Genomic DNA, 71,868 nt, shown 5'->3' with positions numbered 1-71,868 from the left:
GCGAGGACGGTGTTGATTGTTGGTGGCGGAAGTGAAGTTTTGGGGCACGTCTTTTGCACCCCATTTTTCTTCTTTGTGCGACGGGCTCGCCACTGGTGTAGTTCGCGTATAAGAAGGGAGTTTTTTGGACTCCCTCTCCCTCAGATCTCTAACACGAGTCTGAGGTGAGATAGATTTTATTATTCTTTACAAAAATTGTCTAACTGTTGGCGCAGACACTTATGCGCCATAGGTACATACAATTTACAGATCTCTAACACGAGTCTGAGACACTTACGCGCCATAGCCTTATATTTAAAAGGTTATGAGCCCAGAGATGGCCAACTCAAACGATAATACCAAAAGCGTTCATAACATTGAAAAGTTGAAGAACGATGGAAAGAACTATCGGATTTGGTCCATCCGCTGCCGCATGGTGCTCATAGACAGAGGTCTCTGGAGCGTTGTAAACCCTAAGGCAACAACCTCTAATCGCCCCACTCCTATCTCTACTTCTGCTGCTGCTCCACAATCCCCCACGGCTTCGGCTTCACAAACTCCTGCTGCTCCGCAAACGTCTACAGCTCCCTCTCCGGACCCTACCCAAGTTTGGGATGAAAAGGATGAGAGAGCGCTAGCACAGATCTGTCTCACGCTTGAAGAAAACCCGCTTAACATTGCCGAAGACAAGAAAAGCGCAAAAGAGGCTTGGGTAGCGTTAGAGAAGCGCTTTGTCGGACAAGGGGCTCTGGATGCCTCGGACCTGGCTTATGATCTACACCACATCAAACTGGATGACTCCAAACCTTTGGAGCCTCAGATCAATCAGATGCGGATACTGCGCCAACAACTGGATTCACTCGGTGACACTATAACAGATGCAAAATTTGCGCTGATTATCGCCAAAGCTCTTCCACCTGCGTATAAACCACTCAAGACTATAGCTATAGCCAATACTCAGGATGCATCGACACTAGCTTGTGAAACCCTCATAGGCCAGATCATCAGAGAAGAAAAATCTATTAAAAGCAAGGAGGCCGAGACAGCCGCACTACTTGTTAAATCCACGAAACTACCGGAGAAAGGCAACAAACTAGCAGGAAAGAAGTCCCAGAAGGGTAAAGACCGCCCACGTTGCACTAATCTGAAGTGTAACAAAATAGGCCACACATTTGAACAGTGTTGGGCCGAAGGGGGCGGATCTGAGGGACAACGTCCGTCAAAGTCCAGCAATGGACAGTCCAAGAAACCCTCGAAGGACAACAAGAAGGAAGCTAAAGTGGATGTTCTCCTAGCTGGAGAACATGCTGCAGTTGCAAAAAATGGTCCTACTCAGATATCTGAGTGGGTTGTGGACTCCGGTGCATCATCGCACATGTGCGCGCACCGCGAGTGGTTCTCATTCTTTACATCTCTCAATCCTCCCCGTCCCATTTACCTTGGTGATAAACGCGTCTTGAATGCCATCGGGCAAGGACAGATACGTGTCATCATTCACAATAGTTTCGGTGAGCGACATGCCATACTCAAGGAAGTACTTTATTGCCCCCAGATCGGCACCAACCTACTATCCGTCACACACCTCACTAAATGCGGATCAAATATCCACTTCGCCAACAACAAATGTCAGATATACAATCCCAACAATGATCTCATTGGGATGGCATTCTCATCAAATGGATTATATCGATTAACCTGCACTATCTTTGGAGCGGAACAGGCATACATCACGAAACATGAAACAGACAATGTCGAGGCTGCCCAACTTGCACGTACAACAACGGCAACAGCCTCCATTGATGTGTGGCATGCCCGACTTGGACACATTTCAGTGGATTCAATCCTGAAAATGGTCCGAAGTGGTATGGCCAGGGGAATAGATATAGGAGGAAACGAGCCAACAGAATACTGTGAGGAATGTGAAGCATCAGGACATACCCGATCTCCAATCCCAAAAGAAACACTTACCCGTTCCAAGGAAGTCCTTGGACGAGTCTTCTCCGACGTCTGCGAAGTCCAAACCATCACCCGAGAAGGCTTCCGATATTTTATCACATTCGTCGATGACCATTCCCGATTCCTCACCGTCTACCCCATCAAGAAAAAGAGTGATGCTCTTGAAATCTTCAAAGAATTCTTGGCAGAGGCAGAACGGCAATCTGGAAACAAACTCAAAATCTTGCGCACTGATGGAGGAGGAGAGTACTTCTCTTCAGACTTCATCAAGTATTTGAAGGATGCCGGGATAGTCCATGAAAAGACAAATCCCAACACACCGCAGGAAAATGGTGTGGCTGAACGTGTTAACAGAACACTGGTCACTATGACGATCGCGATGTTGGAAAGCGTGAAGTCTCTAGTCAGGCGCACTGCTTGGCCATATGCCCTACGACATGCTACTCGCATTAAAAATGTCGTCCCACATTCATCACTCCCAGATGGCATTTCACCCTACGAACTGTGGACGGGAAATAAGCCATCTGTCTCCACCATACGCACCTTTGGCTGCAAAGCCACTCTTGCTGTCCCTGAGAACCAACGGGACAAGCTTGCGAGCCGCTCTATAACGGGAGTCCACCTCGGACTTGCCATCGGTAAAAAGGCGTTCATCATCTATGACCCGACTACCCGTAGAATCCACGAATCCCGAGATGTCCATTTCTTCGAAGGGTCTACCGAGTCAGAGCGTGTCACTATTGAAGTGCCCGAAGTTGTGTCGGGATCACACGTTGTTCAAAGGGATGAAGAAGTTGAGGGCCAGAGAGCTGAGGGTCAGAGGGTGGAAGGAGGTGCGACAAGCATCGTGGAGGGTGGAAATAAGGAATCCGGAGAGATGAATGGTAGAGTTGAAGATGGGTTGAATGACGACGCGCGAGAAGAAGTAGTGCCGGAAATGCCGAGACGATCAGGACGAGTACGCCGACCCCGAGTACGAGACGACGATGACCGATACTTTGTTAGTTCCTATGATCGAGGAAGTCAGCCTGACAAACCAAACAATGCCCAACGAGAGGGCCAAGTACACGCCTATGTAGCCCATACCGAAGTTCCATGCACCTATCATGAAGCCCTAGATCGACCCGACACGGACTCCTGGCTCGAAGCTTGCCAGGATGAACTTCTTTCTCTAAAGGAAACCCGGACATACAGTCCGGTTAGTACAGATGAGGTAGGCTCCGGTAATGTGGTCGGATGCAGATGGGTATTTGCCTTGAAGCGAGGGGCAGATGGTGCAATAGAGCGCTACAAGGCAAGGATTGTCGCTAAAGGTTTCAGTCAGATTTACCAGGTCGACTATGACGAGACATTTGCGCCTGTAGTCAAATGGGCTTCCATCCGGATACTCCTTGCAATCGGTGCGCGTCTTGACTTAGAAATCGACCAGATGGATGTCAAGACGGCATTTTTAAATGGTGACTTGGAACATACCATATTCATGGATCCACCCCCAGGCAGTACCGACTATGGGAACGAAGGTGTGGTGTGGAAACTCCAAAGGAGCTTGTATGGTCTGAAGCAGGCGTCGCGGGCATGGTATCAGAAAGCGAAGGACGAGTTTGGACGACTCGGGTTTACCCGATGTGATGCTGATCACGCTGTCTTCATTCACAGGGGCCAGAACAAACAGTTCTGCATCATTGCTCTCTATGTCGACGACCTTATGATCCTCAGCAACGACGTCGACTTGTTGAATCTCAAGAAAGACCAGCTCAAGAAGACATTTAAGATGAAAGACCTCGGTGCAATTCATTGGTTTCTGGGTCTTGAAATCACACGTGACCGATCCCGCCAATTGATCTATGTCTCTCAGTCTCAATATGTCAACAACATCGTCGATCGATTCGGTTTCTCTAACGCTCGACCCATCTCTACTCCTATCGCTGCCGGTCTCAAATTGTCACGACTCGACACCTCTGATGTGAACGTCCGCGACTATCAATCCCGCATTGGTAGTATCATGTACGCAATGCTGGGAACTCGCCCCGATATCGCATATGCCGTAGGCGCTCTAAGCCAATACTCGGCCAATCCTGGAAAAGACCACCTCAATGCGGTAAACCGGGTTCTCAAATACCTCAACTGTACTAAGGACTACAAGCTCATGTACAACGGAAAAGCACGCGAAGGTGACTTCACGGCCTACTCTGACTCTGACTGGGAGGGCGATGCTCGCGACAATAGGTCCATTTCCGGCTATGTCTTTATCATGGCTGGCAGTGCTGTGTCATGGAGCTCAAAGAAACAGCCATCCACCGCGTTGTCGAGCACTGAGGGAGAATACATGGCGTTGACCCATGCGGCAAAGGAGGCGATTTGGATGCAACAGTTCATTGGTGATGTCCTTCGTCCTCCATCTGTTCCTACCACCATACTTGGCGATAACCAAGGCGCATTAGCACTCGCCATGAACCCCGCTTTTCATGCTCGTACTAAACATATCCGCGTCCGACAGCATTTCATTCGAGATTGCGTTTACGACGAAGATATTATACTCGAATACATTCCAACCACGGACCAAGTGGCCGATATCCTCACAAAAGGACTCGCATTCGAGAAACATGATAAATTTACGAGGGGAATGGGAATTGTCGATGGGAACCGTCGTTGAGAGGGCGTGTTGGAATATCAACAATCGGTTCCGACGACGGAGTGGCGAGGACGGTGTTGATTGTTGGTGGCGGAAGTGAAGTTTTGGGGCACGTCTTTTGCACCCCATTTTTCTTCTTTGTGCGACGGGCTCGCCACTGGTGTAGTTCGCGTATAAGAAGGGAGTTTTTTGGACTCCCTCTCCCTCAGATCTCTAACACGAGTCTGAGGTGAGATAGATTTTATTATTCTTTACAAAAATTGTCTAACTGTTGGCGCAGACACTTACGCGCCATAGGTACATACAATTTACAGATCTCTAACACGAGTCTGAGACACTTACGCGCCATAGCCTTATATTTAAAAGTGGGGATGATGACTAACTGGCTAGAATAGGAAGAAGCAGTAGTCCAAATAGGGATGAGGGAAAAACGTGAGAAATACATTACAAGTGGCGAGAGTGCCGAAGGCGATCCGCAAGCCCGGGGGTTGCGGAGCTTACGGAGGTTACGGAGGCGGGGTTGAAAGTCCGAGGGATATTGGCAATGGTGTTTACGTAGTATGAGGTCACCAATGCAATGGACTAAGACTGAGGTGGAGTCAAAGTCCGAGGTAGGGACTATGACGGAGGCTCGGAGCAAGGTACGAGCGGTGTCCGAGTGCAAAGTACGGGACAGCGGTGGAAGGTCGTAACTTGGCGGAAGGGTGGCGGAGGAGTAGGAGAGGGAGGAAAGGTAAAGGAGAAGGAGTGGCGGAAAGGAGGGTAGTCAGGTCCGAAGGTGAGTATCGGAGCGGACGGGGGAAGCGTAGGAGGATGACGGGAGGGTGGAGGTGTTGTGAAGGGGGAGTGGAGTAGTAGGAGGGTGGCGAGAGGGGCGGTGTTCGGTCCGAGATGAGTATCGGAGCGGACGGAGATAGGGTCGGAGAGGTAAGGAGGAGGTGTGTTGCCAGGACCGAGGGTGAGTATCGGAACGGCAGCGGTAGGTTATGACTCCGGAGGTGAAGAGGGTGGAGGTCCGGAAGTCGTGTCGGGGTCGGGTATGCACGGATATGACACATGTGGGCAGTTGTAGATTGCAGCGGATCCTGGTCTTGAACTGTATTCAACTATCTACGGGTACCCAACAGGACATAGGTTCGTGATGTACACCTAAATATATGTCATAACGCTGTAACGGGTCTATCGCCTAGACTCGAGACAGAGAGAAGGGGGAGGGTGGTAGTGTGCGCGGGTGTGGTTCGTTGGGCCGGGTTTTGGTCCGTGGGTGCTACTGAGTCTGCAAAAACCACAAACAAACACTCACCTACGTCTCTCTTGGACATCAAGGCTGAGTATTATGATGTGAGGGGTCTTAGACGTGAGCAACTAGCTCAGAGGGGGCGTTAGGGTCGTGGATGGCGTCTTTGCCACTTGGATGCAACTTCTGCTTGTCCCTTCACGGGTCTATTCAATACTAACTTGTTATGTACAAGTTGTTATCTAGTTTATATATGTTTGAAATGAAATGAATGGACTGGGGGAATGTAAACGGGCCGTTAGGCAACCGTAAATGATGAATATCCAATTGGGAACAAAGAAACAATAAAAGAAATATGAATGAATGGGGAATATATCATAACGGGTCCGAAATGGGAAATGTAAAAGTTAACTCCGCAACGCTTCGCCACAGCGCCCGCCTATCCTCCCGTCAGCAACCTCCTCGTCTCCAGCTTTCCAACGAGCCCCTATTCGTCCCATTTGGTGCAGTAGTTGTTGAGATGTGGCCATTGACAGGTGCTGTCAAGACCATGTGAGACTCTACTCCGTGCTGAACCATCCGGGTATGGGATTGCCATTCTGGGAAATGCTCCGGGGGTGAAGAAGGGTGGTAGAGCATCACTATCGGGTGGAAAAACGGCTGGGTTGTGAGTGTGGGTATGGAGGTCTGGAGAGGGGGTGAAATTGGCGGCATGGTTGGGCGTGGGAATTTTGCTTGGGGTTGTCGGGAATGATGGGGAAAATAAGGAAAAATATGGAGTGAGTGTATGGAGTGTTGGATAGTGATATAATGAGTATCGGGAGCGTCAGCGGATATGTACTGCGTGTTGGTGACCAAATTCCGCAGAATCCGACTTTTTGCGGTACACGGAGTTGTCCCCACAACAACGTGCATTACAATATAGTAATATTACGGCTGAAAGATTATGGTGCACATACGTTTTGATGATAAAATCCTCCTTGTGCAGGATTTAGATGGTCTGAAACCCCAATCCTGTCGTGCAACAGGATTGACGAAAAATCCTGTCACCAAGAATCCTACACAGTGCTAAGATTTTTCACAGAATCCTCACGTGTGCATGATTTTATCATGGAATCTTTTTCCTCAGTGCTAGGTTTTTTGCCAACTGGGTGTTTTCTATTAGAATACCAACCTTGTTTACATCGGGTAGTTGTGTAGCGGTTATTTGTAGCAGTCATTCTGGGGAACTTTGAGGTGTTGGGGGCATTTTGCCCCTCTTATTCAACTTAAAACTCCCTTTGTACAACGACGTTGCCACTCAGGAATGTCACGTATATAAGGGAGGAATTTCTTAGACTTTTCTTCCTCAGATCTCTTATTCGAGTCTGAGGTGAGAACCATTCTATATCTCCTATTATAACTCATGTATAACTCTTGTCGCAGTCTTACGCGACATAGGTATTTACAACTTAGATCTCTTATTCGAGTCTGAGTCTTACGCAACATAGTCACTATTCTAATATTTTCCATGGAGCAAAATGCCATAGGTAAATTACAGTGATTTAGTAAATAACTTGGGCTGCACGATGTTAATTACCGCGATTTACTTCCCACTGTGTTACATGGCCAAGTACCAGCGGTGGTCAGGATAGGATGTAGGTGCCACCAGACCCTGGCGCAATGTGGCTTATCCACATAAGGAAATCTTATTTCATTGAGCCCTGATTTGCCCAACTGTTTCTTAGGAAGATGAATGACCAGGTCCCCTATCCGATAACATCAAGATGGCAGATTTTTTTGCAAAGGGTTGTGGGAGAAGTGAAAGCTGCATCCGCCATAAAAGCCTGAGTTTTGTGTTCACAACCTTTCAACGCTTGAGTCCTACCCTTTAACTCTGGACATGGACCAAGCAAACTTTGTGACCACTCTTCAAAATCACTCTGCCCTTTCGGCCCAATATATTGACCTATCCCTCATAGGGGATCAGAACCTCATTGGTTGTGGGGCATATTCCTTGGTATATGCTGCGAAGCATAGTATTCCAGGCATCACTCATGTAAGTATGCAATTTTATCTAAATTCCTTTACCATCTGATACAGCAATGTCAGGCCGAAATTTGTACCAAGGTGTTGATGGCTCCATCCAAGGAGGGGATGCCTGATTTTGAGCTTTTCAAAAGGGTATAATTTTGTTGTGTATATCGCACATAGTCATGCTAACACTGCCAAATAGAGGATACTAAGGGAATGTGGGATATGGTTGACTTTAAAACATCCCAACATCACACCCTTCCTCGGCTGGGCACTGAAGATCTCTAATGTGATTCATGCACATATTTTTACAGAGTTGGCAGTGAATCATTCCATTGCACGCTTCATCAAATCGCACCCCGATGCAAACATGAAAAAACTGGTAAGCACTAGTGATGTTAGGAACATGGGTAGTGGTTATTCATTTCAACCTGAAGCTTCGTGACTCTGCTGAAGGAATAGAGTACCTTCATGCAGAAGGTATCATCCATGGTGATATAAAACCTGTATGTCTCTACATTCATAGTCTTTGTGTTCTTGTGGACACTAACGCCATAAACCAGACAAACATTCTTGTCAATTCAGACCTGAGAGCAGTTCTTTGTGATTTGGACTGGCAAGAAGAATCGGTGACCCCCAAACCGATCCCCAGGATGACAGCGTTAATACAACGCACCAATACTCTGCACCCGAGTTGCTGTCGGGAATATCCCTTGAGCCTCCAGTCCGAACAGAGGCCACAGATGTATGGGCATTTGGTTGCACCGGACTCGAGGTAAGGGGATTCAAAGGTTCATGGATCGTTAACTTAAGCCTCTTCTTTTCCTAGTTATGGTATGGCCATAAGCCGTATCCCAAATTTACTTCTGGTTGTGTCTCAGCCGCGATGGCCTATGGCAACATGCCATTTGAAAAGGATGTCATCCAGAACCATGATTGGGCTGCTGGATCTCTTGAATGGGAGGCCGAAAAGCGGCTGACTATTGGCGACATAGTGCGTTTACTGGCTTGATGGCAGGCTACAACAGTTCTTCCTCTCAACCTCACTCCCCATCTCGACCTCACACGGTCCAACATAAATTCCTGCTACTCTGTAGCAGGTCTTGCGTGCAATACCTGAGCACCGAGCTAACCCAAGTTGTCCCTCACCACGCTGCGGTTCCTCACAGACTCACAACTTGGCCCTACACCCAAACCTCCACCCTCCCGACGCTGCCACCGCACTTCCTTCCTTGCCAAACTCTTGCTCCACTCTATGGCGTCCTCTCCACACTGAGCTTTTTTAAATGGCCCCTGGCCATTTAAACTCCTTACCAAAGAAGCAATCGCTCACAGCCTATATGATTTTTCGTTGTCAATCAACGATCAACGGAATTTGCTCCTATGCCATGCCCTGACCGGCGATTGTTACTCAGGGTGCATGTGTTGCGCACCGCTCTCAATATCCCTTTTGTGATTTGTTTTTCACTTTTACACTGTTGGAATTCAATGGGAACTCAGTAGGAGCTTAGGCCCTACAGCTATCATGGGATTAAGGTGGCATGGTTGTAACTCCTGTTCTTTTGTTCTTCTTCGCTTTGACATTCCGCTTTGACTCGGGTCCAACTACTCTTTGGCCTGGCACACTACGCGCTGGTGCCCTACCTTTTTTCTATAAAATTCACCTTTTCGCATTATCATCTCCCTCAGTTCACTTTAACGTGAAGCTGAGGTGAGAGAGATATTTCGACTAGTTATTACTAGAAATGGCTGCTGTGCAGCCCTGACCTTGCTTGTGATAAGGCTTTTGCATGTGAGGTTAGCGGAACGGAAGTGTTTTCTGCCAACATCATCGATCTCTCCATCAAACTGGTAATGTCTTTCTGCACCATTATGCCAAGGTTCTTTCTACTGTTGCGCACCTTTATTATTAAGCTGTCATGGAAATCACCTCCCTCTCTGGAACACTGTCGTGACATTTTGCTTGTATTTAGTAACACTGCCTCACCAAAACCAAATAAATATCACATAAACTCCTTTCCCGGTCTTGGAGTGTTATACTGCTGTGGCGTTCAATTCAGGTTCATAATGTCAATGGCAGACTGGGGGTGCAACCAAGGGAGCTTTGGCTCTCGCCATGAACCCGACTTTCCGAAATCAAACCTTTCTTGAACACTCTTCCCGTCGACAGCCTCTTCGTGATTGGCAACGAAGAATTAGCACCAATTCGTCTGAACAAGTTAGTCATACTCGGAGTCCAGCTTATGTTTTGGTGATACGCTTTTCAATGAAGCGTTGGCAGTCGTCTCAGCAATCGATTGGGCTGCACACTTACCGGACAGACCTCGTTGCGTTCTACTTCGAACCGATTCGATGAACACGGTTGATATCTTCCATTCACTAGCTGCTGAACCTAATTACGTTTTACTCCTCCATGTGGTCGAAACAATGATGGATTTCAACACTGATGTTCGAGTTGTTCATATCCCTGGCTCCGAAAATACCATCGCAGATGCGTTGTCACGTCACCTTTTCGACTCGGCCCTGATCCGTTGTCCGGGGCTAAAGATTTCCTTGTTCAAGCCTCCACGGGATAAGTTGGGGGTGATACAGGAATGAATCTTTCAATAAGCGCCAAGGCACGTCAGCCGAAACGTGCCCCTTGGACATTGCATCATTTGCATCGTCAGTGAGCGATCTATTTGTCCAACACTCTTGATAAGTCAAGAAAATCTGCTTATCAATCAGGGATTAATTCGTATTTTACCTTCTGCCAAATCCACCATTATGACCCCGAGCCAACACCTAATATGATTAGTCTATTTATTTCATATGCGACGAAACAGATGGGGCCATCAGGTAAACTGAGATCGATCCGCACAATTACCTCTTACCTCTCAGGCCTTACTCACCTTTTTATCCTTCGGTTCGAGATGCCCGCAAACACCCAATGGTGGTTAACGCGTTGCGTGGTACAGAGCGGACTGATGGCCAACCGCTCTCAATACTCGATCCCGAATCTCAACGGAGACGATCCATCGAAGAAACTGAGCACAATAATTTCAATAATGCTAAAATCGCATGGGGAGTCGCTTACGGTGTATTCAAACACGATCCTGAGCAAATGTTTATGTGGTGGGCAACCCAACCCAAGTCAGGAATGACTTATGTAACGAGACTTGTGTGCCCTGGGTCTTAGCACCTCGGTTTCCCTCGTGTCCACCGCACACCTGAGACTTTTTCTGATCTCGCATATGCTACATATACATGCTTATGGCTCTTCGAATGCTAATCATTTGCATGCGTTCAGTTTGTGTCTTATCATTTCACGGTATTTTCAGGTGTTTTTCGTCGCCTCTTTGATCGGGTGCGTTTCTATTCTTTGCTCACGTCCTGCTGGATGCTTCGGCCTCTGTGCCTGCATTCATGTCAGCACTTTGCGTCCGTTTGCACGCATCAACCTGCCTTTTCTGGCATGCTTTTTTGTCCGTGTGCTGCCCTTTTCCGACTCTTTCGTTTTTTGTTAACAGTTCAACCGTTTATTTCCGAATGTAAGCATTTGGTCTTACTGAAGGTGAAGGTGTTGTGACCTTCGGTTACCTTTGGTGGGTAGGATCCCATATATTTACATCCTTGTTGCACTCTCTTTCATTTCTCGGTGTCTTCTTATTCGCTTGTAACTTCTCTCCTCGACTGTTGCTAACTTCTGTATTTTTTGCCTCACCCGCCACCATCCCATGCACCACTGACTGGGTCGCTTGATATCTTAAAGGCTTCGACTTTTCATCGCTACACTACTTCACTGTTCCAGGTCGCCCGTTGCGCAGGACAAACAACTTGGGTGATTGGAGCAATGGAATACCGTAGCGATGACCCCGACAAAAGTTGAAGCCTCTGAAATATTGTACCTCCATTAAACCCCAAACAAATGCACGAAGCCAAACCTCAAACAAATGCACAAACAAACCGCCACAACCGCTATTTTTTCTTCTCTTTTCCCCTTTCTTCTCTCTCCCACTTCATATCTTTTCCCTTCTTTCCTCTCCTTTTCTTTTCCATTTCCCTCCCCACCAACAATTGAATCCCTCGATTCAAAGATAAGACTCGGCCCCAAATCCCAGGGACTAAGCGAATGAAACATGAATGCCACATATCCCCTAGAGCAGCTGCGGAACGAGGTACCGATGTCAGAAAACGATGGAGGATGAAAAGGAACATGCCCGAGATACCATAGATTCTGCCCATTGGCCCATTCCCATAATGAAGGCGACAACAATGAAGGGATAAGATCCAGAATCGAAATAGGAATAATGAGAGACGCATCCTCCAAGGGATCACTGGACATGCAAACCAATTTGTTGATTGTAGAAGTACGGAAAGGATGAAAATTTGGACAAGATGAGGATAAATGTTCCAAAGACTCTGCTACAAAACAGCCAAAGCGACACTGGGCAGATTGAACAAACCTGAACTTGACCGTTCATAGGGAAATGAGGGACAAGAACCGGCCGCCACTCTTGGCCTTCGTTGGCGTGGACTCCAGAATAAACGTGTAGCTGTCCTCTCAGCAAAACGAGAGGACAGGAAAGATAACACGTCATCCTCAACATAACCAACTCGAGGACACCAAAGACTGAACCTGTCCAGGAGAAAAGGTGGTAACGGAGCCGCAAGCACCAGCGAAGGATGGGAATGAGCCAAGGATGCAGCGGCATCAGCCTTGTGGTTCAAGGTGGAAGGAATATCTGAACAACGGGTGTGAGCCTTGACATGAGAGCAGCGGACGCTTGGAACCTGCCATACGACATCTTCCAACCAACAATAGCAAGCTCGGCCTTGTTTGTGAGTCCAAAAACTTGGATGCAATGAATTGGACCGGAAATCCTCTATCAACCGGATAGATTGTAGGTGGTCCAAGAAAACATGCGATGGACCAGGGAAATCCGGCGAGGCAATGATCAAGCATACGACAATAAGCCCTAGTGTCTCCCCCTGAATGTTTGATGCATCCACAATCCGCAAGCAAACCGGCTTCGGTCCCACAACTCCTGATGACACAGAGCCCATATTACAAAGGCAGGAGCCATCAGTTGCCCACAAATCCTGAGGAAGTATGAGGGATTCCAATGCAGATGAAACCCTCTGCCAGTCGTTCAGGGAAATTCCAAACCACATTACATGACGTGATACTATAATCGACCTCCAAACTATTCGGGAGCACCTTGCAAGAGGGTTGCTCGTCCGATGGTAAGGAGAGACGAGTGGAAGAAGTGTGCGATGGCGTTGACACAATTTAAAGATGTATAAGTCATGTGCAGTTAGCGCTCCACAAAATAATCGAGGTCTGCTCAGCATGATGCAACCAGGCTCCCTGAACTAGTAGCTGCATGGCCAAGTACAACTCCCTGGGATGTACTTGTTTGAGCATGACAAATATATAGGTTCAATGCGATCACGTGGCCTATTTCCCCCTCCCGGAGTCTGCCATGGGAAATGCTGAAGTCCGCCAAATCCGTCGTGAGCAGGTCCAAAGATGCGACTCCAGATTGGAGATGCAAGTTACAACAGGGGAGGGACGTGTGTTGGTGTCATGAAGGTATCGCCCAGGGCTGATTGAACAAGACCACAAATTGGTAATCCTGTAGGGCAGAATAAACATTCTTCCTCTTCAAAAAGAAAACCAACATACCCCCATCAAGAGCCAAGTCGGTTGTTGCCAAAGTGAGTAGGTCTAAAGACACTGTCGGCACCTATCGATTGGAGATGTAGACTTTTCAGTTACAACAGAAGAGACAACAGACTCGTGGAACAACCCCCACATATCAATCATCTCCTTTTCTTCCCGTGCACCTTGAATGAGCCAACAATTCATAAAACCCGGCAAACTACCGACAGAGCCAAATCCGTCGCAATTGAAGTGGCCTGAAGACACTGTCGGCGACTCTCGATTGGAGACATAGCCTTTCCAGTTGCCACAAAAGAGACAACGGTATGGATGTTGGTTGGTTGGTCATAGCGACATTGTTATGGGCCAGGCACGGTGCTGCCTGGGATGGAAACAAGGCTCATAGAACGAGGGACTTTTCTTCTTCTTTTATTTTCTCAGTAGCTTTCGACGTGTGCTGTACACACTGAAGTTTGATGTGGGGGGGCAGATGTGATGTGTGTGAATTGGTAGATCGGGATAGGCATTCAATTCTGTGGTCGAAACCGGCACGCTTTGAACGAACTCGCCATTGTGAGACCCAACAGACTTCCTCCCACCCAGAGCCAAATCTGTCACAACTGAAGCGAGCAGGTCCAGGACACTGTCGGCGACTCTTGATTGGAGACGTAGCCTTATCAGTTGCAACAAAAGAGACAATGGGGTACGGGATGGATGTGTGTCTGTACGTCGCCGACAATGACGCCGCTGGGGAGCCGCTCAGTACTGCCCGACATGAAAACGAGATTCGTGGAAAAATTGGCCATCCTGTATGACACATGAGCATTCTTTCCTCTACGATCCACAAGAACGACAGACCTTGTATGAACCGACAACTCGCAAAACCCACAAACTCCCACCTGCAATGCCAAATCTGTCACCACTGAAGTGAGCGGGTCCAAAGACACTGTCAGCGACTCTCGATTGGAGACGTAGCTTCTTCAGTCACGGCAGAAGAGGCGATGGCTCATGTGAAAGGAAAAAACCGTAGGTCCATTCCCACGGCCTGGGAATCGCTCACCCATGTGCTCTGATTTGTCATCTTCTTTCCCTTTGTGTACAACGACCGGTCACGCATCACACGAAGGTCTTGGATTGAATTAAAAATCAACACAACTGAATTGATTGGGTGCCTCCGGCAATTGCCGGAGGCCGTGGAAACCGGTTGTTGGTCGTGTGAGTACAGTAATACCAGACTCGAACCCAGCTGTCTCCACTTCGTGGATGCACACTGCACAATGTTAGAAAATAATTAAGTACCCCTTTGTATTACAATTCAGAAATCACGTTATCCGGACAAAGCCGCAATCAATACAGACCACCCCAATACAGTTATTAATACAAATAATAAGTCACATGTAACGGGGTTAAAGAGTTCATGTCTGATCATCTACTCCGAAAACCAGTGCACAACACTTCGCTACGACGACTGGTTCACTATGGCAGTGGCGGTGCCCACCAGCAAACCCCGAAACAACTCTTGGGTCTCAAAAAGGAATCTCTTAGAAGCGCCAAACCCGCCCCCTGCTCCTTCACTGTCTTTTACACCATGGACTCACCCACAGATCGTGCAACAGATGTAATTAATTGCATGTTAACTAATGGGTTCACTCTCATGTCGTTTCTGTCAACAATCTTGACCTCCTGGGGCTTTGGTGACATATTACGCGAAATTCAGGTTGCAGATTCTCAATCCTGAGCCTGAGCTTGGCAGCACAGCGATTGTGAGAAACTGGATCCTTACAAGTGCTCAAGCAATAAGAAATACAAGTACTGATGGAAAAAGAGAGTGGGCTTCACATGAATGCTGCCCACCTTCACCCGGCACAGCTTGAAGATGGAAGAATTAGCACGCTGAAGTCACTATTCGAATCCAAGGCACCAGCAGTTTGGGCCCTGATCAATCACTTACTTACTGTGGAAAGTAAGACACGGGCAAGGCGCTGGGCGAAGCCGGCACCTCTGAGTGCGGAGATGGGCAGCAGGAGAGATGAATGCATAACCAATCATTTATCGATAAATATGTGCCTTGATGGTTTCCTTGTTTATCATCATCGCTTCCAGTGCTATTGCAGTGAGCCCTGAATCCTTGGCACTTTCTACATGCTGATCCGCCAGTTTTTTCAGTGGTACAATGATGAAAGAGACTCCCAGGTTATTTTAAAGAGGGCTGAGAGGAAAAAAGTGTAGGTTTTCCCTGTCCCTGTTGCAGCTGTTGATACTAAATTCTGCTTTGGCTTGTGAAGCAGAAACTCGGCAATCTCAGCTTGGAACCAGCAAGCACGTCAGTTCCAAGTCACTTCACTCTGAACCCTTATATGCTCAGTGGAAGGTGTCCTAGTGTCTGTTGCATGATCTGTGGGTGAGTCCATGGTGTAAAAGACAGTGAAGGAGCGGGGGGCGGGTTTGGCGCTTCTAAGAGATTCCTTTTTGAGACCCAAGAGTTGTTTCGGGGTTTGCCGGTGGGCACCGCCACTGCCATAGTGAACCAGTCGTCGTAGCGAAGTGTCGTGTGCTGGTTTTCGGAGTAGATGATCGGACATGAACTCTTTAACCCCATTACATGTGACTTATTATTTGTATTAATAACTGTATTGGGGTGGTCTGTATTGATTGCGGCTTTGTCCGGATAACATGATTTCTGAATTGTAATACAAAGGGGTACTTAAATTATTTTCTAACATTGTGCAGTGCGCGTCCACGAAGCGGAGACGGCTGGGTTCGAGTCTGCGCGTGTATGTACAATGAATTAAGTTTGTTTTTACATTGGTGTAGACTGTGCTTGCTGAACCGTTAAAACGCTCAAATGGTGAGAAACAGCACTGCACTCCGTTTGACTTCCCGTTCATACCCCATCACCAATACATTATATGGCCACATGAGTTCCCATCAAACGGGACGCACTTTTACGACAATTTCTTGTTCCAACTTCTCGCACCGTGTTTTTGCTCCGATTCCCACGCCCAAGCGCTAATAGTTTGACAACGATCATCCTCGTGCATCTGCAGTTAGATCTGGAATCATAAGTACTGGGCAAAAACCTCAAACAATGGAGAATTTACCGAAACTGGCCGTCATAATCTACTCATATTGGGATGAAATGGCTACCTTGGTCGATAATGAAATCAAGGCATTCTTTGATTTGGTGTATATGAACGATCCTGGTCAAGTAAACTTTCTGTGTTGATTTATAAGCGCTTTGCTCATACCATCAACAACTATTCATGAAGAGATTTGAATTGAAGTCATCATGGGATGATGATCGCCAATCAGATTCATGGAAGCTTCTCAACTTCCTCCCCGATGGCAGTTCATTCGATAAAGCCCTCATCTTTTACAATACCCACTTGGATGCCAACAATGGGCTCCTTATAACCCAAGTATGGGATGATGGCATAGAGTATGGCTACGATTATGAGGCAATGACCTTAAAAACCTGCTGAACTCAAAACTCTTCCAGATGGTGGCTCCATTGGAGGGTGAGACTGAATGGTTGAAGACACTTTGTCAGGACACTGGATTGGTTTTTCTCGCATGTGGACCGCTTTTCACTGTCCAGAGCAGCTTCAACGATCTCAGGAATACTTTAAACCAACTGGAGTATGTCATAAGTCGTTGGGGGGTAAGACCACTAATGTCTGTCGACGCATCCACAGATTTGGCTGGGCCATTGGGTTCACTGCTGATCGATTGTCTAAAGATACAGTCATGCCTCCAGCCTAGTCAGCCACCTAATGACGGCCTATAGAGGGGGGGCCGTTTGGCCTTCAAATGGGCCTAAAAGGGGGTATTTACTAGTGGATGTCCTGGACATCCTGGTGAAGACTGATCCATTCACCAGGACGTCCCCAGGACGTCCTAGGATGTCCTAGGATGTCCTGGGATGATTCTATAATTCAATCAAATTCAATCAAATGCTTCTGTGATTCAATCAAATTTGTATTATTCAGGGTAGACATTCAAAACATAATGCCGCAATTGAATCTGATTTCCCATGACAATCCTCAGGCTGCTCAACTGTCTGTGCACAATGCTGGCCACTGTCTGAAGGGGTGTCAACACTGTTTCCCACGTCCCCAACACACTTTATGCAGATGGATAGCCCCTTTGAACAGCTTCCAGAATATATATTTTGAGACTGAATTGACCAATAAATCATCGAGAAAAACGCAAAATACTTTTTTGGACACGAGTCTTTTGGGTTAGTGTGGCTGTCCACCTCATGTCTGTGCACAGTGCTGGTCATTGTCCGGAGGGGTGTCCAGACTGTTTCCCACGGTGTCAACACACTTTGCGTAGTTGGATAGCCCCTTCAAATAGCCTCCAGAATATATACTTTGAGACTAAATTGACAAGCAAGTTATTGAGAAAAATGCAAAATACTTTTTTGGATGCGAGTCTTTGGGATAGTGCTTGGGCCACTAAATTTCACTGACAGTCATCGAAGTCATCGAAATTCCCGGGTCACTGATATCCCAAAGACTCGTGTCCAAAAAAGTATTTTGCATTTTTCTCAATAACTTGCTTGTCAATTTAGTCTCAAATTATATATTCTGGAAGCTATTTGAAGGGGCTATCCAACTAGGCAAAGTGTGTTGACACCGTGGGAAACAGTCTGGACACCCCTCCGGACAATGACCAGCACTGTGCACAGACATGAGGTGGACAGCCACACTAACCCAAAAGACTCGCGTCCAAAAAAGTATTTTGCGTTTTTCTCGATGATTTATTGGTCAATTCAGTCTCAAAATATATATTCTGGAAGCTATTCAAAGGGGCTATCCATCTGCATAAAGTGTGTTGGGGACGTGGGAAACAGTGTTGACACCCCTTCAGACAGTGGCCAGCATTGTGCACAGACATTGAGTTGGACAGCCACACTAACCCAAAGACTCGCGTCCAAAAAAGTATTTTGTGTTTTTCTCGATAATTTATTGGTCAATTCAGTCTCAAAATATATATTCTGGAAGCTATTCAAAGGGGCTATCTATCTGTGTAAAGTGTGTTGGGGCCGTGGGAAACAGTGCTGACACTCCTTCAGACAGTGACCAGTATTGTGCACAGACATTAAATAAGTTGGACAGCCACCATCAAAAGACTCGTGTCCAAAAAAGTATTTTGCGTTTTTCTCAATAATTTATTGGTCAATTCAGTCTCAAAATATATATTCTGGAAGCTATTCAAAGGGGCTATTCAACTATGTAAAGTGTGTTCAGACCGTGGGAAACAGTGTTGACATCCCTCTAGACAGTGGTCAGCATGCGCACAGACCATGGGATGGACAATGTCATATCCGTGCATACCCGACCCTGACCCGACTTCCGGACCTCCACCCTCTTCACCTCCGGAGTCATAACCTACCGCTGCCGTTCCGATACTCACCTTCGGTCCTGGCAACACACCTCCTCCTTACCTCTCCGACCCTATCTCCGTCCACTCCGATACTCACCTCGGACCGAACACCGCCCCTCTCGCCACCCTCCTACTACTCCGCTCCCCCTTCACAACACCTCCACCCTCCCGTCATCCTCCTACACTTCCCCCGTCCGCTCCGATACTCACCTTCGGACCTGACTACACTCCTTCTCCCTTACCTTTCCCCTCTCTCCTCCCTCTGTTACTCCTCCACCACCCTTCCGCCAAGTTACAACCTTCCACTGCTGTCCCATACTTCGCACTTGGACACCGCTCGTACCTTGCTCCGAGCCTCCGTCATAGTCCCTACCTCGGACTTTGACTCCACCTCGGTCTTAGTCCATTGCATTGGTGACCTCATACTACGTAAACACCATTGCCAATATCCCTCAGACTTTCAACCCCACCTCTGTAACCTCCGTAAGCTCTGCAACCCCCGAGCTTCGCGGATCGCCTTTGGCACTCTCGCCGCTTGTAATGTATTTCTCGTGTTTTCCCCTCATCCCTATTTGGACTACTGCTTCTTCCTATTCTAGCCAGTTAGTCATCATCCCCACTTCCCCTCATCCTCCTGCCCCTCTGGGCCTCGCCCTCCCTACCTCCTTTCGGACGTATCACAGGTCCTGCCTTATGACCTTCGGTACCGCTCCGCTCCTTCTACCCTTTGTTCCCGTTCGGACGTCTTCGTTCCGATTCGGTTACCCTTTGTTCTCCTTGTGCTTTTGCCCCTTCCATTATATATATCGGCACTTGTACATACTCGTTTTGGTTTAGTCCGAAATCGACCTGAAATGCCCCCTAGAGACTTCCTGCTCACCTACTGTGAAATTAAGGACCAAATGGACAAACAGCAATGGCACAGTGCTCCGCTTGAGTCGCTGAGGCCAAGGTCCCTCCACGCTAAGTCTCTGATTCCACTCCGGAGTCGTCTGTTTCCGCCCGGTTCTAACAGACGAGTATGGCATTCCGGGACAATTTGCAACCATTGAATCAAACTGAATTAGGACATCTGAGGATGTTTGCAACAAATGAATGAAACTGAATGGCCAGGATGTCCTAGGATGTTTATAGTGAAAAAGGCCTTTTAGGCCCCATGCAAACGTCCTGAGGTCCCCCCTATAAAGGCCCACATAGTGGTTGTCCAAGGTGTCATCCATGATCTTTTCATGTGGCTAGCATCTCAAGCTCGTTGCAGTCTTGACGATCTTCTTGTACGTCGAGGGATGCTCCATTCAGAGTATGTATCGTTCTTGCCAGGAGCCGGGGAGTATGAACTAGTCATGGATGATTTGTTCATTAGGCACCATGAATGCATCAACTCATACGGTATTAGGAAATGCCTGCCAAATTGACAGTATGGACCTGAGCAAGAGCCCTTGCTCTGTGTGACGCAATCAGAAGGGGATCCATCCGCATGGACCACTGAAAGGCTATACCTCCGACTATGGACAAGTGGCTTGTTGCGGAATGCCAGGGGTGAGCGGGAAATCTTCTTTCTTTTTTATCCACCTCTTAATGTTCTTCTCTTTCAAGCTTTATGCCCAGCTGATTACGATCCACCTTTCGCAGCTGACAGCACTGGTGCATCCCCATCCCATAACATCGGTGACAACGGAGCGCCTCGCTTTATCACGGGTTATCAAGTATGACTGTACTCCGAGATGGACATCCCTCGCAAAAGAATCGAATGCTGTCTACAGTGAAGAGGCAATATGTCGGGAAGCACAGATTCCGGAAGAATTCGGCAGTCCTTTTCAGTGCAGCGCCTCTGACACCCGACAATTTCTCCCAACGAGGTGAGTGGACGGCATTCCCTGTTTTACTCTTTGATAGTGTATTTTCCCGGTTCCTGCGTGTGCAGTACCTGCAGGCGAACAAGTCGAAGGTCAACTTGGAAATGTCCAAGATACAGAGGTCTTTTGCCTTAGTAAATCTTTCAACTATTTCATGGCCATCACTCCTGACTGCTTCGAGGATGTCATTCTTCATTCGCTTCTTGGTGCAGAATCCTTCAATATCGGAGGCTGCCCTCAATGACAAACTCACCGCAGAAGATGTGAGACCCTTGGCATCCTACAGTACCCCTACACCGACACAGCTCTGCCATGACCTCTTGTTGCCGTCATCGCTGTCACCGTTGTTATCATCGTCATCACCACCATCACCACCATCACCGTCATCACTGTCATCATCATCACTGCTCCCATCCTTGCACTCAACGATGCACCTACCTATAGGTTGTGCTAGGCTGATTTCGAAGAGGAAACAATCGCCGGGTGGGGGTGATCTCTCAGCCCCAAACAACAGAGCCAGATGGATGGCTCATGGCTCACGTGAAACGTCCCTTGATGGAAATGATGATGTGTCCAGCACCGACTTGGAACCAGCACTGAGGCAAGCATCTTTCGATGAGGAGGTACCGAGACAAATTTCCTGCCATCGAGTTGGAGATGCAGCCACAGCAGAGCAATGTTAGATGGGCAGTCCAATGCCACCGATGCCGACAGTCGTCTGACCAACAATACTATTGCATTGCCGACGTAACGGGACTAACGCATATAGATGCTTGAGCTTTGAGGAGCACGTTCACGCCTCACTATGTTACACAATTGTGCCCTAGTGCTTTGACCGAACTTTCCCTTTGTGATGTACTTGAAATACGCCCCAGCTCCCCCAGTTCGCCACACCATCATAATGCAGCTTGTACACTGGGAGCACGACATCTATTGTCCTGCGATATTGTGCTCAGGTGAGTCACCTTCTCTGCTTCACTCCGTTTCTACCTCACTCTATGTACCCGATGTCTCTCATTCTGCGATATCGTGCTCAGCCTGAGGTTCTTCATGTTGGAATTCAACAGGCACACAGTAGGAGCTTAGGCCCTACAGCTATCATGGGTTTAAGTTGCAACTTCTGTTTTCTTCGTTGAAACATCACGCTTGGAGCACTTTGACATTCCGTTTTGACTCGGGTCCGACTACTCTTTGGCCTGTGTACTACGCGCTAGGGCCCTAACACTTGTCTATAAAAGTTCGCCTTCTCGCTTCATTATCTCCCTCAGTTCACTTTACAGCTGATTCCAAAAAAATCGGCTGTTTTGATTTCATCGAAAGAGATCTAGGGGCACTCATTCTCTGCCAGAAATGGCAACTTTTGAGTGCAAGGCGGCAAACCCAATGGTACCGTGGAACTCCCTCTAAAAAACATTGTGTTTGCATACACTTGCGTCCGTTTCTCCCCCTCTAATCAGCATGGGGAAACATCCTGAGTGTGCTAGACATTCTAGTCTTCATGCCCTCAAAAACAAGTCCGAATTTTGTGTATCAATGTCACCAGATTTTTTGTTCATCGCACATGAGGGCTAAGCTATGCTCAGAGCATGGAATGACTTGTAAGAAGTCCTCAAAACAAGTCCCAATCAAGCTCATCATCAGGCTTTTCTTCCTGACTGACTTCACGCAATCCTTCATCAAACCCTTCGTCTGAGTCTGAATCGATGTGCATCACTGGAAGATGCAGCGCGCGCATGTGTGTGGAGGGCTTGAATTTGAGGATAATGTGAGCGAGTCCGGAAACCCGAGCTTGCCATAGTGTTGCGCATGAGAGTGGGGATGCAGTGAGACCAAAGACCCCCGCGCTAAGCGGATCCATCCAAGTAAGGAAACCCCTTTCGTGGGGCGATCCAGCCAACTTTTTTAGGAAGGATCTCTTTCAATGAAATCAAAATGGCCGATTTTTTTGGAATCGGCTGTAACGTGAAGCTGAGGTGAGAGCGATACTTCGACTAGTTATTATGACTCTTGCTAATAATTCATGTACGATAGTTATCTCGCGATTAGCATCTATTCACTGCCTGCTGTTAACAAGCAAAGCCCTTCTACTGCCCCCTCATTCGTGCCAGAACCCACCCAGGAAGCATACTGCTAGCAGCTACAGCTGGCCTCTCTAATCCAGCCGAACTAAACTATAAATGTTCCTTCTCTATCGGTAGTCTGACCACGATATCACAGTTCATCACATGTCGTGCTCCAGACAGCCCTGATGTACATGTTCAAGTGGTATCGTGCCACGGATGCCACTGTAAGAAACAAAAGGATGACATGAAGTTTGCAGAACTGAGCCAGGTGAAGGGAAGGTCGGACAGGAAATTGGACAGCGCTTGTGGGAAAATTGAGTGGAAGAGAGGCAAGCCCTCTCCCAGCACATGGACACAGCTTCCAACTTCTAAGGGACATTAGAACAACATGGGTTACTTGTTTGCTTAGTTATTATGCATAGCACAGCACCACATGCCGGCGCTTTATCACCATGGCCATCTTTTGAACCCACGCGATCTCTTCAACCAAACACGGGTCTCCCACAGGGCACCCTTGATTTACTGTACCTACACGACCGGGAGCCTGTTCCTACGGCCTCCGGGAGTTGCCGGAGGCTGCAAATCAATTCAATTGTGTTGATTTTTGATTCAATCCAAGACCGTTGCGTGACGTGTGACAGGCTCCCGGTTGTGTAGGTACAGTACATCATTCAACATGTAGCTCATAACAGATGCCAGCGTCTTGAATGTCATGATTCATTGTTTAAGTGCCCTTGCCCTGAAAGTATATACACTACACTACAAATGATTACGAGCGTGATGAAAGAAAAAGAGTACCAACTGTGTGGAAAAATTACGCCATTTCTTGCTGCCTTCCCATCTAAACAACAGCCATGATTCATAGCCGGATATGGTTACCACCTTGTCATCCCCAGCATAGTCGGCGAGAGCCTTACGGAGTCGCTCTGAGCCTAGGATGATCCAGGCCATTTCGGGAATCATATCACGGAACATACACCCCCCCAGGGTTGAATCACGATGTGCTAAAGTAGAGCTCTTGTCGAGGAGGCATATCCAGCAATAACCTTGGACATCCCGCTTCTTACCCCCTTCACCCACTTCGGCACAAAAGTGGTTACGCTTCCAGGACCTATCCTGGCGTTGCAGCTGATGCTCTTGCCACCCCTGCCATGTGTTGGTGCCAAGACAGCGTGCCGTTGCGTGCGAGCCATAAGTACCATGCAACCAACAAAGTAGACATTTCCCCTCAAGCTCCTGGAGACAGGCTTGCACTTGATTTTGTATGGCACCACCACCATTGGCTCGGGATCGCTGAAGCGAAGAATTGATGGCCAGGTTGGATGGTCCCACAGCGGTGGAAGGTCCAGCGGGGGTGGAAGGCCCAGCAGAAGCGGAAGGTCCAGCAGAGGTGGAAGGTCTAGCAGCCCAGGAATGGCTGGAACTTGCCTGCGTATGGGGGGGCGATCGGGTGAGCAGCTCTCAGAAACGATAGTAGGGCTTCGATCCTTGCACGCCAATTCTAAAAGAAGGATCAGAGGAGAGAAATGGGACACTACCCTACTTACCGAAAGGTTTCCCCCAGCGACGATTGAAATTGTAGTCCCTCAGCTTGCCTTCCTCTTTCTTGTGACACACCGCACACAACACCATACAGCGCTCTGACTTGCGGAGCTCCATGCACTTTCGACTCACACCGTCCAGATGCTGTGAAGGGAAGACCCAATGGCAATTATCGAGTTGTTGGGCAGTCCTCGTCATCGCCAAGCGACCCTCGAAACACTCCTTGATGGCAAGACTAGGGCGCTTTGGAACAGCCGGCAGCAATACAAGGCTCAGTCCAACTGAGAGACCTCGAGCTACCCTCCCAGAGCTCTGGTAGAAGTCATTGACCGAAAACGGTTGGCCAACGAAGATCGAAAACGCTACGGCATGGTAATCGAAACCATAGTAGCCTGCCTTGTTAAGACACAAGATCCGTTGTTTCCCTTCTCGCCAATTCTCGAAATGCTGCTCGCGCTGCTGGGATGGAACATCGGCCGTGATGTATGAGCAGTTCAAGTGCCCTGCCCACTCCATGCACTCGCCCTTGCCCACGAAAAACACCAGGCCCTGCTCATCTCCCTTCAATCCCCTCTCCGCCTCACAGATGACCTCGACTGTGCGTGCATGCCAATTGAGATTCCACTCCTTCTTGGAGGCTGGCAAATCTGCCATCTGAGGCTCTTGGCCGACATCGAGCACCATGAACTGGTAGAAGATCTGGGGTCTCTGAGTGCTGGTGTGGATCACGATCGCAGCCTCGTCTGGCTGATACCGGATATCCAGAGCCCTCCAGAACTCAGACATGAAGTCCCGGGACATTGTGCCTGATGTGAAAACGATGGGTGCATCTTGGAGCCGTGAAAGTTTGTGGATCGCATCCTCGTAGGCTGGACGGAATCTTCGATCCTCCATGATCCCATGTGCTTCATCGAACATGAGACACCCTAGCTGTCCACCGTTTGCCAATGCTGTAAGCCAGGTCATGAATAAGTCGTTGTCAAAGGACTCGATCGCGATGGTGACCACTTGCTCTTTCGGATACGGATTCTCAGTGGTCCATTTGCAGTGGGAGATGTTGGCTTTACCCAGGCGCCTGTGCATATCTGGATGGAGGATTTGGTACGGTAACACCAGTACCGATTGCCTGCCATCAAGGGCCCATGTCTTGGCAGCGAGGACAAACGGCAACGTCTTTCCAGAACCGCAGGCGGAAACAAAGAGGCAATGACACTTCCTGGCCACGATCTCCTTGTAGACATGGTACTGGGCAGGAGACCGGAATGTTGCTGTTGGATCTTTAAGCACCGCTCGAAGCATGCAGGTGGATTCTGAATCATATGCCATTGAGAGTGTCGAGCCATCTACCTCTTGGGGGAGGGGGCAGGGCACAGCTGAGATTTTTTTGGCATCAGTGTATGAAGGGAAAACAAAGAAAAATGAGAGAGAAATATACCTTCACTGGCATTCTGGCGACAGGGAGGATGTTGGCCAGCTCTGAGGCCCTCCACATTCCCATGCTCTGCAGCGATGACCACTGGTGCAGCCCCTGGAATCGCTCCTAGACGATGTCGACGCTTGTGGGGTTTTAGGTACCTGAATTGCTGCTCTTCCGCCCCCTGCTGCCGTTCTTGAGCTGGGACATCAACCTCCTGCAGCAAGTTCGGTTTCAACATCAAATCGTGTGATAAATATTGAACGTACCATTCCAGACGTGGGCCTGCTTAACCTTGACTGCCACTCCTGCTGCTTGACCTGAATTGACGATTGCCATGCAGTGGAAGCGCTTGAAGGGGGGGAAGAAGGCGTGCATGGCATCTGAACTACAGGTGGAGAAAAAGCATACGAATCCGCTGGAGGGGCAGGGGAAAGGGGTCGGGGTGTCACACTGCCGATGTTGGCATTGATGGCAGGAGGAGCGAATGCACTCATCAGGCCCGTCTCCAGCTGGGCCATCAGACGTAGCCCCATGTTCTCCATAATTCCCCTGAGCTCAGGCAACACCTCTTGATGGATCGCCTCCTTGACCAAATTCCGTAAGCTCGAGGAGGATGCCGAATCATCGTTAGCACCACCATCATCCTCCTCTCCCACAAGCCTGCTTATGGTCGTACTTTCATCCAGGATCTCGTTCAGTTCTGCCACATGACCTTTTACCGACAGTCCCAGCACCTTGCGATGCCATAACCGACTGGTGGCACGGAAGAGAGCAAGGACACGGGGCCCAAGACCACCAAGCTCATCCTTTTGGAGGCCATAAATCTTCTCAGATGTTGTAGTCAGCCTTCCGGCCTGCGCGTCCATCCCGGTTGTCGTCTCATCTTCTTCTGGGTCGATGATGCCGACCATCAAGTGTCGGCCAATGGCTGCAGCCATATGCCTATAAGTCGGCACGTCCAGGCCCGCTTGGAGGTAATGTGTAGTTTCCTGCTTCAGCGTCACACTCAAGAGGCGTGTCTCAGCCGTTTCGCCTTTCCCCATATAGAATAGATAATGATGCAGGCATGGCGGTGCCTGCTCCCCCCAAAGGAATCCTGAGAACTCCTCCTCTACAGTCCTGACGAATATCAGGTACTGAAGGAGGAGGCCAGAGAGACTCTCATGCAAAAAGCATGCAATGAGCTTGCGGTGCTTAGTCATTGAGTTTGTCTGTCAAAAACATCAATGCATACACCGTCTGAATCCGATCCTCCTACTCACTTTGTTATAGCTAATGATGGTGGTCAATCCACCGCGGAGTGGAACAGGCTCCTCTCCCCGTTTTGACGGTTCCTTATCAGCATGCTTAGGATCTCCGTGCCCCTCGCTGGTTGCCCACCTCCCAGATGCACCGTGACCAGGAACAGCTTGTTGAGTTCCTGTGCCATCTCCATCCACCCCACCACCTTCAAACGGTTCCACTCGAGCCGACCATGTGGATCAGCAACAAACCAATTCGGCTTGCCCAGCGAAATCAGTAGGTCATTCTTGATACGCAAGATGTTCGGATCCGACAGAAAGCTGTAGTCAGGCTGGCTGTTCTGCAGGTCATCGGCAATCCTGGTGCAATCAAACGGGATGCTCAGGCTCGCTCCCTCCAAGAGGCTTTCCATCTTCTCCCTGATGCTCTCCAGGATCCCATGGTAAAGCGTTGGGATGTCCTCCAGCTTGACCGACAGACCCCTGACCGTCATTGACTGGTGATCTTCGTTCCATACCACTGTCGCTACTCCCTCCCCGTCGCTCATGGCAACCCTTGCTGCATAACGGCCCAATGACAGGACTGTATCAAATGGGCTGGCACTCCCAGAACGCAGCCAACAGGTGCATAACTCCTCGCACTTCCTAAAAAAATGTGTCAGGGCATGTGAGTACTGTTAGAGATAGGCGGAAACGGACGACTCCGGAGTGGAATCGGAGACTTAGCGTGGAGGGACCTTGGCCTCAGCGACTCAAGCGGAGCGCTGTGCCATTGCTGTTTGTCCATTTGGTCCTTAATTTCACAGTAGGTGAGCAGGAAGTCTCTTGGGGGCATTTCAGGTCGATTTCGGACTGAAAACAGACGAGTATGTACAAGCGCCGATATATATAAGGAAGGGGCAAAAGCACAAGGAGAACAAAGGGTGACCGAATCGGAACGAAGACGTCCGAACGGGAACAAAGGGTTAGAGGGAGCGGAGCGGTACCGAAGGCCATAGGGCAAGACCTGTGATACAACCGGAAGGAGGTAGAGTGGGTGAGGCCCAGAGGGGCAGGAGGATGAGGGAAAGTGGGGGTGATGACTAACTGGCTAGAATAGAAAGAAGCAGTAGTCCAAATAGGGATGAGGGGGAATTGCGAGAAATACATTACAAACGGCGAGAGTGCCGGAGGCGGTCCGCGAAGCTCGGGGGTTGCGGAGCTTACGGAGGTTACGGAGGCGGGGTTGGAAGTCCGAGGAATATTGGCAATGGTGTTTACGTAGTATGAGGTCACCAATGCAATGGACTAAGACCGAGGTGGAGTCAAAGTCCGAGGTATGGACTATGACGGAGGCTCGGAGTAAGGTACGAACGGCGTCCGAGTGTGAAGTACGGAGCAGCGGTGGACGGTCGTAACTTGGCGGAAGGGTGGCGGAGGAGTGACGGAAGAAGGAGAGAGGGGACAGGTAAGGAAGAGTAGTCAGGTCCGAAGGTGGATATCGGAACGGACGGAGAAAGAGTAGGGGATGACGGGAGGGTGGAGGTGTGGTGAGGGGGGAGCGGAGTTGTAGGAAGGGTGGCGAGTAGGGCGATGTTCGGTCCGAGATGAGTATCGGAACGGACAGAGAAGGGGTCGGAGAGGTAAGAGGAGGGGTGTGTTGCCAAGACCGAAGGTGAGTATCGGAAAGGCAGCGGTAGGTTATGACTCCGGAGGTGAAGAAGGTGGAGGTCCGGAAGTCAGGTCGGGGTCGGGTATGCACGGATATGACAAGTATGTGTGTCACTAATACTCACTTGAATTCCTTGCTCTTGGCCACGTCATTTACCAATTCCCCCCCACCAGCAGCCAAACTAATATCCTTGATGGCCACCAACCAGAAGACATGCAGCAGTCCCGACATCTTCCCACACATCGTCCCGCAGGATGGAAAGTGGCCACTGTTCGGGTTCAGGTTCAGTAGCATGAGGAAGACGTGGATGGGATCCTTCTGAGACTGCTGCAGAAGCTGTGGGTGCGCTGTAAAGAACAGGGAGAAAAGCATTTGATGGACCAAACCATCCCACTCATCGTTCCCCCTTGCCGCCTTTGATTGGAGTGCCTTGTATATCCGCCATGCACTGTCCCGTTGCTCAGAGGTGAAGTTGATCATGAGGTGGAATTTCTCGTTCTTCACGCAACAGTATCGAACCGCAAAACTGTTAGGTACGGGTCAGGCGAATAGGGACGACTGGTGGGGACAAGGCTCCGGGGTTGGGCTTCGGCCTCAGCGACTCCAAGAAAACGCTGTGCCCACCTACTGTCTCAGTGCCCACATTTCGAAGTGGCTTGGGCTGCCTTGTTAGGGGGGACAAACCATGTCGATATTCAGACTAAAGTTATAATAATGTAATATACATATATATATAGTAAGAAACTGAATGAGTCAGGTGACAAAATGAAACAAAAGGAAACAGAATAAGGGCCGGCATCTGGGTCAGAATGCATGGTCATGACAAAAACAGACAAAGCGTAAGGCCAGAGTCTCGTACTTTTCCGATGTTGAGCTATTTTGGGGATAAGTAAACGGAATGTTCTCGATGGAGCTGGTATGACATCAGCGAGGATGCATCGTCTATATGCGGTAGCGACTCACTCAGTCGTGCTGTTCACCCATCTCTGGATCAGAAGGGATGTCGACTTGACCACTGGCCGGAGGCGTTCGAAGTATCCTGTCACTTGATCATCAAGCGCCTGTAACCATTGGGGATCGGCTTGAGCTGTTGGCGCCTTGGTGATCTCGTTCAGCTCCCGAAAGGGGAGTCCTTTGGTCTGGTCCAGCCACCCCACCATGGACAGGAAGCCGTTTATATGCCGTGAATCGACGGAATCCTCCATCGTTGTTGGCCTCCATCTCAATGACTCCCTCTGGAAGAGGTCGATGAAGAAGCCCTGCATGTCGGTCTCGTGGGCACAAAGCGAGGTGTAGTTCTCGTCCACCACCTCTGATGGCCCTTGAATCCGGAAAATACAACCTGCACGGAGGTTGGAACCACGCCAAAGCTTCTTTTATGTGCTTTTTTGTGGTTTCACTTCATCGATTCCTCCTTAACGCCGGCAAATCCACAGACCGTGCACATAAAGCCATGGACTATCGGGATAGACTGGAGGGGGGGCACCTTGGACCTTGGACAGATGATTATGGCTGGAACCCCTAGCTCATCCAGGATCGCTCCATAGTTGACTGGTAGTTGGCTGACACCTCCATGCTTTCTTCGTACATGTTTCCTTAGGGACCCGCGACGGATCCCCTTTCGACATCCCTGGCACACGATGACTTTCCATGCCAGGTCGACCCCGAGTTGTAGGTGGCGGAAATCGGAGGGGATTATCAGGTTCTGTGAACACAGCGCATGAGAGGGGTTAACTGCACTGGCAGGATCCAAGTCCATCCCATCCTCGTCATCCTCATCATCCTCACCGTTCCTGCTGATATTGTCTTCACTGTCATCATCCTCGCCGTCATCGCCTTCACCCCCATCCTCATCATCCTCACCGTCACCGTCACCGTCACCATGCCCGGTAGCACCATCGCCGATGGACCTCTTTCACAGCACGTTTCCGGGTGCATGTGGATGACTTGAACTTGCCTTCTTTGCCACGCTGCCTGAAGAGAAAATCGGTACATGACTGTATCGATGAGGGGCAATGCTCACTTTTCTTGTTGAAGGACTGAAAGGTCTTTGGGCATCATCGAACTTCCTTTCTGAAGCTATCAGCATCAGCAATGAGCACCACTAGAGATGCACATACTAAATATTCGCGAACGAAAGTTACGGGTGCGAGGTGTTTGTGCTACATGGCGAAATACTGTCTCTGAGTATTTTAACGGAACCGGATATTTTGTTTTTCCCTCGTGAGATCGGATGCATCATCCCACTGAGCAAGTGGACGTATGCCCTTGCTTACCTGAATTTTGGACTAAGCACTTGCTTGCCCTGCTCGTTCTCACGGTGCAAGCGCCTGTGGACACTTGCTCTGGCTGCAAATTACGTCAAAGTTTTTATTGACCAAGTGCCGCAAGCACTTGCTGGCAGTGTCAAAATATAAATATCTCTTACATGTGACTGCCATGCCATGACAAGATCTTTCCAGAACCGCAGTGGAAGCGTGGCCAGGTTCACTGACATATTTCTGTCCTGGGCTCAGGTTGGCACCGATGGAAATTTCAACACCATGACGATCCAATTCGATTGACCGCAGGGACTGCAGAGATTTCCACCCACGTATTTCTGCACAGGGCCCCGCAGGTGGGCCTTGGTTCAGATGTTTCATACGAGGGCTATGTAGCACAGCAGAAATCCCGCCAACGTACTGTACCCACATGACCAATTACTGGCTGAGGTTCCGAGTGTGACACAAAATAGTCAACCGGCTTCTCCTGGTGACGTGTGACAAGCAACCGGAAGAGGTGGCAAGGTTGGTGTGACACCAGCCACAGTGGCACTGGCAATGTCCAACTGGCAAATTTTCGTGTTGATACATTTTACACCAAAAAAACTACTTCCTTGCAGATGGCTTTTGTTTTCATTGAATTTAATTCGACTTCACACAGCCACTTAGGTGCCAAAAAAAAAATGCTGTGACAAGGATCATTCAACCGGAATGTCAGTGTGATGCGTGACAACAGCCCACTTACAGCCGGACCGGAAGGTGCGTGTGATGCGTGACCGGTAATTGGTCGTGTGGGTACAGTATTTCGGCGCAAGGATCTGCAGGTAGGCGCTGAGGCAAAGATAATTCAGAATTTTATGAAATACCATATCAGGAACATGAGCTGCGCTTCCGAATGTGATGCACTTCTAATTGCAATGGAAACCCCGCCACCATAGCAATACCCCTCTAAGACCAGATTGACCGGCGTAGATCTTACCGAATATATGCAATGCGCTACAGATGATCGCGAGTGTGATCCAATAGGAGTTGCTATTGTTATTGCACTCTATTTGTTACCCTGAGTGTACAGCTAGGGGGGATTGTCATAACGCAGTAGGGTTGATCACCCTGAGGTCGTTGCTCTACCAACATGCAAGGACTATTTCTCATTCCATCTTTCCTTGTTCCCTGATCTTATCTGAATGTTTGAAACCTCTGAAATCGACCCTAAAGATGATGCTGAGCCCGCAATGAACTATGCGCTCTTGAACTGGATGTAACGGTGATGAAGGCAATGCTAACTGACGACAACGCCGGCAGTGCGATAAACCATGATCTGCTCGGAACCATATCTACCGGTGACCACCCAAGGGAAATGTTGGTGGATTTGACGGGTAATATAGAAACTGTTGAAACGGGTGACGCGCGGTTCACCGTCCGAAGTCCCTCACGGGACTACTGCAAGCCCTGTGGATAACGTTCGGCGCAATCAATTGGTGCTCTGCCAGCTGGTCGATGCCATCTAGTGTTCTGTTCATCCTCAGGGGCCACAAGGATATGACTGGACGAACTGGGCCAACACCGTCATTACGGTAAGGGCAGTATTATCCGGCCCCAACTGGGTGTACAACTAAATACTCCAGCCAAAACAACGCCAATGGAACGGGTACGACTGTGGAGTGTGGACAATGGCCGATGTGCAAGCGGTCCATATAGGACTTGATGCTGCGCCGCCAGACACAGGCATCGACATAGAGTGAAGCGTCAAATCCTTTCTCTCCCCTCATCAAACCCTACTTGGTGCCTCTTGGACCCACTCTTTGCTCGCGAGCTCCGACAGAGAGCAAGCAGCAGCAATATTTCTTGTTTATGACAGATTTGGGATCAACGACCCTCAACCAACCATCCCTGGCGAAGCGGAATGTGTGGAATTGTTTGGCTGATGCATGTTCCACTTCTATTTAGTCGTTCCTTCATTTCAATGCATAATAATATGTAATATCGTCTCATCATCTCATGCTAATGTAATACAACAAGATTATCTCAGGGACGCTACAATTTTCTTCAGCTTTGGGGGTGTTATACTCTTTTAGTAGTACGTGCACTAAGCGCATATCTATGTGGATCGGAAATCGTTCCACATGTCGCCCCTGGAACGATGTCAATGACACCACCTGTGGTGAAGCATGACGAAGAAGGTGGTAGCGAGGCGATGAGGGCGGTGATGGTACGAACTAAGATGTGGTTCACAACGATTGCGACACGTCAATACAGATGCAGGCACGGCAAGGCGTAGGCATCAACTTTTGTTGGGGGCATTGCCACGCTACTCCATTGCTCTGATTGCGCACAAGTGGGCCATTATACTGTGTCCAATCTGTGTCTTGTAAATTGTTTTAATATGACAATGATTAGGACAACAATCCAAGTTACACGGTCGAGCACTCTAGTTATTTATGTCGTCGCGTTTTCGGGCCCTTTGAGTACCTGGGTTGAACAGCTGATAACGTGGTGGGAGCCTGAGTAGTGCGACTTCACAGTAGATACCTACCTTTCTTCCGCTCCCCTTGTACTATTTGGCTTTCTTTCGGGGTGGCAGGGGGTGTGGCAGGGCTGACGGATTTTCCACAAGTTGTTTGTCAAAGACTCATTACATCAGGAAATTGTCGCAGTCAACTTTGGACACTTCTGATGATCCTGTTGCTTCTAATACAATGAAACTGGCCGAATTGACCAATTTCCCAAAGCATTTTAGTAAAGGTGTCACGTTTCAATTCAGTTCAGAAGTGAACTCAATTGTTTTCAAACCATTTGAAGTGAAACCCTGAGGACCTTTTGCTGATGTAGGAGCTTGCACTTACCAAGAGAAACCCCCTGTTTTCCACAGACTAGAGTGCTTGCGCTTCACCAGACTCTGCACTGCCCACTTGTTCTATTCTCATCAAATAACTATGTTGTTATGTTGCAAGTGTCAATGGAATTCAATCATCTTTCTCGCAACAACACGATACAAGGAAAAAAAAACGGATGGCATGGCAGCAAGTGAAGGTCATACATGGTGGCCTTCAGATACGATGGTACTGATCAAACTGAACCGATACCAAGGGGCACATTGACACCTTGAAACGTAAGAAAAATTATGTAAAGTGAAAAGAAAGAAACCAAAAGGGGAAAGAGATGACAAATTTTCAGCATCGAAAAAGCGTAATATTGCCATGGGTGTATGACTCTGTGCAGAGTAACAGGGCTCCTCCCAAGATCTTCTTGGCTATGGGACCTTACTGCTGGCATAGTGTTGCGCTGTTACCTTGCTTGGTCAGGAGTATTCACTTTCCCACCCTCCCATTCATCCACATGTGCTAGCAGAAATGTATTACATGCGCTGTTACTGTTACGGTTACTTCCCTATACGCATAGACAATAACATGAAAATACATGCAAACATAGGTAAAAAGAAATAATATCGCCTCATGGAGAACTGAGGGAGAGGGAAAAATTACAGTGCCCAGCATAACTTATACGACTGGCACCAATATCGCTTAAAGCGATTGCCTGTACTGATAACCGGTGATGAAAAATAATCAAGACAAGCAAGATTGAGAGTGCGTGGTATCTGTAAAATTGGCAACTCTGGGGTATAATGGTTGTTAGCCACGATGATATCAAATGAAGATCTCACAACTCCCAAACCCTCGCAGTTGTTAGATACTGATCCGGGGTCGGGCACCGAAGGTCGCCGATGCGGACCGCTAAGGGCCGCGATGGCCGCGATGCCTCAGACAAGGCCCGAGGGTAGGGCATTTGGCCTCAGCAACTCTAAAGGGAGTGCTGTGCCCCCTAGTTGTCTCTTGGCCCTCATTTCGAACTTACTGGGGCTGCCTTGTTGGGGTCAGGGCTTGGGGTCGTGGTCAAGTCGATATTAGAGCTGAGGTACTATAATGTAGTATACAGGATATATATATGAAGATAGAATGAATAGAAGCGGACCCGGGCCGAAGGCCGAAGGGTCCGGAAGCAAATAGGAACAACGAGCGGGGTTGGCCGCACAGCAGCCGGCAATGACCGAGGGTCAAAACAAACAATAACAGATAAATAAACGAAGGGGTGTAGGGCCGCGATAGCGGCGATGGTATCATAGCGGAGTAGGCGATGTCGCGGAGTCACACTAGGTCGGTGCCAGAGGCGGACTCGGGGCAGGGAGGTCGGTGTGGCTGTGGGGGAGTCGGCCAGGTGCAGGGGAGCCTAGGGGCAAGCAGGGAAGTGAGCAGGGAGCCCTCATGGAGGATAGGGCTGAGTTTGGGGCTCGCGCTCGCGCTCGCATAGCAGGAATGGGCTCAGGCGGCATCGGGATGGGCGGCTAACGGGCCGGGATGCATGGTCGTGACAGCAGTAACCATTGGTGAACTTGTCGTGTTTGGCCAGCGCAAGTCCTTTAGTAAGAACGTCAGCCACCTGATGGGCTGTCAGGATGTAATCGAGCTCTACGTCTCCATTGTTGATGCATTCTCGAATAAAAGTGTTGTCTGATGCGAATGTGTTTGGTCCGCGCATGGAAGGTGGGATTGGTGGCAAGCGCAAGAGCGCCCTGATTGTCGCCGAGAATGGTATGAGGAATGGAAGGGGGACTGAGAATATCACCAAGGGATTGTTGAATCCAGATGGCTTCCTTAGCCATGTGAGTCAGTGCAATGTATTCCATGCTGGACAGGGCCATTGACAAACTGTTTCTCTGAACTCCAAGAGACGGCAGCGCCGGCAATCTTGAATACAAAGCCGGAAATGGATCGATGATCGTGCAAGTCACCTGCCACATCGGAGTTGGAGTAGCCTGTAAAATCAAACTTTACTGTTGTAAACTAACTTGTAGTTCTGTCAAGTATCTGAATACCCGATTAACGGCAGTGAGATGTTCCTTCCTGGGATTGGCGGAGTATTCGCCCACTGAATATGCAATATCAGGATGTGTACTGAGCATCTCATACATGATGCTACCGACTCGGGATTGGTAGTCGCGCACGTTGACTTCAGGAGCATCGAGGTAGTTTAAAATTGGATGCGATGGGGGTGAAAATGGGATGAGAGTCAGCAAGACCAAGATGTGAGAGAATGTCCTTTACGTAGCGGGTCTGAGATACGAAGAGTAGGCGCTGGGGCAGATTGTGCAACCTAAAAACCAGTGAATGTCCCCAAGGTCCTTCATCTTGAAGGCCTTCATGAGTTGAGACCTCCTGACGTGTTAAGAAGCTTACGTTAGATAGGATCATGAGGTCATCGACGTAGAGAGTGATGCAGAAGGCATGCCCCTTCCTGCGATGGACAAAAATGGCATCATGATTGTCAGGGCCCGGCCTTGGACTCGGAGGTGCCCTGACCCTCATCTCCCATCTGCCTGTCCTCAGGCAATGAGATGTATGATAAAAGATATGTACACTTGCCTATGCGGTACCTTGTTGCTATATAAAGAGTTGTGCAGCATGACCGGGGCATCCGGGTGGCAGTGCCCAGTGGGTATGCTGGGCGAGTTGCTCTCCCAGAATGTTCCCACGGGTTGGTTGGTTGTTGGAGACAAATTGTATGATTAGATTTTAGAAGATGGGGGGGGAAGGTCAAAAGGGAGTTCCTTATCCCACAAGCGCTTTGCATAAGCCAAAGTTTGTGGTTGCGGCGCAAATGGCTGACGGCACACAAGCAAAGGGGTGGGCCAAAATGGTGCGGCTAGAATGAGAAAATCCATAACGATCGCAAGGCAAAATGACTGTGACCAAAAAAAAATGCATGTTCTTGCTCCAAGTTGAGAGAAAACGTATGAGAAACGGACTCAAGTACCTTGTGAATGGGGAGGGGAGGGGGAGAAAGACAATGTCGGCCACTGGCTCAGACGTTGTTTGATTACAGAACGCGTCCTCATTCATTAGATTAGCCCCCAGGTCATAGGGTAGCTGGGAAGGGGAAGTAGAGGAAGGGTTAGCAGTGCCAGCCGCTTTGAGAGCAACTTTGGCAGCTTGTTTACGTAACTTGTAATCATCAAACCACTGCAACAAACCACTGCAACTGATCCAGAGTACCACACGCTGAGCAAAAGCATGTTGCGAACCCGGAGCAGCCATCAGTGGATCAAGCGTGAACTCAGCAATGATTTCTTCGGTGATGCTGTCAATGAATAAACCAGCATTGGTGGCTTGTTGAATCGCACTGAGAATGTCCACGTCATTACCTAGTCGCTTACTCCTTCCTCGTCGAGCAGGTGATAAAGAGTAGTGTGATCATCCTCAGGATCTGCATCCACAGGGATATCGAGTTTGCGCCCAGGACAGTCAGCAGTGGTTGGGGCCAGTGGTTGGGGCCAGTGATGGTCGAGGTTCCATGTATGAAGGCTTCATTGGCAACGGAAATTAGAGGAGTGTTAGATAAAGATAGAATGGGCAGAGTTGAAAGGGCAAGTGAATCGGAAGGGGTCCCTGGACAAGCAGGTTGCGCAACTTCGACAAGAGATGGACCCTGGGTTAGCATGGGAATTCCCACTACTCTGTAAGCAATCTTCTACATCACGTAGATCGTCGGGGAAAATCTATGAATTGGGTCGGAATATGAGGGTGCTTGGCCTGTTCAGGACCTAATCAAGAGAATCGCGAGACATACTTTTGACGAAAAAGGCGCCACATTTCTCTTGTGTCTTCCAAGCGACTGCTGACATGCTTTTCCACCCCACCATCCAAGTGAAGGCAGGTCAGTATTCCCCTAGGAGGATCAATACTGCAACAACGGGAGACCCCAGCGAGAGTGACACTGAACTGGATGGCGGCCGTGCCAGACGGGCAGCGCCGGGTTGGACAACGACAACTCTGAGTCTGTTTCCAATGAAGGTGAGCAGAGTTGATCTAGATATGTACTCTTTCCTTAGACATATTAATTTCAGCTCCACTGGCATAGGTCGTCTCTGCATCAGTGTTTCCAACAACGATCAGCGTGATACTCATACAAGCAAAGATGTGACTGGGAGTGCAACTTCTTGAACCAAAGGTACACCCTTATTCTTGCTTCAAGTGTCGTGGTATGTGCCGCCGATACCCATGATTGCGCCGCAGCCGGAACGGAGGTCCACTTCCCAAGAAACCCGCCCCTTCAGATGAGGACGGTTTCATGTATCCCCTCAAATGTAGTCTAATACCATGCCTTTACGGCCTTTGAATGCGCGAAAAATCGGTAGTGACCTGGTCACTGTGAGTCACAAACCACAGTTAGGGACGATGAAGATCAGCACTCACCTGGGGGGGGGAGTCAAGACGGAAATTCAGAAACAGAGATGTCCTTCAAGGAAGGAGTCATAACCATAACATTGCAGAGGCAGCGCTGGGGAGCAGTGACCAGCATGCTGAAGCAGTAAGCGGCGCAGGGTAGACATATAAATATATGGCATTTCCCGGATTTTGAAATATATGGGGGATAATTCGATGAGAATTTTTATTTTCTTCACGGTGAGGTTGTGTTGGTGGTGAAAGGGGGGAGGGGCCATGGACCCGAGCCCTGGGGGAAAGATATGGGACCTTGCAAACCCTGTGTCTTCCTCTTTTTTTCACGCCTTGACTCATGCTCCCGCAAGACAGGCTTAGTCGACAGTCAACTCTGCTGTGGATCAGCCTCTGGGACACACCTCGGCCATTGTGGTTTGAATGACATATGAAGTGAGTGCTCTTTCCCTTTCACCCAATGGCCTTCCAATACGATCATTCTCTTAGGGATGCCCATTCAGTGACATGGTGAAAAAATATCGCAGGTTGTTTGTTCTATTGTTTTCCATGGACAATTGCGTTGCTACCTCCATTATGTTTGCTGGTAATGCTAACGCTTTATTCGTGATGATATTGTCGACTATCTACAATTGACTCCCCCAGCTTTGTGCTCTTGCTCCAACACTTGGCTTTTTGGCTTATGCCATCTCCATTCACATTACCCTGTGCCTTGCACACCCATCAGCCTCGCTTTTGCAACAGCTCATCAAACGGATTCTACACCACGCCTTTCTCACTTTCCTCGATGCTCTCTTTCCTCTCTGTCCTATGCCTCTCTGGTCTCACAAATAGCACTCGGCATGAGAGTTGTTTCCTTCGAATAGTGGTGTATCGGCGGAGATGATGTTCCTGGGCAGGCCGGGTGGGTGAGTAGTTTATTTGCTCGCCAAGTAACTTGCAAGGTTCCTTTTTTCCCTGTCCTATTGTTCTTCCCGCAGGGTGCTCGTTTATCGCATGTTGAGGTCATCGCGATGACAAAGGGGAGGATGTCTTCCTCGACTTCTCCGTTCCTTGTTCCTCATTACTCATTCTTTGTCTTGACGACCTAACTGACAATCTTTTTCTCTCTGTCGCCTGCTCCTATTCACATCCAATGTTACGGATACGGAGTCACCAACGACCATATCCGTCACATGGTCAAAGACTTCTTCTCTCTATCGTGCCTCCCCTTTTTCTCCCTTCCGTCCTCTATCCTGATACCCTATCCTCCTTACCCGTTCTACCCCTTTCCCCCCCCTCATGCAAAGCTTTCCCCATTGGGGTTTTGGTGTGTTTCGCAGGATTTCCCGCGACCTTACCATTTGTAGATAGTCACGTGTCTTGTACGGAAACCGCTGAAGGCGGTTCCCGCTAACTAACAACTGCTCTACAACTGTCTCGTGTACCATCTTCTGTAACAACCCTCCCTGTGACTCAACTGAACTGTGTGATTGTACAACTCTCAAAATATGTCTTATAAGTCTGGTTATATCGAGTCCTCTAACGGCCCTCGCCGTGAGAACTCGAGGTCGCGAGTCGAAGACTCTCGACATGTGTATCGTCCTATGGAACCTGTACCCTATGGGTCCTCGTCACTCCGCTCTCCCCCTAGTACTCGACTTACGATGTCACATCACGATCATGGAGATCGTGAACACTCTGAGGCCCACTTTCCCGTGATGCCGGCACGTTCGCTACGCGAACGCCAAGTCGCCGCCCATCCACCATCTGTTCCCTCCTTCATCAGTCATCATGTTCCCCCACCAACAGTACGTTCCCTTTGGGAATGCCAAGTCACCGAAGGCCCTATTAGTCAGTCCTCATTGCACGCTTATGATATCAACCCGCTACCGGTATGTTTGCACTGCGAACGCCAAGTACCTGATGGCAACTATACGAAGTTCTCACCCATCTCACAAGTCACATCCTCACACACGGTACGCTCCATTGAGGAGCGCCAAGTACCCGTGGCTGACCCGTCCATCCTGGCATCTCCGACTACCTACCATCAATCCCTTAATAGCTCACTACATCACCAATCGCAATCGATGGGAATTCGATCGTCCGCTCCCAGGCAAGACTGGGATCACTCATCGATTACATATCCCGTTATGGTACAGACTAGACATGACCCTTGTCATCCCACTATAAGAACGGATCGAGGAATGGGGAATTTTCCCCATCCCCATAACATCCAATGTGATCGTGATGAACGGCTATGATGGCAATGTTGGAAAACAGCGCGCTAGCGCGGCCGTGCGAGTTTTCGTACAGCCACATTCCCACGGCCGAGCGAGGAACTCGCCCGGCCAGCCACATCTATTTATTCGTTCTTTTGTATTCATTTCGGACTATCCCGCTCCCAAACTACATGGGAATTACCGCTCTTTGAATCACTTTTTCCCTCAGTTCTCTTTCGCATTATTTGCTTGAGACTGAGGTTAGCAACAATCATTCCTTTATTTCAACCTATACTTATATAATGTATATTACCTCTAGTTGCCCCGCTTCGCTAGGTAATATATTCTAGTTCTCTTTCGCATTATTTGCTTGAGACTGAGTTGCCCCGCTTCGCTAGCAATCTCATATTACTTTAGGCAAAAGGTCTGTATCATAGACAATGTTGTAAGGAAATGAATGGCGTTCACGACCGAGTAGATGCTTATTGTACACGCAATGGACATCAGGATGAATACGTGGTACGCTGGTGGTAGTTTTGGGATGGGAGATGGTTCAATGCTGGTGACAATCCAGGTGTTGATGATGATGGCATGTTTGCGTGAGTGGGATTATTTTTTTCTTCCTCCAACCTCGTTTTAAGGATGAGGATGTACTAATGAGAACATTTTCCCTTTGGATTAGCAGAGGTTCCTTACGATAATGGTGGATGCCAGTAGGATAATCCTTGCATTGCGATGAGGTGGTATCTGTAAGCCTGTCAAGTTCGCCTGGTCTTGCTTTTGCGTTCACTCAAACTTTCATTCCTAATCTTTCTGTTCATCAACAGTGGTCGTTCGGCCCTCCAGTGAGCTAATGGAGGTGTGATTGGAACCAAGTTTGGTGATTTTGTCAACGGTCAGTGACTCAACTTCTTAATTTGTTGCTTAGTTTGTGATTGCATGTCTCGATCGGACACCTTTGTTGGTATCAATGAATTCATTGCATCCCTGTCATCGACATCCATCAGGCTTTGCATGGGGATGTGCCGGGTGAGTTAATATTTTTGCTGGGCGGTAAGATTTTGGCTGGGGAACCGAGCTAAGACTGGTGAGTTTTGATGGCCTCCTTATTGGTTTCTCCCTCTGGGGAGTGTGGAATGTCGTTTGATTATTTTTTTCTTAGGAGTGGCTGGATATGGGACAGGACACGTGGGTTCCCTCTCCACTTCACGAGGCTGGTTTTCTGATCGATGACTCCTTCCCTCGGATTGGGCTTCAGAAAGGCCATTTTGGTGCGCACCTTTGATTTCCATAGATTCATCAGTCATTTATAAGACACACTCATTCTCCATCATTCCCGCAGTGTTTGCTCCATTTTGTTCTTTTTCAATTTCCCTTTCCTTTATTCCCCTACACTTCCGATGCTCCCTGGAGGTCCCGACGCCTCGGTTCAAGGGGATGAGAGCACATCCCTCGAGGTGTTCAAAGGCTCCGGGTGGAAGTGCCATTCCATTTTTCTTTATTTTCTTTTCTCTTTTCCTCTCTGGCCACGACTTGAATGAAGGATGGTGTCCAAGGAGAACGTGGGGTGGGTTGGGGGGTGGAACAGGGAGAGAATGGCGACAATATCGGATGCAAAGATGGACGCATGCAGGGAAAGGGGCAGGCCCGATGGGAATTTGGTAACAGTCGCCAAACAGAATATGCGCAAGTAGGCGATCACGAATATGCGACACAAACGGTGGAGGAACTGGAAGGTAGCGGCGGTCCGGAAAGCATGAGAGAAGCAGCACAGTGGGACGATAGTGCAAAGAGCAGGGGGGAAGGCAGAGTAAACGGCATGAGAGTGGTGCGGTATAAGAGAAATTGGTTAGTGAGTTGGGAGGACCCCGGGTTATCTAGAATTGGCAATAATAGAGGACAAGGTCCTCCAACAGACGAAAGAGCAAACGCTAGCTGCTGAACTGAGGCAGCACAAGTGCCGCAGTAAGACTCCACAAGGAGTATGCACGGGTGAGGTGAACTCACTAGGATGCACAGCGCAACAAAAGGTTGAGGGAAACTTCAATGCAGACGGCTTGTCTGAAGCGCACATGTAAGTTTCCGGCCCCGTTGCAACCGAGGACTTACCAGTCCCGATGGAGCAAATGCAAAGGCAGCGCTGAGGGAGTGGGGAGAAGGGAAAATGCATGTTGAAAGACACGTGAAGACATTGAAACACGAGGACCAGTAAAGTCCCATCAGCGCTGCAAAAACGCAGGACCATGCGGCACCATTCAGTGCTAGTTACCGTCATGATTAGTCATGTGAAATAAGAATATTACTGCGTTTTTGAGGGAATAACTGATGGATGCCACCTGTAGCGGCATTACCCACTACTCTTATCGGTTCTCTTATCTGACGGCCATGGAGGCAAGGTTGAATTTAACATTGTGATTTACAGTGCTGTCCCAAATCCCCCTGCCAAATCCCCCAGTCTTTCTTCTCTTTCAGCAGTGGGCCACCCACATGTGAACATCCGTAGAAGTGGGAATGAACCATTGTCTAAGGATCGAATAGCTAAACTTGTGTCACTGTGTGCTGTGGGCCTGTGGTACATTGGTATCTGCTCTACCAGCATATGCTGTGGTGATCAAATTCGCTTTCACAGCCTTATCCAACGTTTCCCTAATGTTTGTCGCCAATGTTGTCATCACCCATTACATGGTCATTTGCGGTTGCGGAAAATGACTCAGTGCTACTCAGTGCCACAAGGTTTTGAGCTGTAAGACAGATGAACTTATGTGAGCCTCCTGTTCTTTCGCGCAAACTTGTGCTAGTAGGATTTACAGACGGATTAATGCACGGATGTTATGTTCGCTGGGCGCTGATGTTACTCACCCGGCAAGACAACTCCCAAAGTCCTAGCTTGATTTGAAACAACAAGAGTGGCATTCAGGATGCGGGTTGCAATGCATCAAAATTGAGTGTTAAGTTGCACAGTGAGCTGTCCATAGCGACTGCATGAGTGAGTCCGTTCAGGGCCGGGCCCTGATTGGTTTAACGCGAGGTGGGTTTGAATGTGCAACAAGATGCTTTTTTCATGAGGATTGTTTAAAGGTTCGCATTCTGGCCAAGATGTGGCCTGTGTTCGAAGGCTATGGTCCTCCCAGATTGGGACCTACACCGACAGGTAGGGTACTAGGCTTTGCTTGTGGACTTAGGTAGACAGTCACCACCCAGGTGCGTAACATCAGGGCCCAGCAAACATAACATCTGTGCATTAATCCGTCTGTAAATCCTACTAGCACAAGTTTGCGTGAAAGAACAGGAGGCTCACATAAGTTCATCTGTCTTACAGCTCAAAACCTTGTGGCACTGAGTAGCACTGAGTCATTTTCCGCAACCGCAAATGACCGTGTAATGGGTGATGACAACATTGGTGACAAACATTAGGGAAACGTTGGATAAGGCTGTGAAAGCGAAAATGGGTAGTGAAGCATGGAGCATGGCATGAAGGGCGAGCTTTTAAAACGAGGATATGGAACTTGGCTTACAAATCAAGATAAGGACCCTGGATAGCAAGGGAATTCGCAATAATAGAGGACCTCTTGCACGGGCATTCAGTTTAAGCATTCAAGACCCGCTACAGAGTAGCGGGAATTTGTCAATTTCCAAGTGAATGGGGTATCAATACTGACCAACAACCGGTCACGCATCGTCCAGTTTGGAGCGTGACACCGGACATCCGACCGGCAAGCTTGAGTGATGCGTGACAGCCAACAGGCCGAGGCCAGAACTGCGTGACACAACCCCTCGGACAACAGGTTTTCTGTCTTATATCCAAGAGAATTTGATAATATTTGAATTTTGAAATGGAAATTCTCATGGAAAATTTTCTGCCCGTGGCTTGTGCTGAGGAAACTATCACATACAACAACACCCCTATATTTCTCATTGGTTGCTACAGGCTGTTCTCAATATGCAAGCATCCTACTGGTGACAGTGAGATTCATCCTAACTCTACTACGGTAGTACATGAAGGACAATTCTCAGAAGCCATAGAGGATGATGTGGAGGTGATGTTGGAGGAGGTTTATGAACATCTCGACACCGGAACCCTTGCCGACGTGAATGGTGGCCTTCAGTTGATGCTGACAATCCATTGGAGAATTCACTGTGGTAGTTGGGTCTGAAGTTGGTAGTGGTGAGTTGGGATGGGGTAAGCGGCTTAAACAGGCGAGAAATCTGGAGACAGACACGCTTTTAACGATGTGGTTGGAAATTTTGAATTGAAAGCTTGCACAGCCACTGGATTCTACTCAATGCCGGACATTGGGCTGGCAGGCCTGCGTGAAAAAATGCCGACCAGCAGGGTCAGCGTGATGCGTGACCGGTTGTTGGTCATGCCAGTACAGTATGTTTGTCAGAAATCAGGCCCAAAAATGAGCAAATTTCGGGGACCTTTTATTTTCAATACAGTTAGGATTGTATTGCAATATAGTATGTTAGCGCTGCACTGCCATTCTGCATTCCCCATTGGTAATCATTGATGACGACTGCAGCACTGATGAACCGCATAAACACACTGTTTGGCTCTGGACCTCCATGCATCAACGCATTACCAAACGTACTACTCCAGAGGTGAAGCGCCTTATCACCCTAATGTCCCAAATCCTCTACCAAAGGGCTGCCCAACTCAGTAAGCGCATGGTTTACTGTGTCATCTTAGCTCATAGTCAAGGAATCCCCTTTGAGAAAGCTGGAAACTGCGGGGGTGCTCAAAAATTTAACAACTGGGATCTGGATGTGAGCAGGATAAATCACAGCCATCAGTTGATTTCGCTGAATCTCCCAAGTAGGTCACCTTGAGCTTGAGGCAGACCCGTGCATCCACGAACTACAAAGAGACATGGCACCGCATCTCTGTCTTCCAGAGTACAATCTGGACCAGCCTGAAGCAGCGAGGTTTCACGTATAAAAAGGTCAACATTCTGAAGAGTTTGTTCCTTACGAGCAAAAGCCGGCTTTTGAACCCGAATGAAGAACTATGTGCCGCATTTAGGCAGTATATGGGTCAGCATTATCAAGTGGATCAGCTTGTTTTTGTTGTTGAAACTGGTTGCAACCACAACACTTCTTCGCACTTGCATGGCTGGGGCACCACCTGGTACCCAAGTGTCAGGGCACACCCGCCTGACCCGGCCCCACCTAACCTGGTGCCCCACCATCCGCTCCTCCCGACCTCCCCCTCTTTTCCCTTGCCTTTCTTCTTCCCCTTCTTTTCTATTCTCTCTCCTCTTTATTCCTTTCTTATCACACAGACGACTTCCTTTGTATCAATGTACCATTGACCCGGCTGCAGTGTAATGCGCCCGAACCCGGACACACCGGACGACCCCCCGCATACCAGACGCTCCTAGGACCTCTTACGGAGGTACCCGGATGGAGGTGGCTGTGTGCTTGGATGACGTGGCGCTTCCCACGTGGCCTTCAACCACATGTATATAAACACAGCCTAAGTGGGAACTGAGAAGCAACCTTCTTCTCACATTTCCCACTTTAGGCAAGTAGCTTACACTTCCCCTGATAATAACAATAACACATTTCCCACTTTAGTCTCAGTGGCCAGGGACCCTTGTCTGCTTCGGGCCCGTTGTTATGCGCGCCCGCGTCATACCTACCGGACCCTCAGCCTCGGGCGATACACCCGGGTGCTCTCGACCCCGGGTCGGTCCCTGACACCAAGCATGTGTTGAAATCCTTGTTTTTCTTGGTACACTGTGGACCATCCATTGAGTCCGTCGGACTATACATCTTGCGCATGGGCATTTCCATGAAGGATTGCCCGATGCTTCTACTTTTGGCATCCATGTTGATGAACGCAGTCGAGGATGACTTAAAAGCCACCTTGCGCGATTTTTCTCTTTCCTCTCTCCTCAGTTCACATCTTTGGAACTGAGGTGAGACTCCCTTTTCATCACTTGGAATATTGTCTAATGTTGTGTATATTTCCTAGCGCTAATTCGCGACTAGGTAATGATTAATAACAATAGTTCACATCTTTGGAACTGAGCGCTAATTTGCGACTAGTTCATAATTCCAATAGCATGTTGTTGGGACTTCTTTGTCCAAGGCACTAAGTATGTAACATGCTCTGGATCTATTTTTCAATCCCAATGTCTCTTTCTCAGGTACTCTATATCCCCGCTCTCAGCGTCGAAGGAATATTCAAGAGCGAGCATACACAACAGCCACATCCAACGACTTCATCTGTTCTATCCGAACCCCTGGCTGACTTAACCATTTGGCTCAGATGATTGTTAGAATAATGATGTTATTTTCTGTCCTAAAAGTGCTCAAGCATGGCAGCTTAGAATGGCAGTGCAGCGCTAACGTACTATATTACAATACAATCCTAACTGTATTGAAAATAAAAAATCCCCAAAATTTGATTGTTGTTTACTGCGTTTTTCAGAGAATCTGTCCGATGAAAAATGAATGGGGTATGACCCCATTCGTGAGAAATCAACCAAGAAATGACCAAATTTCTGGAATTTCCACCTTTCAATACAGTCCGAATTATATTTCAATATAGTAATTAGCGCTGCACAACCATTCCAGCTGTGAACCCGTTGAGACCTTCGGGCCTCGCTAGATAGTCGATTGGCCAACAGAGACATCATGGTAGATCTCTAATATTTGTTGTACTTCATGAAGGTGGTAAGCTCGATATGACCGGGTTGATAGATTGAGCACTAGCGCCAACTGATTGTTGTACTCACATGCAGATCCTAGTTGTTCAGAGCCCTGACTTGTTATGCAATGAGCCAATGAGACATGGATAGCTGCCAGCCACCACTGTTCTCGAACAACTCTCGTGATGGCAATTGTGTTTAGACATGAGATGCATCAAAACCAACCACGGAAAAGATGGCCAGACGTTAGTTTTATCATGGCCAACGTGAGGACAGGAATTGAAAGCTAGGTTGCTGGATCTTCATCGATGTAGCTGCCATCCAACAAGGAATGTGGAATGGCTGTGCAGCGCTAATTACTATATCAATAATATTGAAATATAAATCGAATTGTATTGAGAAGTGGAAATTCCAGAAATTCAGTCATTTCTTGGTTGATTTCTCACGAATGGGGTCATACCCCATTCACTTTTCATCGGACAGATTCTCTGAAAAACGCAGTAATGACCTCATTTCACGAGATTAATCATGGGTCAATGACCAGAATCAGCCCAGCTGATGCTGCAACCTCTCTTGCTCAATCGGACCCCGCTGCGCCTGTCTCAGCACCGCACTCACCCCTTTGCTGCCCTATCTTTCACGAGTCGCTGCGCAAACCTGACCATTTGATGGACCCAGGAACCGTGCCTCAGTTGTACGCTGGGTTTTCTGGCGCGGATGCGTGAAGCAGATTATACCAGTAGAGGTACGTACTGAATTTCACTCATCACGAGAATGCTTACGATAATTCAGGCCATGTTTATAAAAAGGGCTTCCATGATGCCCCCTTTCCTCTCCTTATCGGCTGAATCTCCTCGCATCTCTCGTGGTGAGTCAAACACCAACTTGCTGCCGCTCATCAAAACTCACTCGTGAACTGCCGCTGCTGCCTCTCCCACTTCCCTGGCTGCCGCTATCATCTTAACCCGCTCATATCCGCTGCTATAGTCTGACTAGTTTTGTCTCTCCCAACCCCAACCCCTTTCGCCACCATTAGAACGATCTTGAGCTTTTGTCTTGCGAATTGTTTTTCCGAATTTGCGTGTATTATCAGTATCTGCTTGCGTTTGTCTTTGGTTGTTTCCCTTTGTTCCGTCTTGTGCATGGGCGAAGGTGTAACGGATAGCGTGGTGACGGCCCCGACAGGAAGTCGAAGCCTCTTGATTTGAAGCGAGCCGGTAGATACAAAAAACCCCCCCCAAAAAAGGAGGCGATGGGGCAGGTGGAGGGTAACAACGAAGACAAGTGAGAGTAGCAGCAGAGAAGCGCCAACAAAAGAGAAGAAGTGAAGTTACAAAAACAAGGCATGAGCCGAAAAGAGAAAGACACCGTAAACATCCAGGATCCAACTCGCAAAGGGTAACCAAGGCTAACTGCCTTATCCAATGCAAGACCGAATATTCAACGCCAACCAACCACCCTAACCAAAACTAATAAGAGAATTAGTTAGAAATATATGTCAGAGTCATAGAAAAAGGAAATAAACTCCAGCGTGCATGGACGCAAGAGAGATAAAAGACTGTAGAGCAACAGCGTGCAGCGGACGCAAGAGGTGGTGGCTGAGAAGCCAAAGCATACCGCAGACGCAGAAGAGAAGGCACGGAGGCCGAAGCGTACAGCGGATGTGTGTAAAGAGAAAGAAAATAAACCTACGTTGTAGGAGAAATAACGGCCACACTATGGAAACCCATTATGGAAATATGCCAGATAAATCACAAAAACCTCATACGACAAGTAGATATGAGAAAATAGAAGGACCTGAATTTTAACGAATTTTACGAATTTTTACGAATTATTATGACTATACACGATAAATTGAAAGAAAGAAAAATAGCAAAAATACTTCAAACTTACTATCAACGAGACGGAATTCTCGGGGGAATTTATAGCAAATATTAAACCAAGAATTAGGACAATCGACCAAGATTTGACTATAAAAATAATCAGAGAACCTCCATGGAAACTACTTTCCCACGTCCGAACACGTAGCCAAGGATGGAAGTACCACGGAACGAAGATTCCTCAGGAACTAATGCAAAAGTCAGAGTCGTGTTTACAATAGGAAATGTAGATGTCCTCCAAACGGAACCAATGAGAGTAATTACAGGGGAAACTACCTATAAACGATGGAGATATGACTAAAACTCCTGCAAAACGAGGACAATGCCTAAAAGGGAAGCGCGAAGATTAACCAGTAACGACCGAGACAAGCTTGATAGCCCATTAGAAAGGAAGGGATCCAATCTTAATCCTCCCAAATTTTCATAATAAAAGGATCATGCGTTAATGAGATATCCAATAACGGGAATAGTGACATCAAAAGTCCGAGCTTAGGGAAAAGACGATGTTTGCATAGGATCCATAATTAAAACATACAACGAAATTTACACGGAAATTATTAAAAATGGGGAACTATAGTTATGCAAATTTTCAGCCCAAACAGTCCAGCCGTTGTGAAGTTATACCCATGACGGGAATATAGAAATCCGCATCATGTGTAATGACACGTGAGGGTGGCGATGCGCAGGGAACCAGCCGTCGGAACCGAGATCCGCACTTCGGCAGATCGCGAAGACCAATTTCCGTCCAAATAAGGAAGAGCCCGGTCAAAACAAAGCACGGAAAGTGCAAAACAACCTTAAATCATGAGGGAAAAATCTGAAATAAATCACAGAAGCCCATATGAAAGAAATCAACACCCACGCATATCATAAATCCCGAACAATTAAACGGAAACGGCGCCCGCATACGAACGACTATGGGAATGACGCACGTGATTACCGAATGTGCGCACGAACTTTTGCTAACTCAACGAATACCAGGAAATAGGACACAACCTTAGTACCATTGGAAAGGTGGGAATAAATGAAAATTTATGATACCAAGAACGTGAGAAAACATCCAGAAATGAATGAGATATAAGGACATGAAGTTAGAAACCTGAAAACGCGCGGGAAAACAGCTTCAAGAGGTCCAGAGTCCTAAATAAAATACATAAAAATATGAAATCTTCAAGGACGACCTACTATAACAACGAACAATACATATGGAGGATTAGGATGTGATAATACAAAAGGGAATCAGGGAATATGAACGAAATTCACGAAAACCACTAAACTACGACGGACCATGGCGGGAATTTTAGGGAACGATATTCTAATGAGGTGGAGAGCTATAACACATTCGTTTGAGTAATTCTTGATTACTAGCAACTTTTTCTTTCAGTTTTAAACCTGAATACTTCACTCATTTACCATTTCAGTCTCATTTTAACTAAATGTCACTAAATAAAAATGGAATAAATCAGCTGAAGGTCTCAGCACAGCCGTATGCATAGTAATGCGAAGTTTGAATTCAGAATCATCGAGTCATAGCAAATTTAATGGTATATATAGGGAATTTGAAATAGGTAACTGCGGCAAATGCAGCGCAGCCAAGTTCCAATTAACCATTAAAATAGCTTAGGCGAGGGAGGAAAATAAGAATTCTAGGCGCAGTCTGACCGCAGTAGAACCGCAGTTCAGCGCAGCAAAAGCGCAGTAGAACTATAGCATGAAAATTTCATTTTTATTCAGTTTGAGAAAAATACACTGTAAATAAATCCTGTAAATAGAAGGTAGAGCGTGAAAAAGGAAGGCGACCCAAGGAGTATAAAAGGGAGACCCTTTCTGCGACTTTTCGCCCCCCTTAGAGAAGTAAGAAAATAGAGTATTATTTTTCTCAAGCATTTCTGGTTGTCACTCCAGTGCGAAAAAGTGATATACAGTTAAGATTGCCACTGTAGTAAAAGGCAGCAATAAAGGAGAGAAATATTAAGTAGATATTTCAACAGGAGAGCTGGTTAACACTCCAGATTTCAAAGTGTAAACACAAAACAGTTATTTTGCTACTGTTAAAACAAGCAATAAAATAAGACAAAAATAGAACAAACTCAAGGGACACTCCAGACACAATCCAAATCCATTAACTGATTAGAATCTTTGAAACTTCACCAAGTAGAAGATTAAATCCAAATTAAAACAACGCTACACAGAATTACACCTAGACAAATTAAGAAATTTCAATAAAGAAACAGCTCCGCAGGGCTCGGTTTATCTGTAAGTCAATTCCCAGGAACTTTAAAACTAACCCATAAAAATAGAATTAGCCAAAACACTCGGATTGGTACTATATTTACAATAAATAACACTAGTACACTTCCCCATCCTGTCATATCCATACAATCCCAACCTCCGCTCCGGGCTCCTGGAACTCCGAACTCCGACTTCCGGAGCCCTACTTCCCTTCCATCACTTTCTCCTTGCCGACTCCCAAGAGGTTATCCCACCTCCGGCTCGGACACCACCTTCGGTCCGACTCCGGAACATTCCGGGTCCGACCCCAACCTCGACACCTTCCAGACGAGTACACAAAACCTATGCTCCCGACTCCGGACCTCCGCTCCGGTATCCTGTTCACGTCTCGTCTCCGGAACCTCCGGTCTTAGCTCCGACCTCGGACTTTGACCCCACCTCCGCTTATACCCATTGTATTGGTTAGCTCATTCCATTTAATTACCTTTGCCAATATTCCGGAGTTTAACCTCCGAGTTCGGACTTTCCGGACTTACTCCGGACCTTGCAACTATTGCATTGTCCATTTCAATTCCGCTATTCTCCCTCATTCCTATTTGGGCTGCTGCTTCCTTTCTATTCAGTCAGCTAGCCATTCCCGACTCCCATCCTCCTTCCTTCCTCCTTGGGCCTTGGCCCTTCATTCCTCCTTTGGGAAACACCATTGAGTCAAACACTTGACCCTCGGTGTTGTTCCTCTTTCCATCTCCCTTTGTCTCCTTTCGTCTTACCCTTGTTCCTTTTGATTCCGGACCCCTCCTTATATACAATGTACCTAGTAACTTGTAACCTCAGTCCGAAATCGACTGGAATTCCCCCCCAAGAGACTTTCCCTCTGCTAGATCCGAAATTAGGGACCCCCAGGACAACCAGCAATGGCACAGCGCTCCGCCTGAGTCGCTGAGGCCGAGGTCCTTCCATGATAAGTCTCCGATTCCATTCCGGAGTCGTCCGTTTCCGCCCCATTCTAACACATCCTAACTAAAGAACCAGGGAACAGCTTGGTGGTGGTCTCGTTTGAACCTCCCAACTGACCTTCCTTCGTTCTCTCCTTCAACGTACCGATCAAGCAGCAGAAATCAGAAATATGGACACAATTGCATACCAGACAACTAAGAAAAACTGAACATCACGGATGAACAGTCTAAAGACATAAAGCAATGAATATTGCATACAGATGAGGACTTGACCTAGCAAAGGGCACGGTGGATACCCAGAAGAAAACTGAGGCGCTGAGGCCAGCGCACACAAGTCATATTTAATCTCGTGCATCCATTAAATTTAAATGTATGGTTTCTTCTTATTGCCTGAAATTCCCTTGTACTTGTAGCAGATCACGTGTGTCTAGTTATTTCTCTGAACTTTCTCATTTGTTGTCTCGCTTGTTTTTATTGTTTGGTTTCCCTTGTACTAGTAACGGATTACACGTGTCTTGCCGTGCCTGCTGCCAATCCATTCTGGTGTCAGGGACTCATCCGGGGTCGAGGGGGTCCGGGTATAGCGTCCGGGACCGAGAGCCTGGCGGGGGGCGGATCGGGCGTGCGTACTGACAGGCCCGATGTGGGACAGTAGTCCCTGGCCACTTAGACTGAAGTGGAAAGTTGTTATTATTATTAAAGGAGAAATATTGTACTACTTACCTGAAGTGGAAAGTTGAGAAGAAGGCTACTTCTTCGGTTCCCACTTCAGGTTCGTTTATATACATGCGGCTTGGATCACATGACGGATGCCACGTCACCCTTGCACACAGCCGTAACCACCCGGGTGTCTCCGTGGGAGATCCCGAGGGTATCCGGTGCAGGCGCGCGTGCTGGGCACAGCAGGAAGTCGCCTGAGGTGCCCGGGCCGGGTACATGGTGGGCGCGCTGCAGATGGGTCAGTTGTACATTGATACAGAGAAAGTCGTCCATGTAGAATAAAGAGAGAATAAAGGGGAAGTAAGATAAGGAGAAACTGAGGAGGGGAGGATGAGGGGGAAGAAGGGAAAGGGGGAGGGGGTAAGGAAGGGTGGACTGGCAGGGTACCGGGTCAGGTTGGGCCGGGTGGAGCCGGGTCAGGCGGGTGTGCCCTGACATCTGGGCCTCCTGGGCCATCTCCCGCTACAATCCTCAGTCGAACCTGATTAGTCACTTTCAAGCATGATATATTCTAAATCAATTCCCATCATTTTTGGTTTGGCCCTGATCACGTGTATATTTCCTTTTGCGCTCATCTCAGAGGGGTTTTGTAGGTTTTCTGCCATAGCACCTGGTGTCCGAAAAACAGTGAACAACAGCAGCGACTCATCTCTGCTATGTCTGTCCACTTTTCCACCAATTATTCAACTTGTTCTTCCTGTCCTGCAGTCGGAACGTGTGTAAATTGCCCCACTTGTGCTGTGAAACAATGTATCGGGGACGTCAAAGTAAACCAAGACGGCAAGGCCTATTGTACCGGATGCATGGCCAAGGATAGCCTAGAGTGCCTAGGGACACGATACTACTGCCAAAGTTGTCAGAGACAAAGGAAGCAGCCCCCATTGGTTCGTTGTATTTCCCTCAGCATTGCATGCGCCAACAAGGGTCATCAGGTCAAGCATTTCAACACTTCACCCTTTCTTCTACAACGGAGTACAGCCCAGATGGTATTCCTCTACTCCTGCGAAGATGGAATACTTGGTCATCTCATCAATTATGTGCAATCTGCTCTCCTGCAACGTTTTGGGAGTTGTCCAGCCAATCTCCTGGTATTTCCCCAGCTGCAGGTGCTGTGTTTTATGGTTGACCTCCGGTTATAGATCAAAGATTTGAATGCGTTCCAGGGTCCTCACCATTTGAAGCATGAACTGGAGGAGATCGTAGGTGATGGTAACCCACAGGATGATGCCGTTGTCTTGTACATTGTCATGGTTCACAGATACAAGATAGATAGTGTTTTCCAGACAGCCCACGAGATCAAATCCATGCTGGTGAGTGTTCACCCTCTTTTGTGGCCCATGACCTGATGTGATTCTGCAGCAATCACAACCCAATGCAGTGGAAACATCACTTGTGGGTCTCCTTGTGGAATGTGAGGAAGAATTCGAATGGAGTCGTGTACAACAACATGCCCTGGGGAGGTGTGTTGCCTGAACTGCTGATGTTTGGCATTTGATCTTGATTCACTCTGGATCAGCTCCCTCTTCAAATGGGTCCTCCATATCGCCTCCAGGAATATCCCACCTGCCCTTCTTGGCACATCAGTGGCAACGTTCGTTATGGAGTCATTTGATCGTGGGGACCCTGCCCAAGCAAGACTGATAGCATTTAAGGGTCAACCAATTCTCAGAACACATTCTATTCTGTTGAGTCGGTGGCAATGCTGATGTCTGCACTACCTCTCTCATTTGGCTTCCATGGCACACACCTGAGACAGATTGCCATGCCATCATGACCAGGCTCCTTCCAGACTGCCTACCTGGTTTTGATCCATGCTCTTGTGGGAAAGGGGAGTGGATGTGGGAGCGGTGGCATAGAATTCCTGGGAGCCCGACTGAATTCCGGCAGTTCACATGCTCAGACATTGTTTGCAAAGCCTGCAGGCGAAAAGCAAGGCTTATCCTCCACTCAGATACGACTTCATCCATTTTTCTCTACCCGGAAGCTGCTCCAGCTCCCCAACGACCCAACTGGATCCAAGATCATTTTGAAATGCAAGTTCCATTTGCATTTCCATCGGGAAAAGTCCAGGAAAGAGGCAGCAATCTGATAATCAATAGCATCATGTACTGGTTGTCTGCTTGGGCTAAGTCCAGGAATGCAGGGGGTGTCGGTAGAGACTGAAGAGATGGGGAGGGGAAAATGGATGGAATACCGGCAGATGGCAGTCTGAGAGCTGGCAAGATGGGAGGTACAATCGCAAGACTTTGTTCATATTCTGTGCAGTGCCATTGTATGTTCTGTCACATGCCAACAGGCACGGATATGGGAGTTTAAAATGAATCACACACACACATTCCCAGGATAAACTTGTTGCGATGCTTTTTTCGAACCAGTTCAAGTTCGCAAAATTTTGCTTTTGAATTGAACCGAACTATGGTCTAGGTGATGGCACTCGCTGGTGTGGGCATGTCTGGTGCGGAATTGGGCGACCCTGCTGGGTGTCTTGTGGTCCAAGGCTTGCTCAATTCGTCTTGCATTTCGTATTTGTGGAGTCTTTCTACGAAGGATAGCGAGTAGTAATCTGGTTGGGTCGAATGCGAGCACCAGACTTGGTAAGCTCATCCACACGTTCATTTCCCTCAATGCCGTCAATGCCACAGTGGCCGGGGCACCAGATGATCGCAATTTTAACATACTGCATGGTTCAATATAACAGATACCAGCGCCTTGAATATATTCAGGTGCCCTTACCCTCAAAGTATATACACTACAAATGGTTACGAGCGTGATGGAAGAAGAAGAGTACTGACAGAGTGAAGTAGTTACGCCATCCCTTGTTGCCCTGCCATCCAAGCAACAGCTGTGATTCATAGCCGCCACTTTGTCATCCTCAACATAGTTGGCAAGAGCCTCACGGAGCCGCTCCGAGCCTAAGATGATCCATGCCATTTTGGGAATCATGTCATGGAACATACATCCCCTTGGAGTTGAATCACGATGCACCAAACTAGAGCTCTTGTCAAGGAGGCATATCCAACAATAACCCTCAACATTCTTCCCCTTACCCCCTTCACCCCTTTCAGCGCAAAAGTGGCTACGCTTCCAGGACCTATCCTGGCGTTGCAGCTGATGCTCTTGCCACCCCTGCCATGGGTCGGTGCCAAGACAGCATGCTGTTGCGTGCGAGCCATGAGCACCATGCAACCAGCAAAGCAGACATTTCCCCCAGGCTCCTGGAGACAGGCCTGCACTTGGGCATAGCAGCAGCACCATTGGCTCAGGATCGCTGAAGTGAAACATTGATGGCCAAAGTGGAAGGTCCAGCCGAGGTAGAGGGTCCAGCCGAGGCGGAAGGCCTGGCAGAGGCGGAAGGTCCAGCCGAGGTGGAAGGTCTAGCAGCAGCCCAAGAATGGCTGGAACCTGCCTGCGTATGGGGGGGCGATCAGGTGAGCAGCTCTCAGAAACGATAGTAGGGCTTCGATCCTTGCATGCCATTTCTAAAAGGAGGGTCAGAGAAGGGAGGAAATGGGTCCTACCCTACTTACTGAAAGGTTTCCCCCAGCGACGATTGAAATCGTAGTCCCTCAGCTTGCCCTCCTCTTCCTTGTGACACACCGCACATAACACCATGCAGTGTTCTGATTCGCGAAGTTCCATGTACTTTCGACTCATACCATCCAGATGCTGCGAAGGAAAGACCTGATGGCAAATATTGAGTTGGTGGGCAGTCCTCATCATCGCCAAGCGACCCTCAAAACACTCTTTGATAACAAGACCGGTGCGCTTTGGAACAGATGGCAGCAATACAAGGCTTGACCCAGCTAAGAGAGCTCAAGCTACCCTCCCAGAACTCTGGTAGAAGTCGTTGATTGAAAACGGTTGACTAATGAAGATTGAAAACGCTACCGCAGAGTAATCAAAACCATAGTAGCCTGCCTTGTTGAGACACAGGATCTGTTGCTTCCCTCTACGCCAATCCTCGAAACGCTGCTGGGGTGGAACATCAGCGGTGATGTATGAGCAGTCCAAGTGCCCCGCCCACTCCATGCACTCGCTCTTGCCCACGAAAAACACCAGGCCCCGCTCGTCTCCTTTCAAGCCCCTCTCTGCCTCACAGAGGACCCCGACGGTGGATGCACGCCAACTGAGATTCCACTCCTCCTTGTGGGCTGGCGAATCTGTCATCTGAGGCTCTTGGCCAATGTCAAGCACCATGAACTAGTAGAAGATTTGCGGCCTCTGAGTGCTGGTGCGGATCATGATCACAGCCTTGTCTGGCAGATACCAGATATCCAGAGCCTTCCAGAACTCAGACGTGAAGTCCCGGGACATCGTGCCCGATGTGAAAATGATTGGTGCATCTTGGAGCCATGAGAGTTTGTGGATCGCATCCTCGTAGGCAGGACGGAACCTTTGATCCTCTGTGATCCCATGCGCTTCATCGAACATGAGACACCCTAGCTGTCTACCATTCACCAATGCTGTAAGCCAGGTCATGAACACATCGTTGCTGAAGGTCTCGATCGGCTACGGTGACCACTTGCTCTCTTGGATGCGGATTCTCAATGGTCCATTTGCAGTGGGAGAGGCCGGCTTTGCCCAAGCGTCTGTGCATCTCTGGATGGAGGATTTGGCAGGGCAACACCAAGACCGATTGCCTGCCGCTGAGGGCCCACATCTTGGCACCGAGGACAAACGGTAGCATCTTTCCAGAACCACAGGCAGAAACAAAGAGGCAATGACGCTTCCTGGCCATGATCTCCTTATAGACATGATACTGGGCAGGAGCCCTGAACGTTGCCGTCGGATCATCAAGCACTGCTCGAAGCATGCAGGTGGATTCTGAATCATATGCTGTCGATAGCATCGAGCCGTCTATCTCTTGGGGGAGAGGGGAAGGCATAGCTGAGATTTTTTAAAAATATCAGTGTGTTGGAAGGGGGGCAGAGAGAGAAACGCACCTTCACTGGCACTCTGGCGACTGGGAGGGTGTTGCCCAGTCCTGAGGTCCCCCACACCCCTCTGCTCTGCAGCGATGACCACGGGTGCGGCCCCAAGATGATGTCGACGTTTGTGGGGTTTGATGTACCTGGGCTCCTGTTCCTCTTCTTGAACTAAGACATCAACATCCTGTGACAAGTTTTGTCTCAACATCCCATCAAATTGCGTCATAAATATTGAACATACCATTCCAGATGGAGACCTGCTTGACCATAGCTGCTTCTCCCACTGTTTGGCCTGCGTTGACGATTGCCATGCAGTGGGGGCACTTGAAGGAAGAGGAAGGGGAGAAGGTGTGTGCAGCGGCATCTGAACAATAGGGGTAGAAAAGGTGTACGAATCCGCTGGAGGGGCAAAGGAAAGGGCGTGGGATGCCACATTGCCAACATTTGCATTGATGGTAGGGGGAGGAGAAAGGGCATATGAATCCGCTGGAGGAGTAGGGGTAAGGGTGCGGGGCCCCACACTGCTTATGTTGGCATTGATGGCAGGAGGAGCAAGCCTATTCATCAACACCTTCTCTAGCTGGGCCATCAGACGTAGCTCCATGCTCTCCATCACTCCCTTGAGCTCGGGCAAAACCTCTTAATGGATCGCCTCCTTGACCAGGTCCCGTAAGCTCAAGGAGGCTGCTGAATCATCGTTCGCACCACCATCGTTTTCCTCTCCCAGAAGCCTGTTTGTGGTCGACTTGTCATCCAGGATCTCTTTCAGTTCTGCCACATGACCTTTTACCGACAATCCCAGCATGGTGTGATGCCATAACCGGCTGGTGGCATGGAAGAGAGCAAAGACACGGGGGCCGAGACCACCCCTATAAGTTGGCACGTCCAGGCCCGCTTGGAGGTAATGCATTGTTTCCTTCTTCAGCGCGTACTCAAGAGGCCTGTCTCGGCAGTCTCGCCTTCCCCTGTATAGAATAGGTAATGGCACAGGCACCACCGTGCCTACTCTCCCTCCTCTACAGTCCTGATGAATATCAGGTACTGAAGGAGAAGGCCAGAGAGACCCTCATGCAGAAAGCGTGCAATGGGCTTGCAGTGCTTAGTCATTGAGTTAGTCTGTCAAGAACATCAATGTGTGCACTGTCCGAGTCCGATCCTCCTACTCACTTTATTATATCCGATGATGGTGGTCAATCCACCAGAGATCATCCAGGCTCTCAAGAACTAGAGCACGTGTAAGGCGGGCAACATTGAGGTCTACAAGATGGACGTACGTTCTTCGTTGATGACAAAAATATGCACCCCGCCAAGAGGTGGCACACCGGGGAAGGCATCACGGGCATATTGGGTGCTGAGGGCCCTTCGGCCATCATCACAGTGCTGCCGGAGCCAATCTCGGCTGCGAGAGACCAAGGTGTTGGCTGACTTGGTAGGCAATTGGATGGCTAGGTAGGTACGAGGGGGAGGGGAACAGCTTGTGGTGAACAACGAAGTACGACGTAGAATATGCACAATCCTCCGTAAACATCAACGAAATGAGGTTCCAATGTCTTGACCTGAGTCCACAATGGACAATGCGTGAGTGTGGATTCTCAGTGATTACCAATGCGTCGCGGATAGTAAGGTCAGGATGTGGACAGTAAAATACCAATTCAAGGTTAGGTGTGGTATGAAAGCCCATAAGGGCGATTTGGAGATGATTCATCTCTGGGGACAGAGGGTGGTTGCAAGGATGAAGGAGCTCGGCGTTGCAAGCCTTCACTCCCACGTGACCTATTTTCCGCCAGAATTATGGCGAGGTTGTGGCAAGGAAGCCAACATATTTAATTTTCACTCCCCCTGCCGGCCTCACCCTCCTATAATTCACCCAAGAATGCAATCTCTGTGAATTACTATGTTTGTTTACACATGCAGATACATGTAAGTAATCAATCATTTTCAAATCATGGTCGGCCAGGATAAGCTCGCCATTATCCGCTCCGGAAGGTCGCTTGATTTCTTCATTGTTTACGTTCATTGGATATCGTACTTCCTCAGGCACACCTGCCCAGTCAAAGTACCCACCTCCTACCAACCTGATATTCCTAGCTTTTCGGTTTTATATTTTTACAGTTTTCCTGTTTCTCGCTGAACTATGTATTCGTGTATTCTGTTGTGCATTACGGGTCGCACAATGCCCGCGCCCGCCAATTCACGGGCCGGGACCGCTTGGGTTCCGGCCGTTTCCACTAAAAGCGCTTACACCGTCTGATTAGACGGCGTTTTATGTAAATCTCGTGATTTTGATCGATTTCGCGATGTGCCGACATCTCTACTGCTGAACTTTGTCTGCACCGTCACGTCATCCCGACGATCCCGCACCGAATCTGAGGTGCGCGAGATGAATCCGAGGCAAAGGCAAAGTTGCGGGAATCTATTATACTTCACACGGTACGTGAGTGTAGGAGCCAGCCACAATCGGACTGAACGACTGGGCGTCCACCAGTTATTTCCGAAAAGGGTCGCACGCAAGCACCCATATTTATCCTGTGCGCCAACTTTCGGGGCTCGGAGTATGCCGGGGTTCTTTGTAACCCTCCCAGTTGTTGTTACATTTACAGTTCGCATTCCTCGATCGGCTTGGGACTGTCCATCTCAAGTCCTCCTACTCTACTAAAACGCTGCAACATGCCGAATTTGCGAAGCGGTAGGCATGGAGCCGTTCCATTAGATGCCTTGGCCCCAGAAACACTAATGGAAGAAGAACCTCTGCACATCGGAGGTTCGTCGGTGGAAGTCACCGAGCCTGCCTTCGGGGATTCTCCAGGAAACTTGACGCCTCCCCAGCAACATCCGCACGGCAGTCGCGAAATTCAAGTCCCGCTCCCAAATCAGTCAGCTCTAAAGAGATCCAATTTGGAGATTGGGCCGTCAGTGGGTGAGCCCTCCTCTAAACGTGCACCCACGACTCTCGCGGTTCATCCCAATGTCCTGGACGAAGCCACCCACATAACGCTTGACGCACTTGTCATGGAGTTCATGCTCAAGTTTGCCAAACTTCTCCCCAGAAATGAATTTCGTTTTCTTCTTCTCAAAGAAATTGTCCTCCAATCAGACGGAGTACTCGACTCGAAAAGTTTACCGCCACTGGATGATTTAATCGCACAACATCCGGAGTTGGGGGATAGGTTAGATGAAGCATGGGAGGCTCAATCGTTCAAGGAGATACGAAACTTGGGTATGCACCGTAGGCTTTGGGCGTTGTTGGATGGCTCTGATAAACTGTGATCGTTACAGAAATTCTTCTTCCAACCGCCCAGCCTGCGGGTCCTCCCGACCCTGAAGCGATACTTGATTCTCAATCATCCGAAGATGGTGGGTAGAGCGTCGCCTGCTTGTGTCATTCCTTTCCGACCTCCTTCCAGCGGCGGTCAAGTCGTGGTCTTCCAAATACAGAGGAGACGCTGCCAACATTCTTTACCAGTACATGATGAGACAAGATATTGTTGATACATATGCTCGCCTCTTACCAATCGTACAGTCCTCTGGCATGGGGAAATCGCGAATGGTCGACGAGTTCTCCAAGAAGCACTTTGTAGTCCCCTTCAATCTCCGTCAGGGAGCTGAAGGTGATATTTTCTTCCCGTATTCTTCTGTGTGATTCTAATGTTTCAATCTAGGATATCCGGCTCCTGACCATGATGTCTTGAATTGGTTCACAAGGATTGGCCTTAAAGAGCAGGAAAGCGATACTCGTTTCAGCGCATTTCTCACTGCATTGTTCGAGAGGGTGTCCAACGTCATTGGACCACATAACTCAATAAAAAGTATTATCGCCTCCTCTTCTGTGCTCTCACCGGCCGAGAAGTCAGCGGCATTAATGGACTATCCTAAATCCCTTGCCGGGCAGTTTCGACTTTTTATGACACTTGGACAGCGGTTTGGACACCAAGCTCCTCTACGTGTGCAGTTTTACGAGGAGGTATTGGCCAGAGCGGAGGAGGCAAGTCCCTGTTTTGTGTCGCCGCTAGGTCACTCATAATCGAGGCAGCTATATTCAAATATTAGGCCAATGACTCCTTCAGAACAGAAAACACCGCCCGGGAAGTTCACGACAAACACAAATGGTATTCCTCATTACTTCCCTAAGCATGGTCTTGACTAATTCAATGTCTTTTTTATACACAAGGCATGGTTGCACTTGATACTGTCGTCCGACAAGTATTAGGGAAGATCAACCCTCATTTCGAGCTCAGAACGCAGCATACTCCCATATTGACTTTGGCATTTGATGAAGCCCACACCTTGGCGCCTTCAAATACTGGTAGGAGGTGGTCCGCATTCTCATCGATCAGACGCGCTTTGCGGGGTTTACGGTCGTTCCCTATCTGGACCCTCTTCTTATCCACAGCAGGAAAGTCTGACCAATTCTCCCCACCACCTTCCCTTGATCCATCGAGCCGCATTCTCCAAGGTAAACTTGCCAGTGTCAAACCGTTCAGCGCACTAGGTTTCGATCGCATGGCGATGAAGTTTCGTGAGGGCATGACTCTGGATGATGTCACCAAGTTACCGTACAGGTTATCATTAGGCCGTCCCTTGTACGTTCTCCCAGATCTTTCTTCACAATAATAACTTTATGTCATTGTAGATGGCTGACACGCTACCAAGAGGGCGGAGAACGCGTCAAAGCCACAATCACCGTATTTGCTGTCCAGAAACTTCTCTGCCGTGCGTGGGAAAAGGATGACTTGACCCTCGATGAAAAGTTTGCCGTGATGTCTCATCGCCTTGTGCTGGACTTCAATACGAGCATTTACTTTGGTCGGCACCGAACGTTGGCAGTAAGGAACCAGATGAACCAAGTCGAGAGGCACATGCGTGTATGCTTGGGTGTCAAGGATGGATTTGAGTCTGTCGTTACGGTTGCAGCCTCGGAGCCGATCCTCACCGAGGCCGCGGCTATCATCTTGTGCACCATCCGGGATAAGGTCCGGTCCTGTCAGATGTTACGAGACATTTTGGAGTGGCCTGGAATGAGTAAGGGAGATCGGGGAGAACTCATTACGTGCAACATTATTCTCGACACCGTAGATGACCTTATGTCCAGGGAAGGGAGATGGGAGCCAGGGGGGGTCATGGTGACCTCGTTGTTCGAGGCGCTCTTTACCCACGACATCTATCACAAGTCGATCAAAGATTCTTTGCCCTCAAAGCTGCTGACAGGCAGTTGCAACGACGCATTTGCTGCTACATTCAAGAGCTCACGCATTTACGTTACGCATTTCATTAAGGTTTATGATTTCAAGGTACTCTCTGTCCAATATCTCTTTAAGCTTGCCGCCCGGGGTGTCGGAGTTGTCTGTGCGGATAATCAACATGGCATTGATGTGGTCATTCCAATTCTTTATCAAGACACCATACTACGAAGGAACAATATGTCTGCCCTCATGATACAGTCGAAGAATGATCACTCTTACGGGACCAGCCCGACGGGACACTTATTTGACAAGATGGACCCATTCGAACTTGGAATTTTTGCCAAGTCGACAGGACCACCCCCAGTGATTCGAATGGTGAATGCACTGGCATCGAAGGAATCCAAAGTTTCTGTAATAATGCCACCTGAACGGGTGCAGCCATCAAGGCAAGAGAAACAGGTCCGCACGAGTGCCTTCACCTCATTTGATATTTGGTGTGCCGGGGCTTCTTCAAGGACTTTTCGCACCATTCGGTCCCAGGATGACGGAACATATGATGCCTTGCTGAAGTTGTCAAAGGATGTCCCTGCAATGTTTGAGCCTGATGAAGAATTTATGCGGGATGCTGTAAGGAGTATGTACCCTGGCGGAGCTTGTGATGCTGGTCATTGGTCATTTTGTAGTACTAGTTGAATTACTTCTGGCTGATTGTGCAAATGTGTCACCCATAATCATTATCACATGTAGAATAATTCACTGTGTTTCGAGGCAAAATATCTGAGGTGATATCCGAGCCCGGATATGAGCTGTCAGTTTGAATTTAATGGAGGCACGAGATTAAATATGACTTGTGTGCGCCGGCCTCAGCGCCTCAGTTTTCATCTGGGTATCCGCTGTGCCCCTTTGCTAGGTGACGTCAAGTCCTTGTCTGTACGCAATATTTATTGCTTTATGCCTTTAGACTGTTCATCCGCGATGTTCAGTTTTTCTTAGTTGTCTGGTATGCAATTGTGTCCATGTTTCTGATTTCTGCTGCTTGATCGGTATGTCGGTGGATTTTCTTTCTCTTTACACACGTCCGCTGTATGCTTCGGCCTCCATGCCTTCTTTCTTGTATGCGTGCCCGCTGAGCACTTCGGCCTCCATGCCTTCTCTTCTGCGTCCGCAGTACGCTTTGGCTTCTCAGCCACCACCTCTCACGTCCGCTGCATGCTGTTGTTCTGCAGTCTTTTATCTCTCTTGCATCCGCGCACGCTGGAGTTTATTTCCTTTTTCTATGACTCTGACATATATTTCTAACTAATTCTCTTATTAGTTCTGGTTAGGGTGGTTGGTTGGCGTTGAATATTCGGTCTTGCATTGGATAAGGTGTTGGAGAATAGATATCTGTTCCCATCGGTATAGAGTTTAACAGCCTATACCGGCATGGTCAAACGGGTGAGTTGTGTAATGGTAGCACACTGAGAGGTCCTGGTTTCGATGCCAGGCTTGTCCATGATTTTATGTCCTTGTCTTGTGACCTTAACTGTATCATTCAGTTGGATCTCACGGAGTAAGTCCCGCGGGGCAACGTGAAATTTCTTCATAAGGCAGTTAGCCTTGGTTACCCTTTGCAAGTTGGATCCCGGATGTTTACGGTGTCTTTCATTTTTCGGCTCATGCCTTGTTTCTTGTAACTTCACTTCTTCTCTTTTGTTGGCGCTTCTTGCTGCTACTCTCTGTTGTCTTCATCGTTACCCTCCACCTGCCCCATCGCCTCCTTTTTTGGGGTATTTGTATCTACCGGCTTGCTTTAAATCAAGAGGCTTCGACATCTTGTTGGGGCTGTCACCACACTATCCGTTACGCCTTTGCCCATGCACAAGGCCAAGTTACATGTAACCCGGTTGTATATAATATATATATAGTCACGTGATTGAGCAGTACTTTTATCGGAAAATTGCGAGATCGATCAAAAACACGAGACTTGACATTTAAAATGCCAAAATTTGCCATTTAAACGTGAAATTTGGCATCTAAACGTTGCAATAAATTGTTTATGGCATTTTTGAATGCATTGTTATACCCCTCAAACACTCTGAATATGTTTTTAATAACTTAATAAATGTGTCATAAATGCTTCCTACAGCATCAAAATCATCAAAAATCCATCTCATATAACACATAAAGTACCACCACATCTGACCAATGTATTATAGGCTAGACTTGGGTCGCTAGGGTCGAGAAATTTTCCCTGGGACTTGACCCCAGTTGTTATGGATACGGAGTCTCCAACGACCATATCCGTCGCATGGTCAAAGACTCCCCTCTCTATCGTTCCTCCCTCTCTCTTCCACCCTCTATCCCGATACCCTATCCTCCTTACCTGTTCTACCCCTTTCCCCCCTCGTGCAAAGCTTTCCCCATTGGGGTTTTGGTGCTGGCCAATGTTATTTGTGTTTTGCGGGATTTCCCGCAACCTTACCATTTGTAGATAGTCACGCGTCTTGTACGGAAACCGCTGAAGGTGGTTCCCGCTAACTAACAACTGCTCTACAACTGTCTCGTGTACCGTCTTCTGTAACAACCCTCCCTGTGACTCAACTGAACCCATGTGACTGTACAACTCTCAATATGTCTTATAAGTCTGGTTATATCGAGTCCTCTAACGGCCCTCGCTGCAAGAACTCGAGGTCGAGAGTCGAAGACTCTCGACATGTGTATCGTCTTATCGAATCTGTACCCTATGGGTCCTCGTCACTCCGCTCTCCCCCCAGTACTCAACATACGACATCACCTCACGATCATGGAGATCGTGAATACTTTGAGGCCCACCTTCCCATGATGCCGGCACATTCGTGCAGCGAACGCCAAGTCGCTGCCCATCCACCGTCTGTTCCCTCCTTCGCCAGTCATCATGTTTCCCTGCCAACGGCACGTTCCCTTTGGGAATGCCAAGTCACTGAAGGCCCTACTAGTCATCCTCATTGCATGCTTATGACATCAACCCGCTACCGGTATGTTTGCACTGTGAACGCCAAGTACCTGATGGCAACTATCTAATCACAGTGGGTATTATGAATCATAATACTTGTGCCATGGCGATTTTTTGGTATCATAAAAAAGAGAAAAATCACACCTTTCCAACGGTGTAACGGAAATGGAAGTCCGGTAAACGGTTCAGGAGTTATGGCCAATTCATTGTCGTGCCCAGTCGTGCCCTAGTCGTGCCCTATTGTGCCATTGGCCAGTACTCGGCCAGTTCTCAATATTATGAAATATAAACGAGTGTCCAAAGGCCGTATGGATCTCCTCTACAAGATGCAAAAAACCCCGAGCGAATAGCTGCCATGGTTACTGAGTTATTGAGGAAACAAAGTTGTGCCCTGAGTTTCAGTGTTTGAGCTCAAGTTGAGAATCGATTTGTTTGGGGTGTATAGCATATCACAAGATAGGTATTGAAAATATATACACGATGCAGAAAACCTTGAGTGAAACGGGTCACTGGTTGTGAAGTTATTCAAGAAATAAAGTGTGAACATGGGACCAAGGGCACGAGTGGAGGGCACAAGTGTGTTTATTGAATAGCTCGAGAACGAGAGCAGCTATTGACTCAGGGTCTTTTTCATCCGGTGGAGATTATAAATACGGCCTTTGGAACATCAACAGTGCCTGATAATACTGAGAAATGGGGGAGAAAACAGCAATGGCACAAGTAGGGCACGATTGACTTGTGCCCAATCGTGCCATGGACCATTACTCATCCATTTGTTGGTATTATCAGGCTTTAATAAATGTCCAAAGGCCGTATGGATGTCCTCTACAAGATGCAGCAAACCCAGAGTGATTAGCTGCCCTGGTTACCAAGTTATCAAGGAAAGAAAATAGTGTGCCAAGTCATGCCCTATCGTGCCATTGGCCAGTACTCGGCCAGTTCCCAATATTATGAAATATAAACGAGTGTCCAAAGGCCGTATGGACCTTCTCTACAAGATGCAAAAAACCCCGAGTGAATAGCTGCCACGGTGACTGAGTTATTGAGGAAACAAAGTTGTGCCCTGAGTTTTAGTGTTTGAGCTCAAGTTGAGAATCGATTCATTTGGGGTGTATAGCATATCAAAAGGTAGGTATTGAAAATATATACACGATGCAGAAAACCCTGGGTGAAACGGGTCACTGGTTGTGAAGTTATTCAAGAAATAAAGTTCAAACATGGGACCATGGGCACAAGTGGAGGGCACAAGTGTGTTTATTGAATAGCTCGAGAACGAGAGCAGCTATTGACTCAGGGTCTTTTGCATCCGGTGGGGATTATCAATACGGCCTTTGGAACATTAATAAGGCCTGATAATACGGAGAAATGGGAGAGAAAACAGCAATGGCACAAGTAGGGCACGATTGACTTGTGCTCAATCGTGCCATGATTGGCCATTACTCATCCATTTGTTGGTATTGTAAGGGACATGGAGACATTTGAGTTGGGTTAGATCAGTGGTTGGGATGCAATCTAACCTATGATTGGTGGCATAAGTCCCAAACATGCCCGGATCAGAAATTTCTGATCCGGGTGTAAGTAAGCAATTCCTAGGGGACAAAGTTATATAGTATGGAAGGAAGAGACATCAAGGCAATTCCAATGCACGTTATGCAAGGAAGTTCAGTGAGGAACCCACAAAGATAAGAGGGTGTCAGTTGTGGATTTGTCAAGGGAGTGCAGTGGTTTAGGCTGGAGATGCAGGTTGGGTTTTCTGAGGCCCCTTTCTATTGTTTTATAATTAATGTGTGGTTTGTGACATTGTGTTTTCTATGGGTTGGGTTGGGTTGCAAAAGACAAATCACGTGTTTTCGAAATCGAGTGTTTTTTGAGAAGTTAATGAGGAAAAGGACAGAGCAAAAGGGAGGACCTTATCCCACAAGAGATACAGGTGCTTTCGTCTGAGACTCATCAGCTTTTTGCCCTTAAGGTATATATACTTTATGGGGAGGTCTGTGCACAAAAACAGTGGGATGTTTCGTTAGAAACATCCCAACATGCTTAAATAAGCATTGGAAATGCTTAATAAGCATGCACCAGGGCTAATCCGAAAATAGAAGTAATATATAGTTTATATATATGTATATAAATGTTTATATTATAGGGTAAAAACACCGACTAGTTCGGGTTGGGGGGGACCCTTGGGCCCCTCTCAAAATGCCCTCTATCGTAAACAACTTTGAAAATACTGAAATAACACAGGCTAAACCACACAACAAGTATCATTGGATTTCACTATTCTGATTTGAATCATTGGGGTGACATTGTATTTTCAAGCGCACATCAAAAGATGACATGATAATTTTGTGCAAGATTTATTGAGCATGCATCAAAAGAGAACATGATAATAATTGCGTGGAAGATTTGATCATGGGTCAATCTACAGTGTTGATATATTTGAGGGATGTTGTATTATTGAGCGCGCATGAAAATACGATACTTGAGAGAAGCATCAGGGATGATATTATATATATATATAACCAACTAGTTCAGACTTGAGTGATGTCAGATTTTGGAGCATGCAAAAAACAATGGCACATGCATGTTATTATCATATTCTTGAGCACACACAGAACTGACATTTGTAGAGTTTCGGGAGAAGTCCAATATTTTGAGTGATGTCGTATTTTCAAGCTCGCATGGAACTACAACAATGGGAAATTGGCTCATGTTGTATTTCTGAGTGTGCACAAAAATACAATAGGTACATAAGAAATGATATTTCTGAGCATGAATATAATTACAACCCATAAGTCGGCTCACATCATATTTCCAAGCACACACAGGACAACAACAATTGGAAATTGGGTCATGTTGTTTTTCTGAGTGCACACAAAATGCAATACATGGGAATTGGCCCTGTGTCATTTTTTTGAGCATGCATGAAAATACATACAATCATGGGAGGGAAGTTTAATGTCATATTTCCGGGGTGCACACAAAAATACAACATGAGCTAAGTTCTTATATGTTGTACGTTTGTGTGTGCTCAGAAATATGGCATTGGCATGACCCAATTTCTCAGAAATACAACATGGCCCAATGACCCAGTGTTGTATTCCTGAGCGCGCACAAAAATACAACACATGGGGACAAGGTCTTCTGAACCTATATTGCCCTCAGACCCAAAACAATCGGTTGGGACTGCACTTGCCACCAACCTGTAGCAGCTTCCCCAATTTTCAACAAGTCTTTTTAGTGACTCCAGTGGTGAGGACTATAACCAGCAAAACAATCCTTACACATGCTGTATGCTCAACCGTATGTGCCAAGTCCCCACCACCATGAGAGTCCAAAGCCTCTTTGGCACGTGCACCTGTCTGAGTCCCTTATCAGAGATGTCAAGAAGCAAAGGTGATGATATTGCTATTGCCATAAATTGCACTTTTGTTCATAAGCGTTTGGCATACTGAGGTCAATTTTGGGACCAGGTGACAGAGCCCCCATAGATGTCCCCATGAAAGTCCGAGGTCCCTTTGGCCCTTGCATGCATTTGATATGCCTACCAGAGATGTCATGAAGCCAACGTGATCATGAGCTTATCGCCATAAATTTCGCTTTTGTTTATTAGCATTCAGCATACTAAAGTCAATTTTTTGGGCTGCCAGAGACTCCCCCTACCTCCTTACCGGTCCACACAATGCAAGTCTTTCCCCCTAGTCAAATCCACAGAGGTTAGGGAGGACCTAGTCTAAAGAGAGAGGCGTTTACATTAGAAGGGTTAAACCTTGCAAATGCGGAGTTTCCAGATATAGAGACCAGACCCCTATCAAATTCCTCATCTCTATGTAGACCAAAGACCTTGAGACTCCATGGACCAAGTACAGTGAGTTTTGGATGACCATTGATTGCAGTTGTGCCCAGGACAATTGCCAAAAGCTGCGTTTTTGAGCCTAAACGTCAATTTTGCATATGTCAAGGCCTATATATGTGGTCCATAAGTCAAATACGTTCCTTAAATGTTGGAAATCCATTTCAGAATGATAATGAAAGTTGTCAGAGTTGATCATAGGGTTCCAATGAGCCCTTGAATGCCAAGATTGGTGGAAAACTCAAATACCTAGGATTCACCCTTCAAAGGGCTTCAAGTGTCAGGACCTGGTCCCTGTTCAGAGACAGTCCTGTGTGTATTTGACCCCGGTAGTCCATACTACTGCTGATGTATGGGACAGCTGAATTTTTTCCTTTTATGGGTTGTAGGAATTTCTTTTATATGGGTGGCTGTGCTGGCTGACCAGCTGATCCTTGGCCACTGATCAGCTGGAGGGAGCTGATTGGAGCTAAATGTATGGGTGGCTGTGCTGGCTGACCAGCTGATCCTGGGTTGCTGATCAGCTGGAGGGGAAAATAGCATCAGGGTTCTGTTTGGGAGGTACTGCCAAATGGACACAAACAGTCTTGTCCAATGGAGAAATATATGAGGGTCAACTGGAATGTCTGTGAACATGTTGGTTGTGTCATATCCATACAATCCCGACCTCTGCTCTGGGCTCCCGGAACTCCGAAACTGACTCCAGAGCCCTGCTTCCTTCCATTACCTTTCTCCTTGCTGACTCCCAAGAGGTTATCCCACCTCCAGCTCTGACACCACCTTCAGTCTGACTCTGGAACATTCTGGTCCAACCTCAACCTCAACACCTTCCAGACGAGCATGCAACACCTATGCTCCTGACTCCGGACCTCCACTCTGGAATCCTGTTTGCATCTCTGTCTCTGGAACCTCCGGTCTTAGCTCCGACCTCGGACTTTGACCCACCTCTGCTTATACCCATTGTATTGGTTAGCCGATTCCATTTATTTACCTTTGCCAATATTCTGGAGTTTGGCCTCCAAGTTCGGACTTTCTGGACTTACTTCGGACCTTGCAACTATTGCATTGTCCCATTTCAATTCCGCTATTCTCCCTCATTCCTATTTGGGCTGCCGCTTCCTTTCTATTCAGTCAGCTAGCCATTCCCCACTCCCATCCTCCTTCCTTCCTCCTTGGGCCTTGGCCTTCACTCCTCCTTTGAGAAACACCATTTAGTCAAACCCTTGACCCTCAGTGTTGTTCCTCTTTCCAGCTCCCTTTGTCTCCTTTCATCCTACCTTGTTCCTTTTGATTCTGGACCCTCCTTATATACAATAATTATGTACCTAGTAACTTGTAACCTCAGTCTGAAATTGACTTGATTCCCCCTAAGAGACTTCCCCTCTGCTAGATCTGAAATTAGGGACCCCCAGGACAACCAGCAATGGCACAGCACTCTGCCTGAGTCGCTGAGGCTGAGGTCCTTCCACTCTCCGATTCCCCTTCCGAAGTCCTGGAAGTGGGTTGACTAGGCACCACTACTCTTTCTGTTCTAGATGGCGCTTGCAGCGTCCTCCCTTCCCCCTTTAGGTCCCTGGAAGCACCCTCCATCCACCCATCCTAGGTTCCCTTGCAGTCCTTCACCTCCATTGGCAATCCAGTCCATGCCTACATCTGCCAACTGATGATGATCGCACCCCTCCAGAACCTCCAATGTCACTTCCGCTTCTGTCATATCCGTACATACCCGATCCTGATCCTGATCTGACTCATGGACCCTCTGCTTCACCACTTCCAGAGTCCTACCCTACCCCTGTCTGCTCCGATATCCACTTTGGACCGAACACCACACCTCCTCCCCTTCTGTCCCTCTCCTACCTCCATCCACTCCGATACCCACCTTCAGACATGACCCCATTCCCCTCTCCACTCCACTCCTTACTCCTCTCCAACCCTCATCTGCCAAACCTCCACCAAGTTACAACCTCCCACACTGTCCTGTACCTCGTACTCAGACACCACCTGTACCTTCGCTCCAAGACTCCATCATGGTCCCAACCTCGGACTTTGACTCCACCTCGGCTTAAGTCCATTGCATTGGTGACCTCATTCTACGTAAACACCAATGCCAACATTCCTTGGACTTCCAACCCCACCTCCGCAACCTCTGTAAGCTCCGCAACCTCAGAGCTCCATGGAC

General features: G+C 48.2%; 5 protein-coding genes across 5 annotated transcripts; 4 read left to right on the top strand and 1 right to left on the bottom strand.

Annotated features, from left to right (window-relative positions):
* Positions 1-40,809: 40,809 nt before the first annotated feature.
* On the top strand, positions 40,810-42,525 carry EI90DRAFT_3022782 (uncharacterized protein; the record flags this gene model as incomplete). Its single annotated transcript, XM_039057812.1, has 9 exons — positions 40,810-40,912; positions 41,141-41,172; positions 41,321-41,342; positions 41,372-41,400; positions 41,476-41,501; positions 41,572-41,584; positions 41,857-42,165; positions 42,230-42,387; positions 42,426-42,525. The coding sequence occupies 9 exons, from the start codon at positions 40,810-40,812 to the stop codon at positions 42,523-42,525; spliced, it is 792 nt and encodes a 263-aa protein (XP_038908204.1).
* Positions 42,526-53,560: 11,035 nt separating this feature from the next.
* Positions 53,561-54,846, top strand: EI90DRAFT_3022781 (uncharacterized protein; the record flags this gene model as incomplete). Its single annotated transcript, XM_039057811.1, has 5 exons — positions 53,561-53,641; positions 53,897-54,067; positions 54,117-54,217; positions 54,274-54,410; positions 54,536-54,846. The coding sequence occupies 5 exons, from the start codon at positions 53,561-53,563 to the stop codon at positions 54,844-54,846; spliced, it is 801 nt and encodes a 266-aa protein (XP_038908203.1).
* A 646-nt stretch (positions 54,847-55,492) lies between these two features.
* On the bottom strand, positions 55,493-59,028 carry EI90DRAFT_3022780 (uncharacterized protein; the record flags this gene model as incomplete). Its single annotated transcript, XM_039057810.1, has 13 exons — positions 55,493-55,506; positions 55,550-55,669; positions 55,715-56,236; positions 56,285-56,438; positions 56,580-56,957; positions 57,006-57,220; positions 57,243-57,644; positions 57,701-57,869; positions 57,927-58,171; positions 58,391-58,650; positions 58,692-58,801; positions 58,853-58,909; positions 58,960-59,028. The coding sequence occupies 13 exons, from the start codon at positions 59,026-59,028 to the stop codon at positions 55,493-55,495; spliced, it is 2,715 nt and encodes a 904-aa protein (XP_038908202.1).
* Positions 59,029-61,434: 2,406 nt separating this feature from the next.
* On the top strand, positions 61,435-63,561 carry EI90DRAFT_3092493 (uncharacterized protein; the record flags this gene model as incomplete). Its single annotated transcript, XM_039062442.1, has 4 exons — positions 61,435-61,667; positions 61,716-61,791; positions 61,854-62,265; positions 62,316-63,561. Coding segments are annotated over exons 1-4 (1,850 nt in total), but the record flags the coding sequence as incomplete, so codon positions are not given.
* A 136-nt stretch (positions 63,562-63,697) lies between these two features.
* Positions 63,698-64,501, top strand: EI90DRAFT_3092492 (uncharacterized protein). Its single transcript, XM_039062441.1, has 5 exons — positions 63,698-63,760; positions 63,787-63,829; positions 63,859-64,090; positions 64,126-64,233; positions 64,455-64,501. The coding sequence occupies exons 1-4, from the start codon at positions 63,709-63,711 to the stop codon at positions 64,162-64,164; spliced, it is 366 nt and encodes a 121-aa protein (XP_038908200.1). The 5' UTR covers positions 63,698-63,708; the 3' UTR covers positions 64,165-64,233; positions 64,455-64,501.
* The last annotated feature ends 7,367 nt before the right edge of the window (positions 64,502-71,868 follow it).

This window comes from Cantharellus anzutake, assembly GCF_015039405.1.
Source record: "Cantharellus anzutake strain C23 chromosome Unknown EI90scaffold_174, whole genome shotgun sequence".
Taxonomy (NCBI): domain Eukaryota; kingdom Fungi; phylum Basidiomycota; class Agaricomycetes; order Cantharellales; family Hydnaceae; genus Cantharellus; species Cantharellus anzutake.
The sequence above is the reverse complement of the archived record's forward strand: the minus strand, read 5'-3'. Positions and strand labels throughout refer to the sequence as shown.

Coding starts and splice junctions, on each gene's coding strand:
- EI90DRAFT_3092492 (XM_039062441.1), top strand. CDS start 63,709: ATGACTTGTGTGCGCCGGCCTCAGCGCCTCAGTTTTCATCTGGGTATC. Junction 63,830..63,858: donor TTGCTTTATGCCTTTAGACT/GTTCATCCGCGA, acceptor AGTTTTTCTTAG/TTGTCTGGTATGCAATTGTG. Junction 64,091..64,125: donor CTGCATGCTGTTGTTCTGCA/GTCTTTTATCTC, acceptor CGCACGCTGGAG/TTTATTTCCTTTTTCTATGA.